The sequence below is a fragment of the Gobio gobio genome, assembly GCF_949357685.1.
Source record: "Gobio gobio genome assembly, chromosome: 5".
Lineage (NCBI taxonomy): Eukaryota > Metazoa > Chordata > Actinopteri > Cypriniformes > Gobionidae > Gobio > Gobio gobio.
The window spans coordinates 11,489,817-11,561,905 of record NC_137101.1 but is presented as its reverse complement, the minus strand read 5'-3'; the positions used below and the strand labels follow the sequence as shown (position 1 = coordinate 11,561,905).

The 72,089-nt window shown below is 38.7% G+C and overlaps 4 protein-coding genes across 4 annotated transcripts in view; all 4 read left to right on the top strand.

Moving 5' to 3' along the window:
- Window positions 1–16,582: 16,582 nt before the first annotated feature.
- Window positions 16,583–24,380, top strand: parp12b (poly (ADP-ribose) polymerase family, member 12b). Its single transcript, XM_079817266.1, has 8 exons — window positions 16,583–17,002; window positions 17,862–17,997; window positions 18,859–19,114; window positions 21,437–21,529; window positions 21,623–21,749; window positions 21,868–22,036; window positions 22,138–22,258; window positions 22,605–24,380. The coding sequence occupies exons 1-8, from the start codon at window positions 16,674–16,676 to the stop codon at window positions 22,703–22,705; spliced, it is 1,332 nt and encodes a 443-aa protein (XP_079673392.1). The 5' UTR covers window positions 16,583–16,673; the 3' UTR covers window positions 22,706–24,380.
- Window positions 24,381–26,672: 2,292 nt separating this feature from the next.
- LOC307126408 (UPF0606 protein KIAA1549) lies at window positions 26,673–46,203 on the top strand (the record flags this gene model as incomplete). The annotated part of the gene is made up of 21 exons (XM_079816900.1): window positions 26,673–26,796; window positions 34,937–36,259; window positions 36,421–36,509; window positions 36,592–36,766; window positions 37,729–37,859; window positions 37,984–38,170; window positions 38,264–38,323; window positions 38,995–39,149; window positions 39,230–39,407; window positions 39,629–39,813; window positions 40,009–40,214; window positions 41,354–41,481; window positions 42,542–42,556; window positions 42,643–42,869; window positions 43,021–43,256; window positions 43,341–43,476; window positions 43,550–43,894; window positions 43,985–44,037; window positions 44,736–44,863; window positions 44,946–45,100; window positions 45,973–46,203. The coding sequence occupies 21 exons, from the start codon at window positions 26,673–26,675 to the stop codon at window positions 46,201–46,203; spliced, it is 4,467 nt and encodes a 1,488-aa protein (XP_079673026.1).
- Window positions 46,204–51,435: 5,232 nt separating this feature from the next.
- Window positions 51,436–59,219, top strand: svopl (SVOP-like). Its single transcript, XM_079816959.1, has 16 exons — window positions 51,436–51,928; window positions 53,031–53,202; window positions 53,315–53,415; window positions 53,520–53,618; window positions 53,888–53,959; window positions 54,046–54,170; window positions 55,101–55,164; window positions 55,300–55,425; window positions 55,521–55,649; window positions 56,783–56,856; window positions 56,988–57,184; window positions 57,274–57,385; window positions 58,364–58,445; window positions 58,701–58,790; window positions 58,897–59,010; window positions 59,120–59,219. The coding sequence occupies exons 2-16, from the start codon at window positions 53,070–53,072 to the stop codon at window positions 59,129–59,131; spliced, it is 1,530 nt and encodes a 509-aa protein (XP_079673085.1). The 5' UTR covers window positions 51,436–51,928; window positions 53,031–53,069; the 3' UTR covers window positions 59,132–59,219.
- Window positions 59,220–71,362: 12,143 nt separating this feature from the next.
- The window catches only part of mical3b (microtubule associated monooxygenase, calponin and LIM domain containing 3b), a gene marked incomplete at its 5' end in the record, with an annotated part of 18,453 nt that continues 17,726 nt past the window's right edge, over window positions 71,363–72,089 (top strand). The window contains one exon of the mRNA XM_079816349.1: window positions 71,363–71,383. Within this exon, the coding sequence (XP_079672475.1) occupies window positions 71,363–71,383 (21 nt within the window). The remainder of the gene's footprint in view (window positions 71,384–72,089) is intronic.

Below are 72,089 nucleotides of genomic sequence, written 5' to 3'. Positions count from 1 at the left end.
GAGAATGTTTAAACATGAAACAGAAACTGCCAGTAGGTGGCGGCAGGTCTTATGCCGCGTTCCAGGCAACCCGTAACCCGTGTTTTTCCAACCTTCTACCCGTGAAAGTGGACTGGAACGGCAACCAAACCCGTGACTTCCCACCCGTGAACTCGTACTAGATCGATGTACTCCCAGTTACGAGTTTTGACGTCACATAGCCCGCGAAGCAACAATGGCAGCCCCCTACGGATGCAGTTATGAAACAAATATGCAAATAACGTAAAATAAAAGGTATACCAGCTTTTCTTGCCGTATGCGCTGTTTTTCTCCTCCGTTTCTCTCAAATAAGCAAGGAGTAAGCACCTTTGGCGATAGAAATGATTGTAAATGAGCATACATCCTGGACGATCCGCCATGCTTTGTTTACATCTAACTACCACACAATTCCTTGCGCTCAGGCAGTTTGGCTTGATTTTGCCTGGAACACTACAAAGTCGTGAGTCGTGGTTTGAAAATGTAATTTACGAAAAAAACCTCAAAAACCTGCCTGGAACGCAGCATTAATGAGTGAATCATTTAGTCGATTAGTTGAAACGGCTGATTCGTTCAGGAATGAGTCAGGCCCTGTCTCAAATGGTTTGGTGCTTTCGGCGGTGGACAGGGCTCAGCATGGGCACCCTGACTGGTACGCGGCTATGCTTCCCCATACGCAAGAAACTGTGATGCTCTGTGTATTCTGACACCTTTCTATCAGAGCCAGCATTAATTCTTGAGCAATTTGAGCTACAGTAGCTCGTCTGTTTGATCGGACCACACGGGCCAGCCTTCACTCCCCATGTGCATCAATGAGCCTTGGCCGCCCATGACCCTGTCACCAGTTCACCACTGTTCCTTCCTTGGACCACTTTTGATAGATACTGACCACTGCAGACCGGGAACACCCCACAAGAGCTGCAGTTTTGGAGATGCTCTGTCCCAGTCGTCTAGCCATCACAATTTGGCCCTTGTCAAACTCACTCAAATCCTTACGCTTGCCCATTTTTCCTGCTTCTAACATATCAGCTTTGAGGACATAATGTTCACTTGCTGCCCCACTAACAGGTGCCGTGATGAAGAATATAATCAGAGATATGCCTGACCCATGCGTGTGTGTGTGTGTGTGTATTTTATATATATATATATATATATATATATATATATATATATATATATATATATATATATATATATATATATATATATATATATATATATATATATATATATATATATATATATATATAAAAAAAAAAAATTACACACACAGTCTATTTTATTAATTTATGCTGTCTGGCAGGTAAAGTGTTGTTGCGTAGCTGCAATAGAGTGGAGAGGAGAGAGAGGCTGGATCTCCTCCAGAGGGCTGCAGACATAAGGATTCACCTCCTGGGCCCTGAGCACCCACCGACCCAAGACCTGGAGCAGTGAGCTCGATTTCATTACAGTACAACTGCTTTTAGGAATCACACAGTGGGCTACAACAGTCTACAGACCAGGAGCTTCTCTGCAGAAAGAGCATCACCTTGTAACCAGGATGAAACCCTATAAAGACCGTGGACGGCTTTACAGGTTTCAGTATTTGGGCCACGGAGTGACATTTGGACGCTGGTTTCTGGTTTCTTTTTTTTTCTGTCACATACTCAGACCAGCCAATTATTCTATTCTATTCTATTCGGATAGATACTTTTTCTGTCCATATTAGCATAAAGTCTGTCCATGTTTACATAAAGATATATGTGGGTTTTTTTACAGGACGTGGACATTCAGAAGATGTTTTTACTGTGCTCACCATGGCTGCATTTCTTTAATCAAAAACAAAGTAATATCAACAATATTGCTTTCATAATATGTCAGTTCATAATGCTTTTAAGTTCTGTATAGCCCATTGATATTTGCCATCTAGAATTATTTTATGAATTATTTTATTTTATTCCATTTATGACTTTTATTGCTTTTGGTTTTTTAGGCCTATATAAAATGCGATTTAAATTTTTTTGTTTGTTTAACGCCTTAAATTGAACGCAATTAACACAGCATCAGTTTTTTTCTGTCATCCTTTGGCTGTGTTATATGATCACGCTATCATTCATTCAAGTGCTATAAGCACGATAAGGCACAAAAATAAGAACGCATCTGTGAATCTCCACACAGAGTGTCGCTTCAGACAGCGCACAGCGAGTTCTTTCACGCTTGAACGGACAAAAACACACAAAAGTATGCCAAAATGTCCACTTTGTCGAGTATCCTCGTCAGCAGTCTTAAATTAGTAAAAAAAAGTGTTAAATGAGTTGTGAGGACATTGGATGCATGTCCAATCCGGATCCAAAGTGACAGCATCCTAATAATCCTGCTGCTGTGATGTCTGTCATTAATGTTAATAAAACAACAAAAGACAAAGAGAAAATCACTCACTGCTCTTGACTGAACTTTTGTAGATTTAATAAGGATTCATCTATATTTAATTTATGCAGTGAAGTCTGTGAAGTGTTTGATGACTTTATTGCATTTCTGTATATTTCCTACCTGTGAGATCAAATATTTAAAATATACTTTACGTTGTTTCTACATTAATTTGGAGTTTAAATGTGAAATTGTTACAAAATAAAAATATATTAAACTTTAATGTTAGGTGCGATTTAATCACGATTAATTAGTTTTAATTGACTAAATGACAGCGCTAATTCCTATATATGAATATATTAGTGCTATCACATTGATTAATCGTGATCTATTCAGCCATGTCATCTTTGGTCAGGACAGTCTTGTTCACTTCAACCATGAGGAAAGAGCCGATTCCATAAAATGGGATGTTCATTCCTTTGCTCGCATTTGCTTTATTCTGAACGCAAGTACACAGTGTTCTCTGTCGCCATCTTGCGGCAGCTGATCGGAAGATATTTACCTGAAGACACTGCTGTATGAGGACTGATGAACCAGATGTTATATTCCATTTGAACTGAACTGGATCCACAGGATGATGAATTGCAATGTTGAAGGGATTTGGTACGTAGGTGTTTTTTTTATAGTTAATTTTTCTTATTCTATAGTTCAAAACTTGGACACAGTACCACAAGATATTTTCAGATAACAGTGATAATAACCTATAAAAACACTAACAACAAATCAATACCAATAATACCAATAATAAGCGTGTATCAGAAAGTTAGTTTATTAAATAAAAGGCATAAATTATAGAAATAAATATTTATGTAGATATTTAGAGATTCCAATTTTCTGTACATTGTACTTTAATACACAGCAAATCCAGTGAAACATGCATCAAATAAATGCACCAAAGAAGCTGCCAAAAAGTAGCCTAGATCGTTGTTTTATTTTAGTTTTTTAATTACAAAATATCCACTAATAAGAGTAAAGTATAGAAAAAGTCTTGTCTTTAAATTTGTCAATTGAAAAAAAAAATTTAAAACAAACCTTTATCTGATTGTTTTGTAAGAAAAAGTTACTGAAATAGTGAATCAGTTGTATTATATACCCATTGTCTTCAGCCATAAATTGTGGAAAATATGAATTATATATGTTGTTACAATGCTATTGCCTTAGTGTGTGAATTGAATCAGTGCAGTGACAGACTGTTTATATGACACCAGTGCTAATTAATGTGTGTTGTCATTGACAAATAAATAAATACACAGTTTATATTTCTTTTTTTCCCTTTTTTATTGTACATGCATTTATATACAGCATGTACTTAAAATGACACAACATTTTGTGAACATGTCACATAAATAATCCATTTGGTCTATGCTGCCTGGATCTGACTGCTTGTCCTTGACCTCGATTGCCCTCCGCTGCTTTTTTGTGGAGGTTGGCTGGTCCACACCTGCATTGTCCTGTTGAAGGAACAGACATAATCCAGATTTAATGAGTGATTCTTAATCTGAAGACCACTTGCTTCTACCATTTCAATATGAGGGGTCTGTTTTTAAAAAAGGATTAAAGCGTTTAATTTCTAAACCTAAGTAAAACTGAGAGATAGGAGAGACTAACCAAAGCTCTTTTCCAGGCCAGCTGGGTCCTGGGCTGAAGGCTTCTCAGAGTCCTTTGGTTCAGTTTTGAAGTGTTTATCTGTGGAGATTAATAGTTGTCAATTTCCACACATAATTTTTGTTGAGGTGCCCGTTGAGGGAACCGATATAATTGTGCAATACTGGACAGGTTTGTGCTTCTTACACTAAATCTAAAGCTGTATCTTTTTATCGTTTTGAAATATAAAAGGATTTAAAATAGAGGACCTAATAAACATAGTAGCATAGTTGAAGGCAGTGTTTACTTTTTAAAACAAATAAGTAAATACAAAAGATAGAAGGGACTTACAGGAGCTTCTGTGCTCCAACTGGGCATGGGCGCTCCCTGGAGAGACCCGGGTGGTTGCTGTGCTGAAACAAGTGTCAACTGTGGGGTTTTTGCAGGAACAGACACTTCCTTTGGGATGTTCTGCTCCTGCTCCCACTTTTCCCTCTGCTGCCTAGGTTGGGCTCCCTGTGTGGATCTGGTAGGCGCGGGTGTTTCTAGAGAGGCCTCTCTCAGATGTTTAGTCAGGTACTCAGGGATCCTGAGTTTCCCTCTTTGTTGGGACCTGATGGGCACATGTGGCTCCTGGCGGGACCCAGCAGGCACAGGTGCTTCCTGTGGCTTTTTCTGAGTCCACTTTTCACTTTCTCCCTGTGTGGAGCTGGAGGGCACAGGTGCTCCCTGTCTGGACCTGGCGGGCACAGGTGCTCCCTGTGTGGAGCTGGAGGGCACAGATGCTCCCTGTCTGGACGTGGCGGGCACAGGTGCTCCCTGTCTGGACCTGGTGGGCACAGGTGCTCCCTGTGTGGAGCTGGAGGGCACAGGTGCTCCCTGTCTGGACCTGATGGGCACAGGTGCTCCCTGTGTGGAGCTGGAGGGCACAGGTGCTCCCTGTCTGGACGTGGTGGGCACAGGTGCTCCCTGTGTGGAGCTGGAGGGCACAGGTGCTCCCTGTGTGGAGCTGGAGGGCACAGGTGCTCCCTGTCTGGACGTGGTGGGCACAGGTGCTCCCTGTGTGGAGCTGGAGGGCACAGGTGCTCCCTGTCTGGACGTGGCGGGTACAGGTGCTCCCTGTGTGGAGCTGGAGGGCACAGGTGCTCCCTGTCTGGACGTGACGGGTACAGGTGCTCCCTGTCTGGACGTGGCGGGTACAGGTGCTCCCTGTGTGGAGCTGGTGGGCACAGGTGCTCCCTGTCTGGACGTGGCGGGCACAGGTGCTCCCTGTCTGGACGTGGCGGGTACAGGTGCTCCCTGTGTGGAGCTGGTGGGCACAGGTGCTCCCTGTCTGGACCAGGCGGGCACAGGTGCTCCTTGTCTGGACCAGGCGGGCACAGGTGCTCCCTGTCTGGACCTGGTGGGCACAGGTGCTCCTTGTCTGGACCAGGCGGGCACAGGTGCTCCCTGTCTGGACCTGGTGGGCACAGGTGCTCCTTGTCTGGACCAGGCGGGCACAGGTGCTCCCTGTGTGGACCTGGTGGGCACAGGTGCTCCTTGTCTGGACCAGGCGGGCACAGGTGCTCCCTGTGTGGAGCTGGAGGGCACAGGTGTTCCCCAACACTGGCCTGAGATGAGGTCCCTATACTCCTCATGGATGGGATCTGAGACCTCCATGATGGCCCACCACCGTCCTGCAGCAAAGGCCGCCGTGAGCTCATCCAAGTACTCAGATGATTGCTCTGTAACGTTACTCTCAAAAATGGTGGACATAGTTGACAGAAAGATGAACTAGATGTGAACAAAATACTCTATAACTGTAAAACACTATGAAAGAAAGAGAAAAGGAAGCGATGAGTTGAGTAAACATACAGTATACATACAGTATCTGCTATCGGTTGGTCAATGAAATATAAATGATCAACATTTACAGAAAACTGGTTTGATCATTATTGGTTTACATATCAGCCTCACATTTTCACACAAAATGCCACTGTGTAGCATTTATTTATCTAAATGTACAGTACATCGAGACAATAGCATCCCAGTTTAAGCAGATTCTTCTCAGAGTTATTAAAACATTAAAATTCAGATCCCAAACCCTGATAAAAAAGCACAGCATACTCACACACTCGCCGACTCGCTACAAAGAGCATAAGCCGTTGCGCTCACCATTATACTCACCGAACGTTCTAAAGGAGTCTGTGACGTTACAATCGAACGCGATTGTTTGTGAGTTGGATTAAAACTGAACATGCAATACAAATACCAAGAGTTACAAAGCATTTTTAAATTCATGATTGTTCATTCAAAAACTAGTGTTAATTATTATTAATTTTTATCATTTGCAGCTGGTGCATAAACGGGAGCAAGTGAAGCTGTGGATGGGCATATTTATTGGCATTATTATTAAGCATAACAGACCACTCAACCAAACTCAGTCAACAGATATTACAATAAAAAGCACATTTCTGAAACAATAGCCTAATTCACAAAAGCAAAACAAAAATCTCCTGCAGGTTTATCCCCCCACACCCCTTCCCCCCGATATAATATCAGACGAGGAACGTGCTTTTCCCAAACATCAGGATTGCTTTTATAGGCTACAATTAAAAAACAAGACGTTATTATTAAATTACTTTGATACTATTGATATTTCTAACATTTTGCTCTATATCGCCAACGAATAGTTCCAAATAAATCGTTGCGTATCTTCAAGCAAACACAGCTACTGTCACGCGCGTGTGTGTAGGCTATGTGTGTGTGTGTGTGTGTGTGTGTGTGTGTCCGTTACAGACGCAACAACATCGAAATAAATGTTTATTGACAATATACAAATAACTGTTGAATACATGTCAACTTAAATGATGCAAAAATATGCTTCAGACTAAGTATAAAAAGGATTTTACCAGTGTGTGACATTTTCGCTCCATTTGCAAACCAGCAAATATGAGATTCATTCAGTCAAAGCACAGACTTGTCACTTGAGTAAAAGTACAAATAACCAGAGACATATTTACTTTAGTAAAAGTAGAACTACCACAATGACAACTCTACTTAAGTAAAAAGTACTTGCTTTTAAATATAGCTACTTTAAGTATTAAAAGTAAAAGTACTTGCATAACAATTTATTATCTTAATGTCTATATTCTAATAATGAAACAATTATTTTGGGTTAATGTAATTGTGCTCACCATATGTGGCCCAGTTTACGTTCTGACTTACAATTCTGGTTATCTGTCAGGGGGATCTGCAGAGTTAAATATCATTATTCTGAAGAAATATTCTCACCAGTGTTCAATCAGCTTTGAAGTATTTAAAACGGCAAATTTATGATATTTTTTACCTTTTATAAAGGACATTTTTCCCCTAATCTTATTAAATATAGGCTATGCTTCAGCTTATAAATAATTTACACTGAAAAACTACAACTGCATTAAATAATGTTATGAGATTTTTAAATATATTTTTTTGAATACAAATAAGAAATGTTGGAGAGAATGTTTAAACATGAAACAGAAACTGCCAGTAGGTGGCGGCAGGTCTTAATGAGTGAATCATTCAGTCGATTCGTTGAAACGGCTGATTCGTTCAGGAATGAGGCCTGTCCCAATTGGTTTGGCGCTTTCGGCGGTGGACATGGCTCAACATGGGCACCCTGACTGATCCGCGGCTATGCAGCCCCATACGCAAGAAACTGCGATGCTCTGTGTATTCTGACACCTTTCTATCAGAGCCAGCATTAATTCTTGAGCAATTTGAGCAGTAGGCTAGCTCGTCTGTTTGATCGGACCACACGGGCCAGCCTTCACTCCCCACGTGCATCAATGAGCCTTGGCCGCCCATGACCCTGTCACCAGTTCACCACTGTTCCTTCCTTGGACCACTTTTGATAGATACTGACCACTGCAGACCGGGAACACCCCACAAGAGCTGCAGTTTTGGAGATGCTCTGACCCTGTCGTCTAGCCATCACAATTTGGCCCTTGTCAAACTCGCTCAAATCCTTACGCTTGTCCATTTTTCCTGCTTCTAACACATCAGCTTTGAGGACATAATGTTCACTTGCTGCCCCACTAACAGGTGCCCTGATGAAGAATATAATCAGAGATATGCCTGACCCGTGCGTGTGTGTGTGTGTGTGTGTGTGTGTGTGTGTGTGTGTGTGTGTGTGTGTGTGTGTGTGTGTATTATATATATATATATAAATAAATAAATTACACACACAGTCTATTTTATTATTTTATGCTGTCTGGCAGGTAAAGTGTTGTTGCGTAGCTGCAATAGAGTGGAGAGGAGAGAGGGGCTGGATCTCCTCCAGAGGGCTGCAGACATAAGGATTCACCTCCTGGGCCCTGAGCACCCACCGACCCAAGACCTGGAGCAGTGAGCTCGATTTCATTACAGTACAACTGCTTTTAGGAATCACACAGTGGGCTACAACAGTCTACAGACCAGGAGCTTCTCTGCAGAAAGAGCATCACCTTGTAACCAGGATGAAACCATATAAAGACCGTGGACGGCTTTACAGGTTTCAGTATTTGGGCCACGGAGTGACATTTGGACGCTGGTTTCTGGTTTCTTTTTTTTCTGTCACATACTCAGACCAGCCAATTCTTCTATTCTATTCTATTCGGATAGATAATTTTTCTGTCCATATTAGCATAAAGTCTGTCCATGTTTGCATAAAGATATATGTGGGTTTTTTTTACAGGACGTGGACATTCAGAAGATGTTTTTACTGTGCTCACCATGGCTGCATTTCTTTAATCAAAAACTAAGTAATATCAACAATATTGCGTTCATAATATGTCAGTTCATAATGCTTTTAAGTTCTGTATAGCCCATTGATATTTGCCATATAGAATTATTTTATGAATTATTTTATTTTATTCCATTTATGACTTTTATTGCTTTTGGTTTTTTAGGCCTATATAAAATGCGATTTTAATTTTTTTGTTTGTTTAACGCCTTAAATTGAACGCAATTAACGCAGCATCAGTTTTTTTCTGTCATCCTTTGGCTGTGTTATATGATCACGCTATCATTCATTCAAGTGCTATTAAACCATTCAAGCACGATAAGGCACAAACATAAGAATGCATCTGTGAATCTCCACACAGAGAGTTTCGCTTCAGACAGCGCACGGCGAGTTCTCTTTCACGCTTGAACGGACAAAAACACACAAAAGTATGCCAAAATGTCCACTTTGTCGAGTATCCTCGTCAGCAGTCTTAAATTAGTAAAAAAAAAAGTGTTAAATGAGTTGTGAGGACATTGGATGCATGTCCAATCCGGATCCAAAGTGACAGCATCCTAATAATCCTGCTGCTGTGATGTCTGTCATTAATGTTAATAAAACAACAAAAGACAAAGAGAAAATCACTCACTGCTCTTGACTGAACTTTTGTAGATTTAATAAGGATTCATCTATATTTAATTTATGCAGTGAAGTCTGTGAAGTGTTTGATGACTTTATTACATTTCTGTATATTTCCTACCTGTGAGATCAAATATTTAAAATATACTTTACGTTGTTTCTACATTAATTTGGAGTTTAAATGTGAAAATGTTACAATATAAAAATATATTAAAAACTTTAATGTTAGGTGCGATTAATCACGATTAATTAGTTAAAGTTTTAATTGACTAAATGACAGCGCTAATTCCTATATATGAATATATTAGTGCTATCACATTGATTAATCGTGATCTATTCAGCCATGTCATCTTTGGTCAGGACAGTCTTGTTCACTTCAACCATGAGGAAAGAGCCGATTCCATAAAATGGGATGTTCATTCCTTTGCTCGCATCTGCTTCATTCTGAACGCAAGTACACAGTGTTCTCTGTCGCCATCTTGCGGCAGCTGATCGGAAGATATTTACCTGAAGACACTGCTGTATGAGGACTGATGAACCAGATGTTATATTCCATTTGAACTGAACTGGATCCACAGGATGATGAATTGCAATGTTGAAGGGATTTGGTACGTAGGTGTATTTTTTATAGTTCATTTTTCTTATTCAATAGTTCAAAACTTTGACACAGTACCACAAGATATTTTCAGATAACAGTGATAATAACCTATAAAAACACTAACAACAAATCAATACCAATAATAAACGTGTATCAGAAAGTTAGTTTATTAAATAAAAGGCATAATTTATAGAAATAAATATTTATGTAGATATTTAGAGATTCCAATTTTCTGTACATTGTACTTTAATACACAGCAAATCCAGTGAAACATGCATCAAATAAATGCACCAAAGAAGCTGCCTAAAAGTAGCCTAGATAGTTGTTTTATTTTATTTATTTATTTATTTATTTATTTTTAATACAAAATATCCACTAATAAGAGTAAAGTATAGAAAAAGTCTTGTCTTTAAATTTGTCAATTGAAAAATAAAAAAATTAAAGCAAACCTTTATCTGATTGTTTTGTAAGAAAAAGTTACTGAAATAGTGAATCAGTTGTATTATATACCCATTGTCTTCAGCCATAAATTGTGGAAAATATGAATTATAAGTTGTTACAATGCTATTGCCTTAGTGTGTGAATTGAATCAGTGCAGTGACAGACTGTTTATATGACACCAGTGCTAATTAATGTGTGTTGTCATTGACAAATAAATAAATACACAGTTTATATTTCTTTCTTTTTTTTCTTTTTTTATTGTACATGCATTTATATACAGCATGTACTTCAAATGACACAACATTTTGTGAACATGTCACATAAATAATCCATTTGGTCTATGCTGCCTGGATCTGACTGCTTGTCCTTGACCTCGATTGCCCTCCGCTGCTTTTTTGTGGAGGTTGGCTGGTCCACACCTGCATTGTCCTGTTGAAAGAACAGACATAATCCAGATTTAATGAGTGATTCTTAATCTGAAGACCACTTGCTTCTACCATTTCAATATGAGGGGTCTGTTTTTTAAAAAAGGATTAAAGCGTTTAATTTCTAAACCTAAGTAAAACTGAGAGATAGGAGAGACTAACCAAAGCTCTTTTCCGGGTCAGCTGGGTCCTGGGCTGAAGGCTTCTCAGAGTCCTTTGGTTCAGTTTTGAAGTGTTTATCTGTGGAGATTAATAGTTGTCAATTTCCACACATAATTTTTAATCGTGCAATACTGGACAGGTTTGTGCTTCTTAGACTAAATCTAAAGCTGTATCTTTTTATCGTTTTGAAATATAAAAGGATTTAAAATAGAGGACCTAATAAACATAGTAGCATAGTTGAAGGCAGTGTTTACTTTTTAAAACAAATCTTAAAATAAGTAAATACAAGAGATAGAAGGGACTTACAGGAGCTTCTGTGCTCCAACTGGGCATGGGCGCTCCCTGGAGAGACCCGGGTGGTTGCTGTGCTGAAACAAGTGTCAACTGTGGGGTTTTTGCAGGAACAGACACTTCCTTTGGGATGTTCTGCTCATGCTCCCACTTTTCCCTCTGCTGCCTAGGTTGGGCTCCCTGTGTGGATCTGGTAGGCGCGGGTGTTTCTAGAGAGGCCTCTCTCAGATGTTCAGTCAGGTACTCAGGGATCCTGAGTTTCCCTTTTTGTTGGGACCTGATGGGCACATGTGGCTCCTGGCGGAACCCAGCAGGCACAGGTGCTCCCTGTGGCTTTTTCTGAGTCCACTTTTCACTTTCTCCCTGAGTGGATCTGGCGGGCACAGATGCTCCCTTTCTGGACCTGGAGGACACAGGTGCTCCCTGTCTGGACCTGGAGGGCACAGGTGCTCCCTGTCTATACCTGGTGGGCACAGGTGCTCTCTGTCTATACCTGGTGGGCACAGGTGCTCCCTGTCTATACCTGGTGGGCACAGGTGCTCCCTGTCTATACCTGGCGGGCACAGGTGCTCCCTGTCTGGACCTGGCGGGCACAGGTGCTCCCTGTCTATACCCTCCCTGTCTATACCTGGCGGGCACAGGTGCTCCCTGTCTATACCTGGTGGGCACAGGTGCTCCCTGTCTATACCTGGTGGGCACAGGTGCTCCCTTTCTATACCTGGTGGGCACAGGTGCTCCCTGTCTATACCTGGCGGGCACAGGTGCTCCCTGTCTATACCTGGCGGGCACAGGTGCTCCCTGTCTATACCTGGCGGGCACAGGTGCTCCCTGTCTATACCTGGCGGGCACAGGTGCTCCCTGTCTATACCTGGTGGGCACAGGTGCTCCCTGTCTATACCTGGCGGGCACAGGTGCTCTCTGTCTATACCTGGTGGGCACAGGTGCTCCCTGTCTATACCTGGTGGGCACAGGTGCTCCCTGTCTGGACCTGGCGGGCACAGGTGCTCCCTGTCTGGACCTGGCGGGCACAGGTGCTCCCTTTCTGGACCTGGTGGGCACAGGTGCTCCCTGTCTGGACCTGGTGGGCACAGGTGCTCCCTTTCTGGACCTGGCGGGCACAGGTGTTCCCTGTCTGGACCTGGCGGGCACAGGTGCTCCCTGTGTGGAGCTGGAGGGCACAGGTGTTCCCTGTCTGGACCTGGCGGGCACAGGTGCTCCCTGTGTGGAGCTGGAGGGCACAGGTGTTCCCCAACACTGGCCTGAGATGAGGTCCCCATACTCCTCAGGGATGGGATCTGATACCTCCATGATGGCCCACCACTGTCCTGCAGCAAAGGCCGCCGTGAGCTCATCCAAGTTCTTAGATGATTGCTCTGTAACGTTACTCTCAAAAATGGTGGACATAGTTGACAGAAAGATGAACTAGATGTGAACAATACTCTATAACTGTAAAACACTATGAAAGAAAGAGAAAAGGAAGCGATGAGTTGAGTAAACATACAGTATAAATACAGTATCTGCTATCGGTTGGTCAATGAAATATAAATGATCAACATTTACAGAAAACTGGTTTGATCATTATTGGTTTACATATCAGCCTCACATTTTCACACAAACTGCCACTGTGTAGCATTTATTTATCTAAATGTACAGTACATCGAGACAATAACATCCCAGTTTAAGCAGATTCTTCTCAGAGTTATTAAAACATTAAAATTCAGATCCCCAAACCCTGATAAAAAAGCACAGCATACTCACACACTCGCCGACTCGCTACAAAGAGCATAAGCCGTTGCGCTCAACATTATACTCACCGAACGTTCTAAAGGAGTCTGTGACGTTACAATCGAACGCGATTGTTTGTGAGTTGGATTAAAACTGAACATGCAATACAAATACCAAGAGTTACAAAGCATTTTTAAATTCATGATTGTTCATTCAAAAACTAGTGTTAATTATTATTAATTTTATCATTTGCAGCTGGTGCATAAACGGGAGCAAGTGAAGCTGTGGATGGGCATATTTATTGGCATTATTATTAAGCATAACAGACCACTCAACCAAACTCAGTCAACAGATATTACAATAAAAAGCACATTTTTGAAACAATAGCCTAATTCACAAAAGCAAAACAAAAATCTCCTGCAGGTTTATCCCCCCACACCCCTTCCCCCCGATATAATATCAGACGAGGAACGTGCTTTTCCCAAACATCAGGATTGCTTTTATAGGCTACAATTAAAAAACAAGACGTTAATATTAAATTACTTTGATACTATTGATATTTCTAACATTTTGCTCTATATCGCCAACGAATAGTTCCAAATAAATCGTTGCGTATCTTCAAGCAAACACAGCTACTGTCACGCGCGTGTGTGTAGGCTATGTGTGTGTGTGTGTGTGTGTGTGTGTGTCCGTTACAGACGCAAAAACATCGAAATAAATGTTTATTGACAATATACAAATAACTGTTGAATACATGTCAACTTAAATGATGCAAAAAAATGCTTCATACTTATAGGCTAAGTATAAAAAGGATTTTACCAGTGTGTGACATTTTCGCTCCATTTGCAAACCAGCAAATATGAGATTCATTCAGTTAAAGCACAGACTTGTCACTTGAGTAAAAGTACAAATAACCAGAGACATATTTACTTTAGTAAAAGTAGAAGTACCACAATGACAACTCTACTTAAGCTACTTTAAGTATTACAATTAAAAGTAGGCTACTTGCATAACAATTTATTATATTAATGTCTATATTCTAATAATGAAACAATTATTTTCGGTTAATGTAATTGTGCTTACCATATGTGGCCCAGTTTACGTTCTGACTTACAATTCTGGTTATCTGTCAGGGGGATCTGCAGAGTTAAATATCATTATTCTGAAGAAATATTCTCACCAGTGTTCAATCAGCTTTGAAGTATTTAAAACGGCAAATTTATGATATTTTTTACCTTTTATAAAGGACATTTTTTCCCCTAATCTTATTAAATATAGGCTATGCCTCAGCTTATAAATAATTTACACTGGAAAACTACAACTGCATTAAATAATGTTATGAGATTTTTAAAAAATATTTTTTTGAATACAAATAAGAAATGTTGGAGAGAATGTTTAAACATGAAACAGAAACTGCCAGTAGGTGGCGGCAGGTCTTAATGAGTGAATCATTCAGTCGATTCGTTGAAACGGCTGATTCGTTCAGGAATGAGGCCTGTCCCAAATGGCACACTTCATGTGCACTTTAGTTCTTGTGGACTTAAAATGGCTGCCGCGTGCGCATGTCCGTTAAGTCCACGAGACCGCAGGGTGTCCCATTTGTCATTTCCATAGACAGTAAAATAAATGGACAGAGCGACTCCATAGACTTCAACGGGGAGAATTGAAGTCAAGTAGAAGCACTCACTTTCTGATGGCTGAGCGTACTGCGCAGCCTCAGACTGAGATTGACGACGTAGATGTGACGAGATCAGCCTGTGGCAAGTCTTCTAGTAGTTGTGCAAAGTAAAATCTGAATCACCGAATCTTGCAGAGACAGAGAGAGTGAGCAGGAGCAACTTTTGATGAATGAAGCAGGATCTGCAACATCTCTATCTGCATTTATGCCTCCACGTACCCCCGAATCCCAGTAAAAGATTGCCTACGAGCTTATCCTCTGGTCTATACGGTCATTTGCTCAACAGCGCGACACAGTCGTGTGGTTATGACGCAATCGTTAGCCTATATTTTACAAAAACAGCTTCAACGGGGCGATAGTGTAAGATACAAGGTAATGGAGCCTTTTATACATTGTCGTGTTTGTTTAGAAATAAACAATGGACGAATGGAGTCTTTAAATGCCTCAGATGTAAAGATATTCACTGTCAAAGTGAGGCCAAAATGAATGAATGAGGTCGATATGCACTCTCGATGCACACTTCTGCCAAGCCTGCACTGGTGCGGGTTACGCAGCAGACTTCCCGACAGTCAAAGCGGTGTCACATCATGAAAGTGTGGACTCATAGGAAGACTGCGAGGGTTTAGGGTGCCATTTGGGACAGGCCCACAGTCGTTTATGAACAGGTAATTGAATCTTTGATTCAACCGATTCATTCAAAACGCTGAATCATTCAGTAACACACTTTTGGATGCGTTATGGTTCTTATGTGATCCTGGAAATATTTTCGCCCCTGAAATAGAACAAAAACAGTCAATATTGCATCTAAAATGTGAGGGACTTAATGTTAATGAATTGTTTATGGATCTGTCATAAGAAATCAGTGTCACATTTTCAGTCGCTATGGTATTCAGGAAAACAGCAACTCAGTTCATTACGGGCAACTTTAAAAAAAAAAACGCTGGTGGGGAAAGAGTTAATAAGAAGTTAAAGAACATCCCTGTGGATGTCTGTGCATGTTCCTGGGGGGAATGGGGCTGTCCTGCGAGGGCGGGTCTAGCTGTGGGGTCCTCACTCGCTCCACTCTTGAGGTATGCCTTTAGATGGAGGTCAGACCGTTTCTTTTCCTCCATATGGGTCCTTTCCTTCCCCTGTTGGGGAAATGAGGGGGAATGTCAAGTTCTGCATGAGAGAACACAGTTCTTTACTGTCTATCCCACAAAGTCCAAGGGCATCATCACAATCGCCCAAAAAGATGTTAAATTACTAAATACTCTTTAAAATAACATTTAACAACTCCCTAAAAACCTATTACAAGATCTTTCTTTCACTAACTTTTGGTTTGTTTGTGTTGTTTCCTTTTTTCCCTTTCCTCTTCTTTCTTTCTTATCTTCCATTTATATTGCTGTTTGTCTGGAGTGTTTTGTTGTCATTTCTCAATATGTGCATTGTGTACAATTTCTGTATGTATTTCATGAATTAAAAAGAAATTAAATTAAAACAGTAAGCCACATCAGTGCCACAACAAGGGTGTTTTAGACAAACAATAATATGATAAAAACAAACACAAGTTTTTAATAAATAGCTGTATTAATACTACTATGAACAATATAAAAAATACAAATAGTATGTTAATACAAATAAAATAATGTTACTACTACTAATAATTCAAAAAAATATATAAATCATTATATGTAGATTTCAAAAATATAAATGTTACATACATAACATAAACAAAACAATGGTTAATAAAAAAATTGTTGATATAATGGAATCCATAGTGTGGATTTTTACTACTCCAGTAAAAAGTTTCTTCAGGACCGCCTGAGGGGGAGTTTTCCGCGAGACCTTTATTTTGAAAATAAAGCTGGCACTGGGTAGTACTTGGCATGAATCATAGTGCTATCACAATTTCCGCTTTCATTTCTGTAGAAACGCAGATTAGACATTTGGAAATACACAGACGCACAGCCAGCAGGCCAGCAGTGGTCTCACTTCTGCGCGGATATGTCCGGCTACTCTCGGATTATACATCATGCGACCAGCATATTATGCAGCAATAAAGGCTCAATGGAGATATCTCTGCTGCACCGGAGGGTCTTCCAGCGCTTTGAGATAACCGAAGCAGATTTCTGGTACATCGTTAAGAAATGTGCCCGCTTCACAGTGGTCCAGAGCAGACCTAGAACAGAGGATGGAGAGTCGGACTACATCGTTGTCGCGAAAACATCCCTGCGACTCTGCAAGAAATATTCCAAAAATGAATGTTACGAGTGTCAGGATTTACATCTGTGCAAGTATTTTGTTTATGGCAACTGCAGATATGGGAAAGGAAGGTAAGGTTGGAAGAACATCTGGATATCTAGTGTAAGATTGTCCTATTATATTAACTAAATGTAGTGCATAAAGTTATTTTATCCTTAAAAGGACAAATGCGTTAATACAAGACAAAAAATAACAACAGCTGTTAGCTTTCATCATGTCATTTTAGTGGCATGAGAAATTAGCAATTCATAACGCATTTTAAGTTCTGTATGACCCATGCGATTTAACTTATCTAGAATATTTTATTAATATTTATGACTTTCTTTTGTTCATTTGCTTCTTTGAACATAATGAAGCTTAGAAATTGGCGTGTGCTTTTTTAAATCTATGTATATATTATTTATAAAAATCTTTATACGTAGTTGATTATTATAATATGAATTACCACGTAATTCGTTATTATTAATAATAGCACCCAGCAACTCTATTCAAACGTATATTAATTAATGTAATATATTGCTTGGATAGTTACTCAAATAATAACAATAAATAAAATATTCACAATGCATATTATGTTTTCATTGTGGTATGAAGTAAAATGATAATTTAGTTTTTATTTGTCAAAAAGCAGAAATAAAAATGCATAGGCTATCGGTTATCAAAGACATTAAAAATTTAATTGGGCATGTAAAAGCAATATCGTTCAATCTCTTTATTTTACAGTGTCTTTGTTAGATATGTTACATGTACTTACAGTAGTAATAAATTACATACCTCCACCCTAATTATATAGTAAGTACATGTTAGTTAATTTTACTCAGCACTTAAATGCATGATAAAAAGGGCACCTTAAGATAAAGTGTAACCAAAGTTTGGGAATTAAGTAGAGAACAAAAATCATTATATGCTTTTTGTGGTTGTGTTTGTCAGGAAGGAGTGTAAATTCTCCCATAATATCCAGTCACAACATAACTATCCCCTTCTGCGGGAGTGTACCCTTCATGAACTGAACGAGGATGATCTCTTCCTGCTTCTGCTCCAGAACGATCCTGCCCTACTGCCAGAGGTGAGGAAATACAAACAGGAAGGCTTAAATAGCTACCTAAATGTCTTTTGGACTCCATTCTCATGAGAGAATTCCTCCCCGAAGCCAAACTCATGCTATGATTGGGATATTTCTGCGTTCCAGGTACCTCTCCTGACGTTTGAAACGCCCTTCTCCGTTTCTTTCGCTGTGTTCTCAGTTGCGAGACGTTTACAGAGTAGAACAGAGCTCACGTAACCGCTCAGACATTTGTTCTGACGTGTTTGAATCATCGGCTGGTTACACCCAAATATACAATGTCACAGTGTGAAGTAATTGAATGTTTGAGTGTAGCATTAGTCCATCAGAACACTAAAGGAGCTTGTTTTCTGCGTTATGTCCTGGAAAAGATGAAAAGCTGGTAATCTTAAAAAAAATCTTCAGAAAAAGATATAAAAAAAAAAAAAAAAGCAAGAAAAGTCATCAAGATGAAGCTCTACTTCATCAGCGTTCCAGTCAGTATATTAATGTAAAAACAAAAAAAGAAACAAATGGTGATTTGAGAAGATTTGTGGTCCGCGTTCAGGATGAAGAGTTGCTGATGGAGAGATATTCTAAGATGTTCTAAGATCCTAAGTGTGTTTCTCCGCTTTGGTTTGGACCAAAAAAAAAGAAAAGAAAAAAAAAAAGAAAAAAAGGAGAATGTCCTGTGAACAGGTAAAGTAGAACGTTTTGCTGAGCTCTGTGACGCACTGGTTTAATCTAGAAGTTTCACAGTGTGTGTGTAAGGCATTTCATTAGTTTAATTGAATTATCAATAAATGCATGTGTGGGTTTTGTAATATTGTAATGTGCATATAACTCTGATATTGAAAGAATCCCTGTCGTGCTGTATGTACGCAGGTGTGTGCTCACTATAATAAAAGCACGGGGCTTTTCGGGGCCTGTACCTTTATGGAGCGCTGCACTAAGGTGCATATTTGTCAGCACTTTGTGCAAGACGACTGCCTGTTCGGCCCCAAGTGCAAACGGCATCACGGCATCGACGAGCACAGCCGCAGGATGCTGGAGGAGCGGGGTCTCGGTGGTGACATCATCCATGACCTGCCCTACATCTACCAGAGCGTTTATCGCCTGAACTCACAAGCTCTGAGCAGTGGTAAGAGGACTTATATTCATTCACACGTATTATACGCTGATGAGCCAAGATATTATGTCCAGTCACAGGTGAAGTGTGTATCGTTGATCGTCTCCTGACAAGGCCACATATTAAGGTCTGGGTTAAACATTCAGTTCTCATAATAAAACATGTTGGGTGTAGCAGGAGAAATGGTAGGAATGAAGATCTGATCGACTTTGACAAGGGCCAAGACAACTGGGTCAGTGTATCTCTGAAACGGCAAGGCTTGTGGGTTGCTCCCGGTCAGCAGTGGTTATAAATTAGCAACAGTGGTTTGAGGAGGGTCAAACCACAAACTGGTGACAGGGTGTTGGGCGGCCAAGGCTCATCGATGCACGAGGGCAACAAAGGCTACTCCGTCTTGTCCGAGCCAACAGAAAGTCTACTGTGGCACAAGTCACACAAACATTTTTAAGGTGTCATGAACTGGCTTTTTAAAAAAAAATTATACTGTTGTCTGAGGTCAACTTATGACATTCGCGTGTTTTTTACATTCCAAAACATCATAATGAATAAGTAATAGGCTATTTTCTGCCTTGGTTTTGAGGCTCTCTGAAAAACGCTTGGTTTTGATGGGCGTGCCGCACTGAAGACTTGGAAGTAAACGCCCACGGCTAGGATTGGATAATATTTGCATATTTAATGAACTTCAGCTCCCCTCAGTAGCCTACATGTGGGAATCATCTGGGGAAACGCTCACAGGGCTCATCAAACAAGCACAACAATTCATCTCTCATCCACCCGCGATTTAATTGGAATATTATTTTTGTATTATTTGGCCGGCCAGATGTGAATATAACCGCAAACCATACACACACACATACAAACAAACACGCGCACGTGCGATTAAGAAAAGAATGTTATTTTTGTATTACTTGCTCGGCCCGATCAGTGAATAACCGCGACCTGTATACACACACACACACACACTTTGCGAGCCCTGGCATTACAAGTCCGAATCTGATCACGAATGAACCAATAACACTTCAAATAAAGGATTATCCAGCCTGACAGCGTGCTAAGGTATGTAATCAATAGATATCAAATGATCTGTAACAAGGCAATACTAACACATATAAAAAAACATGTTTTACTCACATAAGTGTGTTGCACCGTTCCTGTCGGATCCAATATAGGAGGCACAGCATTGTGTTTTAATCTCAATATGTCTGCAAATCCAGTATCGACCTGTATCTTGTTTACAATCGATTCTGCTGTGAAATGAAGCGAACAAACACGCAATGTCGTACGTGAGCTGGAACTGGCTCGTTTATTGCTCGGTAGCGCGACCCATTTAGCTCCATGAGTCGGTGGGCGGGTTTGAGGCGGCGCTTCTGCATTCTATGACGTCAGTGGTTGACATATTGTGAGATCTCTCGTTTTCTGGGCCTGGTGTCAATAAAAGCTTTTCTTTGACTAACAAGGAAGTTTTCAGCTCCGAAACTTACAGGATATTCTTATATCACGATGAACTTTCATATATCAAAGGCTCAAAGGAAAGTTGATTTCTCAATTCATCACCCCTTTAATGATTGTGGGAGGAATGTGTCACAACACATAGTGCATTGGACTCTGCTGCGTTTTGGGGCTGCGTATCCGCAGACCAATCAGAGTGTCTATGATGACCCCTGTCCACCACCAAAAGCGCCTACAATGGGCAAGCTAGCATCAGAACTGGATCTTGGAGTAGTGGAAGAAGGTCACTTGGTCCAACGAGTCCTGTTTTCTTTTACATCACATGGGCGGCTGTGTACATGTGCACGGTTTACCTGTGGAAGTGATGGCACCAGGATGCACTGTGGACTATGACAAGCCGGTGAAGGGAGTGTGATGCTCTGGGCAATGTTCTGCTGGGAAACCCTTGGTCTGGCCATTCATGTGGACGTCAATTTGACACGTGCCACCTACCTAAACATTGTTGCAGACCAGGTACACCCCTTCATGACAATGGTGTTCCCTGGTGGCTGTGGCCTCTTTCAGCAGGATAATGCGCCCTGACACACTGCACACATTGTTCAGGAATGGCTTGAGGGACATTATGAAGAGTTCAAGGTGTTGCCTTGGCCTCAATCCAATTGAGCATTTGTGGGATGTGCTGGACCAAGACATTCGATCTATTCGATCTACTGCTAACGTCTTGGTTACAGATACCACAGGACACCTTCAGGGGTCTAGTAGAGTCCATGCCTCGGTGGGATGTTTTGACAGTATTTGGAGGACCAACGGCATATTAGGTCATAATATTTTGGCTCATCTGCGTTTATTCATTAATTCATACGTACATATTTATATATTTTTCAGAACTGATATCTGATCAAGGCGTCAAACCGGCTGCTCCGATGGAGAAGAATGAAATCTGTCTGCACTTCATAAGACGGAAATGCAAGTTTCAGGGTAAGTGTCTATGTCTAACCTCGGGTTGATCTTATTGTCTTAAACATATTTACTTTAGAGTTGAGATATAATGGGGTTTTTTTATCGCTTCAGACCAGTGCGTTCTTGTCCACTTTAATCTTCCATATAAGTGGGAGGTTTATGACGAAAAAGGCTGGAGGGATTTAAGAAACATGGAGGAAATAGAGAAAGCTTACTGTGACCCAAAGAATGAACACAGGTCAGTACAAATGCGCATGCAAGAGTTTGCTTTTTTTTTTGGTAATTAAAAACATTAGCTATGCCTTTTTTCCTTTTGCTGTCCCACTCTCTTTACTCATCCCTTCTCTTGGACTCAGTCCAGGCTCGAGACCGGTGGATTTTGTGTCCATGACCAGGGACTGTGACCCTGTGCGCCGTCTTTCAACAGTTTCCTCCGTCTCTAAACCCGTCCACTACATCCTGACAACAGAGTGGATGTGGTACTATAAAGGAGATCACGAGAACTGGATCGAGTACGGTCAACCGGTGAGACTGGTTTGCAAACATAGTGGCCATACTCTCTCATCTGAGAGAAATTCATGTTTAAGGTCAGGCTGTGGTTTTGTTTCAGTACTGTTTTTCTTTAGGATGACAAGCAACGTGTGACCTCTGTAACGTCCCGAGAGCTGGAGAAAGCTTTTCAGGAGGACAGCAATGCAGAAGTTACTGTTATTAAGGGCAATAGGCATTACTATGTCAGTTTCCAAGGTACTACACACCTTCATATTGCAGGTCTGGAGAAAAAAAAACCCATAATAAAATAATGTAATTTAAAAGCAATCTGTGTTTACGTAATATGTGTGTACTGTGTATAATTATTATGTATATATAAATTCACACACATGCATGTATATATTTAAAAATAAATATATATATATATATATTTATATATATGTGTAATATAAATATATATATACAGTATATACATGCAAATATTTCTTAAATATATACATATTTGTGTGAATACACATAATTATACACAGTACACGCACATATTATGTAAACACAAACTTATTATATATTAATTTTATTATTTGACTGTCTTTGTTTACAGATATGTATCAAAGGAACCCCAAACACAACACGAAGAGAAGGGTGCGCAGACGACCATGCTTTGTGTCTATCAATGAGGTGGAAACGAAAGCTTCCCAGTGACACACAAACACACTCTATGTTTGCATACCTGAGGATAGACATTCAAATTATGAGTTACTGCTTTAGTTTCTTGCCATTACACTCACATGCTCTTAAAGGGATAGATCGTTCAAAAATGAAAATTCTTTCATCATTTACTCCACCTCAAGTTGTTCAAAAACATATACATTTATTTCTTCTGCTGAATACAACAGAAGATATTTTATTTGACAGTTTCTGGTCCCCATTGACTTCCATTTGTATTCTTTCTATACTATGGAAGTCAGAGGTCCTAGACTGGGTAAACCCAGCCCAATCTGCCAGCGGTTTGATTTCGCCCTGCAGCTCAGTCTGGAAACCTGTACATATTTCTATCCTGCTTTTGTTACAAATCTGCGGGCGGGGGGGCGGCCAGTTACAAACCGGCTTATCCACCTGGCGCGCTATTGGCGGGTTTAACATGATGACGGATAGAGAAGCGATGGATCGTTGGTCTGATTGGTTGAAGTACTATCCAATTGCATACAGAGTCATTTGAGCTATTCCCATTGATCATGCCCCTTGTGCAGTAGAAAATACATCGCAGAAACTCCCCAGACTATTATTCGGTTTGGTTATCCACATTCTTCAAAATCTTTCAAAATCTTTCTTAATGTTCAACAGAAGAAAGAACATCATGCAGGTTTGGAACAACTTGAGAGTGAAATAATGACATAATATTAATTTATGGGTGAACAATCCCTTTAAAGCCAATTCACACTGCACTGACAGACTCCAAGCAAAGGCTACAGACACTCTGATGGGCTTTTTTGTGTTTCACATGTTCAATTGCGTTTGTCGGGTCGTGGAATGCCTGAGAAGTGGCATACTGTAATCTGTTGCCAGTTGCATAAAGACTAGTCATCTACTTTTTTTCTTCAAGTCTGGACTGGTCATATCTTTTTAAAGTCAGTTCCATAAAAAGGTAGATTGGTATCATTTAAATTAGAAAGGTAAGACTGATTACCCCTTGGTTAACTGCTAGTTGGTCAAACTAGTTCTTAAGACACAGTCTTAATATAGTGGCTAAGTTTATGCAACTGGCCCCTGGTGATTGTCCTGTGCAGTGTGAATTGGCCTTTACAAACTTCTCACTATATATATATATATATATATATTTCATTGCATTTCATTCAGAGCAATTACTGTGTCTGTCTGTCTGTCTATCTATCTATCTATCTATCTATCTATCTATCTATCTATCTATCTATCTATCTATCTATCTATCTATCTATCTATCTATCTATCTATCTATCTATCTAATTATAATTGCTCTGAATGAAATGAAATGCAATGCCTTTGATTTGAAATATAGCCATGTTAATATGAAGAAATATTAAGTATATTCCACCGTTTTTTACCGAAAATAGATCTGTATTTGCCAGAAAACTATGTGGCTACATCTGTGATTTGTAAGTGCTTATGATTTATTTAGCTCATATAACTGCTCATATGAGAGGGTCCTACTCTCAAATCAACACATTTAGATACTGTGACTTTAGCGTCATTTTTCTATTGTTTTTTCATGCCTGGATTTGTCTGGTGTGCCTTCAGTGAATGTGGAACCTTTGTGGGGTGATATGGATCAGCTCATGAGGACCAAACTTGCACTTTTTTCATACCATGTATTCGTCAATAAATACTCCCTGTTTTTCCTATTTTGTCACTCGTTTGAATACAAAAAGTCTAGGTTTTCCAGGTCTACAAGTGTAACCTTATACTAGCGAGTAGCACAAAGGTTGTGAAATGAAATTAATGTTAATATGACCTTGTTGGGTCTCAAATTGGCCAAAGAAAAGGGTATGTAGCCTATTATTTTATATTATTGCAGCTCACTTTCCAAAATTACCATGTTGTCACTACAGTAGGCCTAAAGATGTCATAAAATGTAGGCCTATAGCATGGTTAAATATATAAACAATAGTTAAGCCATGGATCATTTTTCATAAGGGATACAAATATATTAACTTTTCAAACACTGTATCGGACAGGTACATCGACCAAAAAAAAAAAAAAACCGAGTTATGTTATTATAGACACAAATAGCACAAATGTATCACAATAAAATTCGTGTTTTGTTACGATTGCGCCTAGAAAATGACAAAACTAAGGTCCAGTATTTGAACAAGATCAAGTTAATTTAATATAAAATTAAAATAAGATGCATGTGTGAGGGTTGCTAAGGGATCCTGCGGACAGCCAATGACAGTGCCTCGTTTATTCTATACGTTTCGTATGAATAAATAGAAGGGGCGGGTCTTTGCCGAGCGCCGCAGATATCGATAAGGCGTAATTCTCCTGAATGGAGTGTTTTATGCCGAAGAAATGGACATGGACTGCCAACATTATCTTTTAGAAGCGGTCCACGTATTTTTTAAACTGTCCGGCATGTTTGGAGGGGATGGGATCTTGGAAAATGGGCCATTCATGGGAAGCGCGAGACCGTTATAACCGCTTCTGCACAAATATATCTACACCGGATACCGGGAAATGAACCACGCACGAGCAACGAACTGGATACCGTCTATACGAGGAGCTGTCAGCGTAAATATATGATATGATTCATCTGATTTGATTCCCCGCACCGATAACATCGATATTCTCCTATTTATGGCCGTTCTTTCATCTTGATATCTGGTGTGTAAAGGGGCGCGCGCGTGAGCCGCATCCGCGCGAGGTGCATCTCAACATGACAGGTAACGAAAATGACTCCTATATACGGCGCTATTCACCCTCTGTATCTTTGCATATCAATATCCCATTCAAAAATACCAAAAAAATATGTAATATTATCTAGGGTTTGGGGAGATTCTGCCGGTATAAGCGTCTGAAGGTGCTATTTTTCCATCTTTGACCCTGTGTATGCGCTTAGTCGGTTCACACACCCGCCCTTTTTCATCTGTACCGCTATGTATCTGCTTCAGATCATGCCCGTTATCTCGATACCTGTCTGACATGATGCGCGTGATATTAACCTCACAGGAGCCTTGGGCCGCGCGCACCGATGATCTGTCACTATAACCTACATTCCCACACTGTGTATATTCACTTTTATGCCACTTTGTGGCATCATAGGTTTGCATGGCATTGAAATAAATGAAAATTTGCATACTAAGGATGATGCATGTGTGATAGATAGATAGATAGATAGATAGATAGATAGATAGATAGATAGATAGATAGATAGATAGATAGATAGATAGATAGATAGATAGATAGATAGATAGATATTTGACTGTAGACATTGGTATCTTTAAGACATTTCAGATCTCTTAAGTTTTATCACTGGTTCTTTTTTCTCAGAAGAAATATCGGTAACACTTTACTTAAAGCATTTATGTATAATGCATTATAAAGGTACTCATAATGTACATTATAATGCATTATATCTATTCATAAATAGATAGGTAACCAAAGTAAAAATGGATTATAATATTCACAGATTACTTATATCTGTTATAATTGGTTGTTTGCCGTGTTTTAATGCATTATAATATCTAAAGGTGCATTATAATGTATTATAACTGTGGTAACAATTATTCATGACATTTTTTAATGCAACACAATGCATTATAAAGTGCATTAAAAGGCATAATTAATGCATTAAAAATACTTTTATAATGCACTACACATAAATTGTTACCGAAATATCTTCAAAATATACAATAAACAACATATTATATAAGATAAGATATACAGTATAGCAGTCTATTTGCCAATAATGGAACCTAAAAAACAAAAAACTGATTGATTGATGTGCATGGGAAGAATGATTCATCTTATTATGAGCACTCGATGTGAGATTCAGCTTTACTCTCTAACAGATTATGTGTTTCCCCTTCTCACAGCTATGTACAGAGGAAGGATACCAAGCGGGAAGACCTGTGGCTATCCGGGGGACATTTTATCAGGGTCAGATGGACTGTCTTGAATAAGAAACAAGCAAAAAATGGAGAGCTCCAGTTCAAGGATGGTCGTGAGGAGCTCACGGCGTCTGCTCGGATGTTGTGTGCTTCTGCTCGCGACCGTGATGCTGGTGGGATTCATGCCGACGTCCAGCTCACGCGTGGCAGGTATCTCGTCATCAAACGTTTGGCTTTAGCACTATTGCTTTTTGTCACTTCCGTTACATTTCACTTGGCTTCTGTGAACCTATTGTGAGTCAGTATCATAAATGGCAAGTCTTTTCTATCACAGATGATCTGAACGTCAGAGAGACGGTGGGCGTATGTACGAGTGAAGCTCTCTTTGTGTGAATGACGTCTGTTAGAGGTGCAGAATGAATGGGATTCACAGTGAGATGTGTGTGAGACGGTTTCAACATGAAGGAAGTGCATATCTGCCCACACAGTGACTTCTCCGATTGATATTTCCTTGAAGTTACATGCTGAGGATGCTACAAATCAGAAATGGTCAGCGTAGTTGTAGTTTCCTTTTTTTGGTTACTCTTCAAGATAAAAGTTCTTTATTGGCATTGATTGTTCCATGAAGAACCTTTAACATCCATGGAAACTTTCCATTCCACAAAAGGTTCTTTATAGTGGGAAAATGTTCTTTCGATTATTCTTCACATTAAGCGGAAAATATTCACTGAAAGTTCGTTGGGGAACGAAAAATTGTTCTCTATTGCCCCTTTCACACAGCAATCCAGGTAAATTACAGTAAAATTACCGGAATTACTTTTCCGGTAAAGACACAAATGTGCAGTGTCTTTACCTGTTAGATACCATTCACACATCACTACCAAAATTAACGGTAAACTCTGTGATGTGATGTCAATCATCAGAAATTTCTATGGCACTCCAGTTACTGTAGTATTTATAATATTACATATAATATTTACCCCCTGAAATATTTTAAGTTTAAATTTAAAAAGTGTAAATATTTTAATTACACATTTGTATATTCACTGTTCTCTAATGTTGATAATCACAATTGGTATCTACTACTACTACTAGTAATAATAATCATAATAATAATTATTATTATTATTATTATTACTAGTAGTAGTAGTTTTGGTAGCAATAGTAGTAGTATTTTACCTAAATAAATTAAAAAATATATAACTGTCGTAAATTACAATTGTACTAATAATTATATTTGATAATTATAATAATAATACAAAATTATTAACTGTTAACTGTTACTGTAGTATTTATTACATATAATATGTATAATATTATATATAATAATAACTCATATGATATTCACTCCCTAAAATATTTTAAGTTTAAATGTAAAAAGTTTAAATATTTTAATGACACATTTTTATATTCACTGTTCTCTAATAATAATAATAATTATTATTATTATTACTAGTAGTATTAGTTTTGGTAGCAATAGTAGTATTTAACCTAAATAAATTCAAAAATATATTACTGTTGTAAATTACAATTATACTAATAATTATATTTGATGCTTAGAGAGTTATTTAATTATATAGTTATATATAAATATATATAATTAAATTGCAGCCTTTGATTTGATAATCGCACTAAGATATATAGCGGTTATCTTGCAGCCCCATTTATTTATTTAAATTTTACATTCAATATAATTTGTTAATAGTTTTTGCAGTTCTGCAGTTCTTTCACAAACTCCTTTTTGGAAAACCCAGCTTTAGATTATTAAAATGTTCTTTACTGTAAGAAAAAATGGTTCTTTCATTCACATTCAAACGGTTCTTCCATGGCATGGCTGCAAAAGGCCGGCTTTTGGAAGCTTTATTTTTAAGATAGTCACTCGGTAACTGGAGATGTGCTGTGGTTGCGTTTGGCCGACATTTGTTTACGCTGCTTACACATCACTGTAAGATACACACACACATAAACCCAGACTGATGGATGAGTGTCTCAACACTCTCTGAAAGGGAAGACGCAACTTTTTAAATGCACGTTCGCTCACCCACTTCATCAAATGCCGGAAAGGATGGGGGTTTATTAGGAGTCACACACCCCTCGGCAAGCCCACAGCTGTGATGGAAGTGTGTCCTGTGGTGCAACAAGCCCCCCATTAAAGCCATTGATCTTGCGTTGAGGAGTGGAGTCTCTCTATCTCACACAATCTCTCTCTTTCTGTGGCTCTGCGGCATCTGATAGTCGGCATTGATGATTGGATTTAGTAACATCAAAGCTAAGTGGACTTCGGTCTGTAATAATGTGCTGCTATTCCTAGACGCAGTTTCTCCTCTTTTCTCCTTTATGCCTGGGAATCTGTGTCAGTGGAATCAGCGTACGTGTGTACGTGTGCGCGTGAGCTCATTCTGTCGGTGTGAGAAATGCCTGTGTGCTCTCTCCGCTGCATCTGTAGCATACTGATGAAGCGGTCGGCGTGTGACATACTCCTGCAACACACACACATGCAACACGCAGCATCACCATGGAAACACCTCGCCTGACCACGCCACAGAGCCATTCATAGGATTTGTGTGTGTGTGTGTGAGAGACGGGGTCTCACTTCCCCCCTGTGTGAAGTTGTGTCCTCCGCCGGGGATGCTCTGACAGTTAACTGAGTCTGAAGTTAATTACTGAAGTTATTTCGCATGTCGTTCCCCAGAGTGCTTCTTCCTGCAGTTTCAATATTAGAGACTTCATAGACGGGATGATGTACATGACCAGATTTAAAAGGCACCCAAAATTGACAATTCTGTCATCATTCTGTCTCACCCTTATGTTAAACTTTCTTTATTCAGTGACCGAAGATATTTTGAAGAATGACTGAATGTGTTTTAAATGTCCGTCTAATGAAAGCCAATGGGGTCCAATGTTATTTGGACGTCAACTTTCTTTAGAATATTGTCAAATACACGATTCTTATATTTTCCTTATGTTTCAACTTAAAAGTGTAGATTTTTACGGGAGTGTAAGTTTGAAAAGTTTCCGTATTTGCTTATACAAATGATAGTGAACTTGAGAAATTTACACATAAACAGTTATTTTAGAACCAGTGAGATACTATGCTAGTTTTTATTAATATTTTGAATTATTTAGAATTTGTATACTTTTCATTTTAGTTAAAGTTTTATAATTTTGTTGTGTGTTTTTGTTTTTTCAATGTCTATGTTTTAAAAAAAAATACATTTTACATTTTAGTTTTAGTGATTTTAGTACATCAAGTTAAAAAAAAATTAAATGTTGCCTTGACAAATAGCTGAAATTATAAGTATAATTTTTGTTTTAGTGATCTAAATGACCTATAATCCCTATAAGTGCATAATAATTTCATTGTTACAACTTCAGGGAAGTTTGTGCTATAACATTTCATTAAATGAAAAAGAAAAAGTTACTCTCATGTTCCTGCAAAATGACCATGAACCGCCAAGGTGTGACTCTTTTTCAAAAAGCTTAGGATTGCTTTGTTAAAGCACTTCTGCTAAAAATATCAAAAGTATCTACATAAACAAGTCTGCCTCATTTTTATTTGATGGACTAGTGGGTTGATGGACAACTAGTTGATTAGTTCATCATGACCCATCTCTATTGGATGAGCCACATCCCAAGCCGCAGTTGAAGATGATAAACATGCACCTGTTACTACACATTCTGTATAATATGCCAAGTAAAGGTGTCGTTAACATGGTAAAATCACTGTAAAATCTTATTTTCTATGTCAGATAAATACATTATTCCAATCTTTCTTGGCGCTTCACTTCAATTTTCAAAGTGAGCAGATATGCAATTAGCATTAAACTGAAGTTAAAAAGGGGTTGGGTTTAGTGCACTGTAAAAAAAAAAAATTCAGGTCTCCAATTGAACATTTTCTAGTGACCGATCACATCTAAATTTTTCAGTCGGCCAAATTGAATTTCTGTGAATTGATGCAATTTAATTGACAGAAATTCAATTAGGCCAACTGAAAAATGTAGATGTGATCGGTCACTAGAAAATTTTCAATTGGAGACCTGAATTTTTTTTACAGTGTGGCTTAGACATTGCCTCTAATAGACCTTATGCGCCAGAGAAGTAGCTATAAAATGGCTGGTGAAGTGAATTTACTTATTGTAGAGTTAACGAAAGTTATTATGAGCATTGTATTGTTTGAAACGGATGTCATAACAAATGTCAGTAGACATTTTAAAATGAGCGGTTCGTTCATAAATCTGTAAGATCTTAACTTCGTGCTGTAGAAATACAAACCGTAAGACAGAACACAACTAGCGCAGCGCTGAAAAGGCTACATACAGTTTTTTTGACACCAGATATCATTTTTTACTAGTGGGTGCAGGACACTATAGTTCATTAAGTGAGGATAGCAAAATAAAGTAAACTTTACTTTAGTGACATATTATACCCAAAAATTCTTCATAAAATGAACTACCAGTAAAATGTATAAAAATTTGACACTTTGACCTGACCATGTTTTGCTTAAGTGTTTTTTTTCTTTAATTTCTAATGCGACCTTTTACACCACTGACTGAACAAAATTAAGCATTGTTTGGTAATTGGTTGACCTAAATTGGTATTAACTAATTGTGTACTTAAATTTAACATCTGACAGCTGATTGGTTGATTGTAATCCATTACATACCTTTCTATCAAAGTTATCAGCCATTATCAAGATTAATTTGTTCGGACACAGTTTAACGCTGAGTTCTTGCCATATTTTATTACCATTTTCTAAACTATAGCGAATAAACTGTGATAATGTGAGAAAATGTTGAAGGTGTCTGAATACATTTTGGTCAAATAATAATTCTTCTAGTTTAACCCCTGATTGTATCTTTTTTTAAATTCAATTGCTATTAAATTTGATCAGTGTCATTGTCCAGGTATAAATGATCACCCAGATTCTTGCCGAAGTAGACGACATTGTCACATGGAGCCCTATTTGCACTGGTCAAGATGGACTAATCACAGTTTAGCCCAGAGATTATAAACTTTATATAGTTATAAATTATAGCTATATAAAATTTAGCAACATTTTCTATCTAATGGTTGGCACACAGCTTCAGAAATATAATTTTTTTTAAAGTTAGCAGTTAGTGTCATTATGACTCACTAAACAGATGGATTGCTATTTTCGACAAGTGTTTTTTAACAAGATGAACAACGATATTTGGCCTGAGGAAACATGACACGGCATGTCTATGTCTGGCACTGTCTGGTACCACCATGAAGTTTGAAGCCATTCGAATTCAGTGAGGGGTTCATCTTTGCTACTGTAGATGTGATGTTTACTTCTTCTTTCTCTCAGCCAGTGTATGACACACTGGCCTACTAATGTCGCTCAGCTGTCCTGTACTCCCCTGCTCCCCCACACTGTGCTGTTCAATCAGCCTCATTACCCACAAACCCTCTGTTCTACCCTCAGTGGCCCACAATGCCGATGAATCACAGTAGAGGGCAGCTCTCATAGGCGGCATCACCATATGGCTGGTTGAAATAAAGAACAGTCATTTTAAGAGTCAACAGTGTCACATTTACTGCGAAAGTAAGACTTATGATATGAGTTTTAGTTTAGCTGCTGTTATTTCCATGCTAAACCATAATTGGATCATGATTTTCATGAAAATGGCAATTATTGTTTCAAGCACTTTCAGATCCACAAGCTGCATGGACAGTGGACCTCAGAGACAGTGACCTCCCAGTATTCAGATTATGGGTTTTTAAATAGATGATTCTTAAACCATCACCTGTATTAAGTCATATTTTGAATTGGCTTTTTTATTTTTTTTTATTTTAATTCATTCATTTGAATTCGTTTTTAGTAATTAAGGGCCTATCATACACATAATTTCAGCCCGACTTAGTTATCAGTTTCACGTCCAGCACCACGTTGTTTAAATAGCAAATGGACTCACACCTATCTGTTCGCCCATGGGTGTGTTGGTCTGTAAAAATGAGGTGTGTTCAGGCACATTGTTTGCGCGTTGCTATTTTGAGGCAATTGAAAACGACTGCGCCATTGAACAACAAAAACTTGGCCTAAAGTCAATAGTGCAGTATTTCTTTTGTTATTTAAAGGGCACGTTAGTAATATGCACCTATAGGCGGGTGCACAATACTTTGCTTATTACACATAGGGATGTGCAGCAGCACACAAACATATGTGTTTTTAAATATTAAAAACAAAAGCATTACGCCATGTAAATAGCAAATCCGCCATGGTGCAAGCGCAACTGGCTTTTAAAGGGAATGGGAGATGAGACTCTGATTGCTTTCTTGCACGTTACGCTGATATCACACCCATGACTCATTAAGAGACTAGGTACAATCCTTTTGGACCATGCACCTGGTGCGCCAACCTTTTTTTCCGTTGTTAAACTAGCAAAAGTGGGTTCAGACATGCCCTAAGTGCACTTGCACCATGCACTTCAGACCGTGTGCTCAGATCGGTAAAATAGGGCCCTATGTCTTTAATTCAGTTTTTAGGTCGGCACCAATAGCCTCGTGGGCAGTGCGCTGACATATAGTGCTGTTGCGCTTCAGGCGACCCGAGTTCGAGTCCCGGCTCGTGGACCTTTCCTGATCCCGTCCCCCTCTCTCTCTCTCCCACTTCGCTTCCTGTCTACCTACTGTCCTATCATAATAAATCTTAAAAAACAAAAAAACAAAAAGCTAATTCAGCTTTTAGTTTAAAGCTACACTGTGTGATATTTTCCCCCATCTAGCGGTAAAAAGGTATATGACCATCCAGTGAATATTAGTTTCTCTTCCTCTCAATTCCGGTGGCCGATTTAGTCCAAGATTAATATGGCTTCCAGTTCGACCTCGTCCATATTCGACACGGTGCCATCGAGTGTTAAAACGCGAAAGGCAAAGCTTGAATTCACGGGTATGTCCCTCTTTGGCTGATGTACTTTCAAGATGGAGGGGCAACATGGCGACCGGCATTCGAATCCATTACCGTATTTTCAATGGCATATACACAGGTTTCCTGTTTACAAACATTACAGGGTGCGTGCGCATCCTGGAGGCAGAAAGACAGATCGCTCAGCTGGTCCGCTACTGCAACAACCTTAAGTATTTATAAGCCTATAAGCTTTCCTTATTGTTTGTATAACTGCTGACTCAATAAAACGTGATTTTAGTTGGATCTGTTCTCAAATGCATGGCAGGGTACGTCTACCTATCAAAATGTACCTGCAATAAAAATAATTTTTTGGCAAACGCATGCTTCCCCCTAGGTATGTTAAACATCAGGCACCCAGCACTGGCTCTGTTGGTACAATTAACCACGCAGCAACTCCTTGGCATTTTGACTTACAGACACGCCGCTACTAACCTACAACACGAGAGGTTTCTTCTTTCTGCCTCTCGGGTGCGTGCGCAAGCAGTGATGACGTCGCCGAGAAATCCATGTATTATAAACTTACGAGAATACTTTATTACTTGAAAGAAGTAAATATACATTAATGAGCACATATATTTTTGAAAGAACGAAGTGTTTTTAGCTTAGAATAAACTAAAAAAGTTACACAGTGTAGCTTTAAGTTTTTCATCTAATATTTATATTTCATTTTATTGAAGTTATCGAAAGAGATTTTAAAAAGACTAAAAGCTACAAACTATAAACTAAAAGTTGTAGTTTTTGTAAAAAATTTCAACACTGTTTGTTACTGATTTATACTATATCTATTTCAAATTCATTGTCAATAAAAGATCTTGACCGAACATTTATCCATCTCTTGAGCAACATTTATTTCCATCAAGAGGTGCATAATTTTTTGGTCCAGATCTTGAATTGAAAATGCAAGAGTCCGCCACTCTGTAAAGTCTCCTCCAGCACATCCCAAAGACTTTCAATTGATTTAAGGTCTGGATACAGAGGTGCCAATTCATGTGTGAAAAGGATTCTTCATGCTCCTTCCCAACCGTTCTTTCACAGTTTGAGCTGATGAATCTTGACATTGTCATCCTGGAATATGGCAGAATATTCTGAAAATGATACAATATTTGGTCAAATGGCTTTCAGAAGCTTTTTTTCTTTGCTCATGTAACCTGTTCATATGATGTCGATTTGAATTGATTGATTTAGATCTTAAATTCACTTTAATACTGATCCACAGAGCTAGTTCCTATAGAGAAGTTGTTAAAAATGACTGTGTCTTGGGTACAATCTTGGCTTTTCCTGTACTGTGTGTTATAAAAGATTTTGATGAGATGTATTTACGATCTGTCCTTCTGCTGTTTGCAAATATTGAATTTCTTGTGACTTGGTTATATGCCATCCGGCAGCACGCTCAAACTTTTCTTCTTTTTTTTCTTTCCTAAGTGGAGCTCCCATCCAACATGTCTAGAAGGAGCCTCAATCAACTTCCAACAAGAACACATTCACCTCCTGCCTTATCTTCATCATCATCATCTTTATCATCTCCTCAGCGTTCTGAAAGAACCAGGCGTCCAGCTCACACGCCTCCAGGTGCCAAACATCCCTCGTCCCCTGGTCACCGTGACAGTGCCTCCAGCATAGATCCCACCCCGTCCCTTGGCTCCGAAGGGTCGGGTAACCTTGGCGACGGGGCCCAGGGCATCCACCTGCTGTTACGGCCCCCGGACCTTCTAACGCCCAGCCAGATGCCTCCTCTCCATGGCAACAGACCGCCTACTCCAGCCCCCCCGACCCTGGTGCCACCCGAAGACATGTATCCCGCCCACTCTGCGGAGGTGGACTGGGGTTCTGGAGACTACCTGGAAACTCTTACGTTCATGGGATCCGAAGGGGAGGAGTTTTCTCTTGTCACCACCCTCCCAACCCATGGATATGATCCTTATGATGCTGACGATGAAGCCACAGTCAGCTACAACACAGCTTTCCCCTCTCGTCCCATCCTGCCCCTCTCGTCCAGAGACCTCCAGCCCAGCGCGACCATAAAATACGGGAATAACTTAAGGACGGCCCATCTTACTGATCCCCGCCTTCCATTGGCTCCTGACTCCGATATGGACGATGATTTGGATTTCGATTGGGCGGAGCTTTTTCCCATTGAGCCGACTGAAATGCTGCTTCCCGACATGAACAGTTTAGAATACTACAACACGTTGCAAGCCAAAGAGAACGCTAGTATTGCGAGGAATAGGACACACCCTCACATTACCCCCACGCACACTGTGGGAACCCCCCACACTACCACTGCAACTTTGGGAAAAGTCCCCGATCATATTGACCTGATAACCCCTCAGTCTATACCAGCAGTGACCCCAACTACACCCCAAAAACCTACGAAGCCTCTCATCCCATCAACCACCGAGACCCAACGACCTCCTGTAGCCCCAGAGAAGGGTGTTCCTTCCATACCCACGTCCTATGGGGGCAAAACCCGACCGTTAGTGCCAACTGCCCTGCCTCCACCCGGCACCTCAGAGGGTCCAGTAATCCAAGCCCTCACACTTAAGCCCCCTGCTACGAAACCTCGTACAACCACCATTAAAACCCCCACCAGAACTACAACTACAACTAAAACCACAACTACCATGAGCCCCACCAGCCTCTCCACCAAAAGCCCACCACCTACAACTCCCAGAATTCCTCTGTCCATCGCACCCCGACAATACGTTTGCAACATCACCAAACCGGACATGTACCTAGTCCGAGTGGGTAAGACAACGAGATATTTAAATTTTAGGAAATTAGGGAAGAACAATATATTGAAATCATATCAGGTACTGGCCACTTTTCTCCATGCACATACATTTTTGTGTTTAGTTTATCCCACTAATAAAAAGTTTTCTTATGACCTTCTTCTGTGACTCCCGCAGGCATGCCAAGTGGCTCGTCCGTAGCATTTGCCAAAGCTCATGTGCGGGAGATTCTTCGACGAGAGTTCAACCGTTCAGTTGAGCTACAGGTCCGTGCATAAGATCACAACACGTCACACATCAGCATTTTATCTTTAGGATCAGTGATATCAATCTGTGCTATCCCTCCAGGTCCTTAAAGCCCCGCCCAATTTCATCTTCCGGGCAGTCTCCGGTCCACTAGTGTACACTGCTATGTCCGTCATCAATGCTCTCCGCCAATCAGCACACAGCACTTCCTCTTCTACCATTCTATCCGTCACAACCATATATGCAGTGCCTGATTACAAACATCAGGTCCACACAGGTGAGAGAGACACAAACATATAACCAACATAACCAGGGAATGGCATGCTCATATGTGGTTAAAGGGATAGTTCACCCAAAAATGAAAATTCTGTCATTAATTACTCAGCTATGACGCTTTATTGACACTTTGACGCTTCAAAAAGTTCATAAATTGAGCGGTTTAGTCCAAACTTTTCTGAAGAGACTCGATTGTTTTATGATGATCGCTTTATTTGTGTTCTGAAGATGAACAAAAGTTTTACAGGTTTAGAATGACATGAGGTAATTAATTAATAACAGTATTTTCATTTTTGGGTGGATTAACCCTTTAATCTCAAAAAAGGAAACAAAACAAAAAAAAGTTAATATTATTTAATACATTTATTTTTATTTAACATTATTTCTATAACATTCTTACATTCTTGCAATAACAATAATATAAATTATATTTATAGTTGGGCTGTGAAAAGATGAATCGTGATTAATCGCATCCAAAATAAAAGTTTGTGTTTACATAATATATGTGTGTGTACTCTGTTAATTATTATTTATATTTAAATACACACACATTCATGTATATATTTAAGAAATATTTGCATGTATATACTGTATATACATTTATATAATATATATAAATGTTTTATATATAAAAATAATATTTTTTTCTTAAATATATACATGCTTGTGTGTGTATTTATATATAAATAATAATTAACAGAGTACACACACATATATTATATACACAAACTTTTATTTTGGATGCGATTAATCACGATTAATCTTTTGACAGCCCTAATTTATATTTATTGACTTTTTTTTTATTATAAAAATAAAAATGTAATATAGGTTAATATTTTAATAAATAATATTACAGTTAATTAAAATAATAAATAATTTTAATATATAACATAATAGTATAATATAAATATTATATTTATATTTTAAGAATGAGTGTTATATATTAGTTTATTTTTCTTGCAGTGCTGCAGTTTGTACCGAGTCATGTGGACGTGCGTCTGTGTAGCTTCAGCGAGCGTGTGGAGAAGGGGCTGCTCATGGCGTATGCGGAAGCACGCAAGCGCTCGCAAGAAAATGGAAATTTCACAGTTCACGTACGTATATCCTTTAGAACCCCTGGCAGAGGCACATTCAAAATAAAACAAATTTTTTGCACACTTTGCATATCGCTGTTCTTTCATGAAAAGCTTGTCAACACTGTATCATTGTATTGTCTAGATTGTGAATATCACTAGTAGCCTTCCAAAGGGTCAGCGGCAGCAGAAGGCTCCGGTGGACATCACCTTTGCAGTGCGTGATTCCCAAGGCTTCCTAACGGGATCAGACGTGAGTGGCCACATGAGGCAGCTCAGCGCTGTGGAGTTCAGCTTCTATCTTGGTTTTCCTACCCTGCAGATCGCTGAACGTGAGTGACATATACACACACATGCTCTTTGTCTTCATTTATTATAAACTTTATTTATTTGTCTCGTATTTTATCTCAATTTTTGTCTTCCAGCTTTTCATTATCCTGAACTGAATGTGACCCACATTTTACGCACATCCTGGGTTAAAACAGGTTAGTGGGTGTGTTAGAAAAAAAAAAGATTTTGAGATGAAGTCCAATATTGGAATATTTAATTTTGACGCCTTGAAATCCAAAGTAATATAATATTTAGGAAAACAATAATTATAATTATATGATATTAATTAATTTTAAGTTAAATATAAAATAGATTTTATGTCTAGATTGTTGGATATCATACACGATTGATGCTAACACTGTCGCTGGTTCAGATGACAGCCAAGATGTATATTTAAAAAAATATATAATAATAATATAATGGATAAATTAATGGACATTTATTTAATAAATATTTTCTAAATGAACACTGTTTTGCCATATCATCTGATCTATATATTTTAGTAAAAAAGGATTTAACCCATAATTATAATAACCAAATAATTAAAAAATATTTGTTAATGTTAATAAGTATTAAAGAAGAAATATTATTTTTGAGGTTATATATATATATATATATATATATTTTTTTTTTTTTAAATTTAAGTTATTTAATTAATTCATATAATTGTTTTTTCTTTGATTATTTATTAAATTCAATATTACAGTTACTTTCAGCACCTATAAATGTTCATTACACTAAAATGCAGGTAGATTTATACTAGTCTGTAAATTATGAAGGGAACTAGTACTTCACGCACGTTTTCTTTTGTGTGCGTTTGCTCTAGTTTTACTGGGTGTGTTGGACCAGCGTGTGAATGAAAGGACCTTCCAGGCCAAAATGGAGAGGCGATTAGCACTGCTGGTTGGAGAGGGACTTGGGATCGGGGTTAGCAATCGACGATGGAAAAGAGCTACTAGTATCGGCAACAGCAGTGTACAGGTACATACCAAGACACAAGTGTATGCACTTTTTCTATCCTTCCCACACATGACATAAGCATGAACCCTGGCGTGCCTCAGATCGTTCGAGCGTCCCGTCTGGATGGGCCAGACTACCCGCTGGAGCTGGTGTATTTCGTGGAAACGGGGTCGGGAGAGAGACTCCCAGCCCAGGCCACTGCAGCCATGCTCAACAGACTGAACCTGCAGAGAGCTGCCATCGTCCTGGGCTACCGAGTACATGGAGTTTTGGCCACACGTGAGTTAAAATAGTATTGACTAGGTAGCGGCTTTAAAGAGGTCATGACATGGATTTTTTTTTTATTATGTTACTACGTTCCTTCACTTACATAATGATACAAAGACCCCTTATGTGTCAAAAGCTCAAAGAAAATTGTATTTCTCAAGTTATGACCCCTTTAAGACACTTTTCAATTTGGGGATCTTTTTTGTGCCAAATATCACGTTACTCTGTTTCAGCGGTGGAGAAGCTGGCCCTGCCGCCCTCTGAGACTCAGCCCAGTAACATTTGGCTGATCGTAGGAGTTGTGGTCCCAGTGCTGGTGGTCATCCTCATCATCATCATCCTCTACTGGAAGCTGTGCCGCTCCGAGAAGCTGGAGTTTCAACCAGACGCCATGAGCACCATCCAACAGAGACAGAAGGTCTGAATCACTGAGTGTGTGTGTGAATGTGTTGCCCACTCATAGACACTACATGTGAAGGAGGTTCGTGACTGTGCTTATTAGTGCTGCTCACCCATGTCAAGGGCTTTTACAGTAAAATGATCTGCTTTACAACAGTTAATTTAGCATGTTGTATCATACTTACTGTCCATTCATGTGTTTTTGTGATTTTAGTTGCAGCCTCCCAGCGTTAAAGGCTTTGATTTTGCTAAGCTGCACCTGGGGCAACACAGTAAGGATGACATCATGGTAATCCAAGAACCCTCTTCTTTACCGCCGCCTGTTAAAGAGGCCACGCCCTCAGAGGGCGGAGAAATGAACACTCCTAAATCGAAGAGCTCATCTACAAAAGCATCACGTGCAGCACGGAGAAGAGGCCGGTAAGGAACTGTTTTGGATTGTGTATGAAAAGGTTCTGTTTATATCAGTGTTATTTCAGTATTATTTGTACGCTGTTATAGTTTTTATTAATATTTTAAATTAGCTTTTATTTTTATATTTTTAATTTTCATTTTAGTTTAAAGGGTTATTTCACTCAAAAATTTAAATTCTGTCATTAAATACTTAACCTCATGTCGTTCAACACCCGTAAGACGGGAACACAAATGAAGATATTTTAGTTGATATCCGATGGCTCTGAAAGCCCTCCATTGGCACAATGGCACGGTTCACTCTCAAGACCCATAAAAGGTACTAAAGACGTCGTTACAAAGTCCATCTCACTACAGTGGTTCTACAATAACTTTATGAAGCGACGAGAATAGTTTTTGTGCGCAAAAAAAACTAAATAATGACTTGTATAGTGATGACTGACTTCAAAACACGGCATCATGAAGCTTCGAAGCGTTATGAATCAGCGAGTCGATTCAGCGGTTTGGAGCGCCAAAGTCACGTGATTTCAGCAGTTTGGTGGTTTGACACGCGATCTGAATCATGAATCAACTCACTGATTCATAACGCTTCGAAGCTTCATGATGCATTGTTTTGAAATCGGTTATCACTATATAAGTCGTTATTTAGGGTTTTTTTGCGCACAAAAACTATTTTCGTCGCTTTATAAAGTTATTGTAGAACCACTGTAGTGAGATGGACTTTGTAACAACGTCTTTAGTACCTTTTAAGGGTCTTGAGAGTGTACAGTGCATTGTGCCAATGGAGGCCTTTCTGGACATCGGATTTCAACTAAAATATCTTCATTTGTGTTCCGAAGATGAACAGAGGTCTTACGGGTGTCGAACGACACGAGGGTGAGTAATTAATGACAGAATTTTCATTTTTGGGTGAACTAACCCTTTAATTTGTAGTAATTTTATTATGTGTTTTTCTCATTTTCTTTTTGTAAATATTACTATTTAGGTTTCATTTATTTTTATTTCAAGTTTTAGTTTTTATTTATTTACAGTTAGTAATTTGTATTGCTTCATCATAAATTTATTTCAGTTAGTTTCCAAGGCTTCATTTCTAATCTTCTAATATTTAAGCTTTTAGTTTTTAATCACACAACTTGTGTATTTGTCAGATTGTCTCCATCTGATGGAGATTCATTAGGAAGTGATGCATCTAGCGGTAGAGAATCAGCTGAGGAGAGCACAAGACCTGCTGTGACACCAAGTGACAGCAAACCCCAACATCGCAAGAGCAAGCATGGTACCAGATGACACAAACACAAAAACACACACAAATATATATATATATATATATAAAACTTATGGCTGTCGATTTAACACATTAGTTCATTTGTTATGGTAAAAATAACACATTAAAATGATTAACACATAGGTCAGCCTATAGAATGCAGCTAGAATGTCCCTAAAACTTAAGATATTGGGGCAAAAAAGCCCCGGTATAACTTTTTGTCTCATACTTATATATTTATATCATATTAATAAATATCACACAAGTGATTTTTTGTCCCGAATAGCACGAGTGCAACACACAGCTGTGTTTGGTTTCTGAACAAATCGGATGAACCAATGATTCAATGGCCCATTGATAAAGAGAGCCATTTACTTCATTCCTGAACGAATCAGCAGTTTGAATTAATCAAATGAATGAATGTCTCAATGACTTACTCATTAAGACATTTACTGCCACCTACTGGCAGTTTTAGTTTCTTATTGAGAGTACAATTTCATTAAAAAAAAACATTAATACCCATTTAAAACCTGTTCATATCATTGCCTTATTTATGCAATTGTAAACTTGAAATCAAATTAATTGTGGTGTAAATGCATTCATGCCACCTCTGAGCTGAAGTATACCATCTGTAATATATCTAAATACCAATTCAGATGCAACTTCTGGAAAAAAAATGTTAAAGCAAATTAAATATTTCTTTCTAAAGCTACTTTTTGTAATGTCTAATTTGATTTCTCATTTAACACAATAATGACTTTACATTATCTTTCGGGGGGTAATTTCTCAGTCAAAATTGATGTGTGATTTATTTGCGATAAATTTGATTAATAATTTGCCACATCATGAAATTAATTAGATTAAAAAATGTAATTGCTTGACAGCCCTAATATAAATACTTAATATTATTAAAATGAATTATAATACTTCTTTGCATAAATTAATTAATAATTAAAATTATGATATAAAGTTGCTTTGGAATGATTTGGTAAAAGCTAAATTAAATTACATATTTAAAAAAATGAATGAAATTAAATCTTTTTTTTCTCCATTTATTCCCGCGGATCAACAGCGAAAAACAAACTTGGTAAGTTTCTTTACCGATAGTCATGTTGCATCCGCATATTGTTAGTTAGAAAAGCGTGGCCTTTGACATCTGACCTTGATGTTCAGGTACTCAGCCTGGAAGTGGTGTGGATGAGCAGTTGTCCTCGTCGTCCATATTTGAGCATGTGGACCGCCTGTCTCGAGGTTCGTCAGATGGAACACGCAGAGTGTCCAATAAGATACAGCTTATCGCCATGCAGCCCATGCCAAGCCCGCCCTCCCATCCACATAGCCAAGCCCTGAGTCCCAGCCTGACGGACAATATGCCTGACGGAGCACAGGTCAACAGTGAGGTTAGCAAACTCCTCTTCACATACACAAATGCATGACAGATAATGCAACATATTTCCCAGAATATTCATCAATAAATTATGTATGACTTTGATTTTATGTCATCTTTAAGAAAACATTCATAACTTATTACCTTTCTTCCAACTGGCGCAGATCCAAGTGGCCTTAAGGCATAAATCCGAGATTGAACACCATCGCAATAAGATCCGTCTGCGTGCCAAGAGAAAGGGCCACTATGAGTTCCCCTCCATGGAGGACATCATGGCAGCTTTCGCCGACAGCTCCGAGCAGCAGCGAGTGTATCAACAAGCTCAGGAGCAGATACACAAGATCCTGCATCCTGAGGAACACACACCTTCATCGTGCGGAGAGCCGCGCAAAAGGTCAGTGTAAATAAATCTCACTTGTACTTTCCTAGTTTGCTATCAAGGAAAGTGAATGTAATTTGTTGGGGAATTGCTCCCCAGTTCCAGAGGAAAACGCTCTCCCAGGCACAGACAGAGACAAAATTTTAGCGGAAGCGGAAGTCTCAGAGACAAAGATCGCCTCATTACTGACGGAGATGCCACGTACAGGAAGTACCCCGGGGTCAACAACGTAGCCTATGTGGTAGGACACACACTTGCATATATGCGATTTTACTGAACTTAAACACGCAAACTCACTGATTCTTTTCCTGTAGTCCGATGCAGATCAGCTCCCAGATGCAGGAAGCCCTTCTCCTACTGATGAGGTGTTTTTGGACCCTGGATCACCGCCATCTGGCCCCGCCCCTGCTCCGCCCACCTACGTCCCAACCATCGAAGAAGCGAGACAGCAGATGCACTCCTTATTGGATGATGCTTTTGCTCTCGTCTCACCCTCTTCTCAAGGAAGCCCCGCTCCTCTAACGTTCACAGGCGTCACTGCGGTCACTGGCGTCGGAGGAATCAGCCCCGGTCAACCCTCCAGCCCATCCTCACGCCCTGCACGCCAATGGGGCTCCTCTTCTTACCCAGCAGCCCCTGCACACAGTCCTTTCTCTGCGGTGAGTGACTGTGAATATATGAATGATAGAATTGGAATGCAACTAATGTGAAATTTCATGTGAATTCTCTCTTCTCTCTCTGCTCTGTAGAGGTATGCCGAGTTAGGAATGTCTCCCACATCGGTACAGGGTTTACTGCACAGGTGAGGAGGATTCTGGGAGGTTTTATGGAGTACTAACCATTTAACATGTAAACATGATCAAGAAGGATGATGTTCCTTGTTAAACATGGTTACACAGCCCTACATAGTGCTGATTTGCAAAAAAGGCATAGTATTACCTAATTTGATGATGCTCAGTTAAAAAAATATCAATAAAAACTTTCCAACACATACAGTTTTTTCCCAAAATAAGAATGAAGATGTGTGCATTAATGTGTGTATCTGCTTTAATGCACTAACAAAGCAGTAAAGGGTTTGTTTTGATGACCAAAAAATTATTTACAATATTAACAGTCTGCAAAACAATTGGGGAAAAAAAGTTTCATTGTCATAAAAATCATATTTTGTTTTTGGAATCAGTACCCCAAAATTAGTAAGAAACAAGTACTGGATTTCTTGAATTGTTTGAAAAAATATATATTTTAAAATATTTTATGAAATGCTCAACATGGGACAGTCTGATGTGCACTATTTGCACAGGCACTATTCTTGGAATCAGCACCTGAAAATTAGTAGGCCTAAGAAACAAATATTGGATTTCATTCAGCAAATATGAATTAAGATGGGGTTATCAGAGCAAACATGTTATCTACTATATAAATCTACTGTATAAATATTGATCAGTATACATACATCAGATATAATATTTACTTGGCAAATTGTTTGTTTAATTTTGACAGCCAGGCGCAAGGCTCTGCGTATCTGCCATCAGCTGAGATGCAGTCAGATCCTGGATACTCCAGCAGGGGGCAGTATGGAGAAGAGATGCCATCGTCTTCTCGGCCACGACCAGTAGGGGGCAGCACAGGTGAAGGTCTTATTAGTTGAATTTAACATGTGGTTTATGTGCTATGGTAATTGCTGTTGCTGATAATGTTTAGTGTGTGTAGGTGCACAGTTGCATCAGCTGACACAAGTGGGCTTGTCAAGTCGGATTGGACTGTATCCTGGAGTTGGCCGTAGCGTATCTGGCCCCTCAGGATCTAGCTGGACTCAGTACCGCTCAGATGAGGAGATCTCTAGACCAGGATCCAACCGAGAGGCTGTAAATCAAACATGCACATTCATAATAACTCTTTCAGAATTGTACTATAATAGTCATTCAATATGGGATGTTGTAAAGTCCCAAAACTGTGCTATTGTATTTACAAACCACTGCAGTTTAGCTGCTTACAATAAAAATCATATTAAAGGGATAGTTCACCCAAAAATGAAAATTGTGTCATCATTTATTCACCCTTAAGTTGTTCCAAACCTGTATGAGTTTCTTTGTTCTGCTGAACACAAAAGAAGATATTATGAAGAATGTTTGTAACAAAGCAGATAGAGCAACCAGTGACTACCATAGTATTATTTCCCTACTATGGTAGTCAATGGTTGCTCTCTCTGCTTTGTTACATACATTCTTCTAAAGATCTTCTTTTGTGTTCAGCAGAACAAAGAAACTCATACAGGTTTGGAACAACTTGAGTGTGAGTAAATGATGACAGAAAATAAAGTTTTGGGTGAACTATCCCTTTAAGCAATAATGTGAATGGGCAAGTAATAATAGCTTACATCATTTAATTGGTTTAATTTGATTTCATTTTTAAATCAAGATAATTGAAACTATTTATTTTAATCGTTTACTTTATTTTTAAATAATATGTTTAGATGTAATTTATTTGAATTAAAATGCATATATGTATATTTCTATGTGTATAATCTGTATGTTTGTTCTCTCTCATTATTCATTATTCTCACTGAATATATTTTAAACTTAACTTATCTAAAATATTTTTATTTTAAATGTATATATATTTATATAGTGTATATTTAATTGAATTTAAGTTTGTGTTCAAGCATAATCTATATGTTTATTTTTGGAATTGTTGATATTTTATTCATTACTTCTCTCTCCCTCTCTGTTTCTCACAGATACTGACATTCCCAGAATACTCCTCATCACCTGTGTTCCAGATGCCCAGGACGTCCCTGCAGGATCCCACCACACCCCAGGCTCACCTGGAAGCCTCGAGTGCGGGGTACATTGCCCCTGTGGAGCGTTCTCCACTCCCTCACTCCTCTGCCTCTCTCATCAAGGCCATCAGGGAAGAACTGCAGAGACTTTCTCAGAAACAGGCTGCTGTTGTCAGCTACCACAGTTGAGAAAGACCATCCAAAAAAACCCAGTCCCGGTTAACTTCCCGATGTACCACATAAACAGCCTCCCAAATCCCAACACGGCCCGATGGCTGAGAAACTGCTTTACATGAAACCCAAACCAAAATCTTCAAATTCAAGTACGGCTGGTCTGTTACATATGAAGAAATACTAGCAATCCTCCATGCTTGTATTGGCAGGAAAAATCCATGATTTAAATTTCACTGCTGACATGCAGAAAATACACTTAAATACTCTCTCCTATAATTCACAAAGAAAAAACTGTCATGTCCAGTCTGTTTAGAAAAATAGACAAAGTTGCCCCATATTCAGACTCTCAATTTGCATGCTGAGAGCTGTGAACCTTCAAGACTTAGTGCTGACTGTTGCTAATGTGAAAATCACCCCCATTCAGTTCCACGTCTCTCAAAGTGCTTCCTTCAAATAGGTAATCTTCGTGTCTCCGGACTTCCTCTGGTGCTAAAAATCATTTCTGGGCTCTACCACAATACCACAAATTAGCCCTGTCCAAAAGAAGTGGCGTTCTCTTTTTTTTGCCGCTGTCCTGTTCTCCCATTTAGTCAAGGTGGCTTATCAAGTGGAGACGTGCTCTGTTCCACAACCTAGTGATCTGGCCGAAAAAGGTAGCTGACATAATTATTTCTCTTATAAGATACCTTATGAAATTTCAGGCAAATTATGAGGCAACAAGGCAAACCCAACAGCATGGTGGACGAGGCAAGATAAATGTCCATTAGAAAACTTTAAATGAATTAGTTAACCCAACATTTGTGAGTTCTGTGTATTTTTATACCTATTAGAGGGTAATTCCATTAGCTTAGCAAAATGCTAACGCCAAAGTCTAGACAGGGCACGCGAAATGTCGGTTATAAAGTTATATTTCATTCAAAAATGTTCATTCGGTAACTTAAAATCGATTATTTTACCCAACGTTTGCAAGTTCTGTGTGTTTTTATTGCCTACTTGTTAGAGTGTCATGCCGTTAGCTTAGCAAAATGCTAACATTAAAGTCTAGACAGAGCAAGAGAAATGTCGGTTATATTTCATTCAATAACGTTCATTCTGTAGCTTAAAATCTATTATTTTACCCAACGTTTGCGAGTTCTGAGTATTTTTATACTTATTAGAGTAGGCCTATCGTAGAGTTAGCTTAGCATAATGCTAATATCAAACTCTGGACTAGGCAAGAGAAATGTCTATTATAATGTAATATTTCATTTGATAAGTAGCCTATATCATTATAGAGCATTTGCGAGTTCTGTGTATTTTTTACTTAATAGAGTACATGCTACCGTTAAACTCGTTTGTTTGAAATCAATTGCTCTCTCTTGAGTCCAACACGGAAGTGACTTAAACTGCAATTCATCGACCGGCCACTAGAGACAGGCTCCAAAAGGGAGTCAATAGCTAATTTTGCCCTTCATGACAACTGTGAGGGGGGTGACTTTTTTATAACTCATTCGTTTAAATCATATTAAGCCTTAAAGTTCTGCATAATTAAGGGCGTGGCCACTTGAGTGACTAAGGATTGACACTACTGTCATGACTAGCCGTTTGTCTGCTCCACCCACGTCCCGCCTCTTTGCCCATTTTCGGTTATCCGGGAGTGGCGCTTGGTGACACACTGCCAAGATGGCATCGGCCGGCTCCGCCTGCTTCAAAAATGAAACCTAAGGGTGACGTCACGGACACTACGTCCATTGTTTCACACAGTCTATGATTGCAGCCAATGTAGTGGGTTCCAAATGAGCCACTTATGAGGTTCCATGACAATTAGGATGCTGCCCGTGTAGGCAATGCGGCAGCTCACTAGGTTTTGGAACAGAGCTATAGTCTGCCAAGGTCTTCAGGTCTTGCCTTACATTTGAGCTCGGAGTACTTTAAACTCTGCAGGGGAGGGAAACAGATTTTGTCGGGATTGTAAGCAATGAAGTAACACCCTGCATAGTTTTTGAGCCAGGCCACATGTGGAGATGATCGACAGACGGCCTCAGTTGCTGACTAGCATGGTTCCCATGCCGATAACATCATATTATTTTGTCTGCATCTGAGGAAAGATATCAAAGCAAACATTCATGATGCCCGTGTGTATTCTTTTGAGCTCTTTTTGCCAGTGGGTTATGAATGTTGGCTGTCCAATCAGTTCAGTGTCTTGGCTGAGGTAGTTTCTCAGTTGATATTCATTTTGCACATTTTCTCATCTTTGCACATTCATGTCATGGTGATAATGGAAGTCAATCAGTTAAAGAGTTTATTGTGGAAAAGAGAGTGCAGTATACAGTAACTATATAAATACTATAAAGAAAGATATAAGTAAGTTCATATTCTATACAAATACATATATATTGCATATTAATGTATCAACTCATTGAGCACAATCTGATTATATGTTAGATTATATGTTAAACATATTAGATTGTATTTATTTTTTATTGTTATGAAACGTATTGAAGATGTGGGGAAAAGTGTTGGTATGGGACATTTAAAAAAAAAGACCAAATCACTGTTGAGGCATATAGTTCCTTTAGCTTCGTAATTCGGTAGGCATTCTCAATGTATTTTCATGTATTTGGTCATGTGGATTTGCACAGAGGTCTTGTAAAGATTCCTATAAGGAAATGTGTTGAGGTCAAAGGCCTTTTTAATTCTAACTTTCCTCCCTTTATTTTTTTATTATTTGGGTCAAACTTTGTATTTCTCTTTTCTCCTAGGTTTTTTTATTTGGTCATACGGGGTTTCCACACTGGAGAACTTGGAAATATCATGAAAATGTTTTCCATAATAATATTTTCTAGATTTCAGGGTACATCATATATATCTAGTAAATATTTCATTAGCACGAAATGGCTCTTTGGGAGTGCAATAAAATGATCCTTATCCAATAATCATGACTGTTATCAATAATCAACTGATTGAAAAGTCATGAAAATGTATTGGGCAAAATGTGTGGAAACCCTTTCTGTATTTGTGTTTTTTTTAATCTCCTTAATATCTCTGTCCTTTTTTAGATCTAGGATTTTCCGTTCTTCATTCTTTCTATATTTCTATCAATCATGTAGCCTTCTGGCAGGCCTTACAATGGGAACGCATGTGAAATGATGGATTATGCTTTATTTCTTCCTTGTTTATTTTGTGTGATAATGTCTTGATGGGCATGCTAATAGTCTTTAAAAATATTGAAAAAAATACAACAAACAAGCTTGATAGAATTTAGCCTACTTTGAAAGACTACTATGTAATGGTTCATTAGACTAAAAACCAATGGTCAAAGCACAGAGAAACCATCCTGATCATCAAAAAAAGAAATTTTCAGTATTTTGTCATTTTTAAACCTGAATAATATTTTTGAAAGTATTTGAAAATCAATATTTATGACTAAAATATATCTCATAGAAAGAGTATTAATATGTAAACGGACATTTCTCCATGTTTAAATATTCAGTATGTAGTCCACAGTTGACCAGTAAGAGGCAAACATCATTGGTAGACGCCCCCTTTCCCACTGTGCAAAGACCAACTGGGATTTTTTTATTTTCTTTCATTTTTTTATTTTCAATTTTGCAGATTTCTTAACGAGAAGTGTACGCATTCATAAAAGACTAAATTGAGTTGAGAATAAGTGTTATATTACAGTCAATTGATTAACATGGTGCTATACTCAATACTCTGTGTGTGTGTGTGTGTGTGTGTGTGTGTGTGTGTGTGTGTGTGTGTGTGTGTGTGTGTGTGTGTGTGTGTGTGTGTGTGTGTGTGTGTGTGTGTGTGTGTGTGTGTGTGTGTGTGTGTGTGTGTGTGTGTGAGAGAGAGAGGTATTTTGACTGTCTGAAACCATCAAAACCTTACAGCATTGAACTGAACTTAATTACATTTATAGCAATTACAATGTACAAACGCTGAGATTAACTGAGTGCAGTGTGTGTGTGTGTGTGTGTGTGTGTGTGTGTGTGTGTGTGTGTGTGTGTGTGTGTGTGTGTGTGTGTGTGTGTGTGTGTGTGTGTGTGTGTGTGTGTGTGTGTGTGTGTGTGTGTGTGTGTGTGTGTGCGCGCAATAGTATACCTCCCCCTGTCCCTATGTCGGTGCCATAGTGGATATAATAGGAATGTAAACTAAATCTTACAGAAAGTTCATTTTTCATTTCATTTAAACTACCTGAAATCTAACAACATCATATTTTTTTGTTGTTGAAGATGCTAACACCATCTTTGTGATCATATCATGGAGGTATATATATATACTTCTGTCTTGTTTCTTTCTCTCTTGGTCTCTGCAAATTGCATCCCAGTATTTGATGTTTAATGTCTCTATATTGTCGTGTAAATTAAATAATAAACAATGTGCCGTCAGTTATGTCTCTTTTGTGTCAGTACTGGGTAGAGGTAATTTGTCTAATACAATCTGTAATGCAGCATAAATCTAAAAAGAAAAGAAATTTGAACCTATTGGTTTTGAAAAAATGTAATCACAAGATCAATCAGTCTATCTATCTATCTATCTATCTATCTATCTATCTATCTATCTATCTATCTATCTATCTATCTATCTATCTATCTATCTATCTATCTATCTATCTCTATCTATCTATCTATCTATCTATCTATCTATCTATCTATCTATCTATCTATCTATCTATCTCTATCTATCTATCTATCTATCTATCTCTTTATCTATAGGCTATTGGAAGAAGATAATAGTTCAAGATACAGTTATGGCTTCAATAAATAAAAATTGTATAAACTAAAATAGGCCTAAATATAAAATGTAACATATAAAGGATTAACAATGATTTATTAACTCTTCTGTATCCACATACATTTAATAATTTAACGCATTTTCAAATATCTATTCAATATGAGTATGTCAACTGTTTTGAAGTAGGTTACACTTTCATTGACTTCACTACATATTTTATGAAGTAGCCTAAACAGTAAACAGACTTAACGGATTCGTTTATAAATATGATTGATTCACGAATCGCCCATCCCTCGAGTACAGTAATGTCGCCCATCAGGATATTTTGGTCACGCCTTCTTCGTCTGAAACCTGTAACATTACTCACGTCTCCTGCCCAACAGGTCCGTAGAAATACAATTGTTTCCTTTTGGCGAGAATGTAAGCTATATGGACACTACAAACACGTCAGTGCCCACAGCTTTGTTTACCAGATTTAGGTCATGAGCAACACTAAAACCTGTTTGTCCACTTAAATTAGCTGCTTCCACTCTCAATAAACATCAAAATAATCCACAGGTCCTTAGAAATAGAGCGAAGTAAGCCGATATTGGGCGTGTTATCTTTGAGAGAGAAAAAGAGACATGGCCCTTTAAAAGTTAGGCAGAACACGGTGAAGGTTGTGACGTTGTTTACCTGTCGACAGGTGTATGCGGCGTTGATACTCCGGGAGAAGTTGATGCGGCATCTTTACAAAGGGAGCTTTAACTATTCTACTGAGTTCAGAATCTGGATAATACACTCGAAGTAGTTAGGATTTTACAGTTCAGAAATTTCCTGGACCCATATTTATCAGCGTTTTGCGAGACTGATTTGCATAAATCGCTGAAAGGACTTGACACAACATACGGGAAATTCTTGAACAACTGCCTGTCGGTGAAATACAGTATCAAAGAAGTGTCAAACGCGGTGAGGTGCGATGGGAAAAGCTTCGATATGAAGAAGAATCGTGTTTGATGACCCCACCATCAACGGTGTTATAGTAAGAATTGATTTTGATATGCTCACATAAGCAATGTACGTTTCATTAGAAAGTCATATAGGCTAAGTAGAATTGTCTGCTGTGAAATCATGTACTGTAATTTTGAGCACTTTCAAAAAATATACTGTTTGGCTGTATAGTGAAGGTATCAAGTGGTCATTTGGTATGTGTTTAATAATCAAAAGACATCAAATAATATCATAATGGGACTTGTCATAGAATACATGGTGAAACCATTGATCATGACCAAAAAAAACCAAACTTGGTATTATCATGGTATGTGTCCAGAAAAACGGAGTAATCATGGTATGTGTCCAGAAAAACGGAGTAACCATGGTGTAGCCTATGTCAAAAACATGGTAAATTTCACAAAAACCATGGTTTTATCGTGGTATGTCAAAATAAAATCATGGTGTTACAATGCTACCATGTCTAAAAAGTATGATACCATCTTACTTTTTATGTAAGCATTAACCTATTGCTTTTAGATATTTGCCTTTTTTGTATAAATCATTTTTTGTCCATATTAGCAGAAATTCTGTCCATAAAGATATGTTTTTTATAGGATGTGGACATTCAGAATATGTTTTTGCTATGCTCACCATGGCTGCATTTCTTTAATCAAAAACACCGTAAAAACAGCAATATTGTGAAATATTACAACTGTTACAACTCTCTTTTAATAGTCAGAAATTGTCAGTTCATAGCACTTTTTACAAGTTCAGTATGACCCATTGATATTTGGCATGCAGTTTAATGTATCTAGAATTAATTTATGAATATGTATGCGTTATTATTGTTCATTTGCTTCTAATGAACATGTACACTAACATTTTGTCACATGGTCAGACCAGCCATGTCTTTTCTTGTAAGAGACACATTCTATTCTATTCTATTCTTTTCTTTTCGACTAAATGGCCAAAAACATGGTACATTTCCCAAAAACCATGGTATTATCATGGTAGACAATAAAATCATGGTGTTACCATGCTACCATGTCCAAAAAAGTATGATACTATCATACTTTTTGTAAGCATTCATCTGTTGATTTTAGGTCTTTGCCTTTTTTTGTTAACATAAAAGTTTTGTCCAAACTTTTCAGTGTCTACGATTCAAGAAATAAGTCGACTTTTCAGAGAGGATGCAGGCATTAAAGCGATCGTCTTCCATGAAGACCGAACTGGTCAATGCCATCCAGCTTCAGGAACTGGAGCTGGATGAAGAGATCAACACCAGTAGCAATAACACACATGCTGAACCTGCCGATGCCAAAGGTGAGGAACAAGCAAACAAAAAAAATTAAAGTAGAAATGTTTAAACTCAATGCAATGCAATTCGTCAAATAGCATCCAGTCATCTAATCAAGGGGGATTTTGACTTCTGTAGCCCAGACAGAACCAAAATGCTACACCGTTGAGGAGGCTGTGGAGAGCATCGGCTTCGGGCGCTTTCATATTCTCCTTTTTGTCATCATGGGTAGTGCCAATGTAAGATAAGTGTTTGTGTGTTTGTCTTTAATTCATTAACCAGCGTACATACTGTAATTTGACTGCTTACATGTTTCATTGTTGATGTGTGGTTGTGTGTGTAGATAGTGGAGGCAATGGAGATCATGTTGTTGGCTGTGGTTTCTCCTGAGATCCGCTGCGAATGGCGTCTAGAGGATTGGCAGGTGGCCCTTGTTTCCACGGTGAGGAGCTCGTCCAATCAGAGCCCTTTATTTTGTTTTCCTTTTGAAGTTTGACAGGAATGGAATGTTGCAGTGCAAGGTGCAAACATGTGCCCATTCGACCAGTTTGACTGATCTTTTTGTATCCATTTAAAAGTGATGTAATTTAGTTCATGCTAAAGTACGTTCTATCCCAGGTTTTTGATTATTATTATTTTTTTTGTGCCATTCTGTAAAATTCAGAAATAGTAATTAAAGGAATGCTATTTTGCGTATGTGTATGATTTTAGATGGTGTTCCTGGGTTTTATGGTATTTGGGATCCTCTGTGGCTATGTTGCTGACAAATATGGACGCTGGAAGGTCAGACGATATTTAGTTTTACCCATATTGGTTATATTGTGATTTTATGGTGAATTAGATGAGAAAACATGTGTTTATGTGCACAGGTGGTGTTTTGTGGCTTTATATGGGCAGCATATTTTTCTCTGCTCACTTCATTCTCACCATCGTACGGCTGGTTCATCTTCCTGCGCTGTATGGTGGGCTGCGGTGTTGCAGGCACATCTCAAGGGTGAGATTATGCAAAACATGTTCACACATGCTTCTAATACATACACACCTAGAAATGTCAAGGAGGTTTGTTTAAATAGTTTTAGGACTGGAAAACTATAATCTTTTTTGGAAAAATGTCTTTTTGTTAGACAATGACTTGCTTGCGAGCTATAGAAATGTTAATTTTGTGAGCAAATAGTTTTTCGGAGTCATTTATGTTTGAACGATTCATTAGGAAATATGTTTGAATCCAAATATTTTTTTAAGCTTAATCCAGTAATCATAATCAACTGGAAAGGTCATGGAAATTCATTGGTCATAAATTGTGGGAAACTTGATTTTCCACTATACATAAAAACAATCATTCAAATGCATTGACTAAAGGCTCGTTCACATCAAGAATGATAACTATAACGATAACTATATTAGCGTCCACACCAGCGGACGATATCGTTCTGTTTATTCTAACAGAATATGGTGGTCAAGTGGGTTAAACCACTGAACTGATATGCAGAAGGTTGCTGGTTCGATCCCAGCGGTCACCACCAGTGTGACCTTGAGCAAGGCACTTTACTCCACGTTGCTCCAGGGGGATTGTCCCTGTAATAAGTGCACTGTAAGTCGCTTTGGATAAAAGCGTCTGCCAATTGCATAAATGTAAATGTAACCGTGTGCTTGTCTGTCACTTTAAATGCTCAAGCTCATTATAGCACAATGGATTCTGATTTGCTGTCAATGTTTTAATTGTTCATCAGCTGGATAGAATCGGTCTGAAAATGATTCCAACACTATCGTTTCTCTGTGCCGTTATCGTTATAGTTGTGGTGTGAACTCTGCTATTCTTTAATATTGAAAATTTAATATTTAGAACTATATCTTTATCGTTATCTTTATAGTTATCGTCCTTGGTGTGAACGGGCCTTTACTCTCCAAAACTTTCTTTCTAAAGGTTTGTTTTGAAGACCGAATTCATCCCGGCTAAATACAGAGCATCGCTGCTTCCTCTTGCCTCAGTGAGTGCCAAATGGAAAATTATAATAATAATCATTTTTCTATAGTACCTTTTAAAGGAGTGTTTTTATTATTATTTATGTTTGACCTGCAACCGGGAAATCTCCAATACTGACTTTACCTGTGTTGGTGGACAGATCTTCTGGATGCTGGGATCTATGCTTATTATCATTCTCGGTATGACGGTGGTGCCCACAATGGGCTGGCGCTGGATGATCCGTTTTTCCATCATTCCCAGCATCATACTCATTGGCCTCTTCTTGGTGAGTTTCGTCTAAATGGTGCTGAAACATGCTGAAGTAAATGGAAGTAGATGTTTGCCTTTGACTCACTCGCTCGCTCTTTTCCTTCGTCTTAGTTTATTCCCGAGTCTGCACGGTACCAGGTCTCAGCAGGTAACATACAAGGAGCCATGTCTACACTTAAGTGGATCGCCAGGATGAATGGCGCCACCCTACCGGAAGGAGAACTACGGGAACCTGAAGTGGTGTGTATCAGAAGTTCCTTTTTCTTTTTTCCTTTATGACAGTTTCAGTTAAAGGGATAGTTCACCCAAAAACGAAAATTTCATGTTTTTCTGCTTACCCCTAAGGCATCCAAGATGTAGGTGTCTTCATTTCTTCAGTAGAACACAAATGAAGATTTTTAACTCCAACCGTTGCTGTGTGTCACTCATATAATGCTTGTCAATGGAGTCTAATTCTATTAGAGTAAAAAAAACATGGACAGACAACTTCAAATTAAACCCTGCGGCTCGTGACGACACATTGATGTCTTAAGACACGAAACGATCGGTTTCTGAGAGAAACCGAACGGTATTTATGCAATTAATTTCACCTCATATCAGACCAACGCCAATTTTGACCTCACTCACGGGAAGTGATGGCAGTCTGCAGAGCTGAAGCGTTTGTCTGATATGAGGTGAAATTAATTGCATAAATACCGTTCGGTTTCTCTCAGAAACCGATCGTTTCGTGTCTTAAGACATCAATGTGTCGTCACGAGCCGCGGGGTTTAATTTGAAGTTGTCTGTCCATGTTTTTTTTACTCTAATAGAATTAGACTCCATTGACAAGCATTATATGAGTGACACACAGCAACGTTGGAGTTAAAAATCTTCATTTGTGTTCTACTGAAGAAACGAAGACACCTACATCTTGGATGCCTTAGGGGTGAGCAGAAAAACATAAAATTTTCGTTTTTGGGTGAACTATCCCTTTAAGCAATAGTAAATCAAAGAAATCATTGTAAATCATTGCATAAGGCTTGCTATCATGTTCAGCTTAATTTTCTGTGAGTGTTAGATGATGAGAACGGTAACCTAAATGTAAAAATAGTGAAAATATACATATTTAAACATACAATATTTACAGATACAGATACATAAAAAGGAAATTGTTCAATAACCGATATGGTGCCGTTTTTTGTATACTGGTGTATGCTGTACTAATACCATATACTTCTTTATGCAATATGTGTATGAAATCAATTAAAAATATATAAATCATTTGAGATAGTAGGTACTTTTGAACAGTATCTATATTCCTAGAGATTAATGTATGCTTTTCTGTCAGTGTAAACGCACTGAAGAGTACAACTGACATGTCTGTTTGTATTTAGACGGAAAGAGGAAATGCCCTCACTCTGATCAGCCCGACTTATAGAAGAACATCACTTTTGTTGTGGTACTCATGGTAATGTCTAATTTCCCTTTGGTTATTGTGTGTTGCATGTGTGTGTGTGTGTAATCAGCAAATACACTTTTCAGTTCCTGTGCCGTTTTTCGTATGCTAGATGTGAGATGTATTCTATTGTTTATCCACAGGTTTGTGGCTTCCTTCACCTATTATGGCTCCGTCTTGAGCGGCTCCGAGTTACTTGAGAAGAACCTTCTCTGTGTGACAGATGCCGACCTAGAGCACCAGATCAAACACAACCACGAGGACACGCTGTGCTACTGCATCCCCTTCAACATGGCTGATTACCAGACGCTCCTCATCAGCTGTTTGGGCGAGGTGGCACGTGAGTGACCTTTGACCTCTCGCTCACCACAGTTTCACATACTCCGCTTAGTCGAATGTTAAAAGCTGATGTATGTGTTTCCTCTGCAGTCATCCCCCTCAATATCTGCTTGTTAAATGTATTCGGACGGAAGCCCAGCATGGCCATACTGCTGGTGTTGTCTGCCGTTATTTTCATGCTTGTTAATATTTGCACAACAATGTGAGTATATTGTTCTCTAAAATGATTTTAAATTCAAATTAAAAGCATTTTTGTTCATTAAAACACACCATTTGAATACAATATAAAATATAAATCATTCTGGATAAAAGCATCTGCCAAATGCGTAAATGTAAAATAAAATAAACGTATAAATAAAATATTTAAAAACCTTAAACTAATAATTTAACGATGCCTAATATCACTTTCAACACCTCAGGAGTTTATATATAGTTATATATAGATTATATGTAGTAAGGATGCACTGTTGTTAAAAATGCAAGACAAAACCAATAAGCCGTTAATTATTTTCAAATTATGGCAAATAAGCAATAATGACGATATTAAATTTCTAAATAAATTACAAATAAAATGCTAAAAATCACATTTAGTGAATTTAGACATCACAGTATGAAAAATGGATATTCATTTTCATGTAAATGTAAAATATATATATTTTAATTCATGTAAATATAAAATAAAATAACGTTAACTGAAATAAAATACATGATCTTACTTCAGTTACTTGCCAACTAAGGCAACATTTTTAATTGTTTAGTTTAAGTGGAAGTTCTAAAATAACTAAAATGGAATTGGAAATTAATAAAAACTATATAGGCATAAAAAATGACAAAAACAACAAAATTAATAAAACTTTAACTAAAATGAAAAAGGGAAAATATAAATGTATTTATGTAATTCTAATGAATTATGTTCACTTAATGTGATATTATATTGTGTACCTTCTTGTAAGTGCATACTGCTATTATCATCGCTTTAGTAATTAATTATTGTACCATCTGTTTTACTATATGTATTTTATACATACTTTGAACAGTGTACATAAACTATACTGCAGAAAGTAGTATGGCAGTATGCTATTTTGCACATAGTCATTTACTTACAATAGGGGTGTTCAAACAATTCGTGGTCCTCTTGTGGCCATGTGTTACAAGTGATTATGTGTTTGTCCCTGTGCAGGTTTGGTTTCACTGTATTGCTCTTCCTTCTCCGCTCTGTGGTTTCCATGAATTTTAATGTGGTCTATATTTACACAGCAGAGGTGAGACCAAACACATGAACACTCCACTTCCTCTTGATGTCTTTAATGGATAGTTCATCCAAAAATTGTCATCAATTATTCACCCTCACGTCATTCCAATACATCCAAAATATCCATTCATATATTTTGAATAGACTTTGAATAGGATTTGGAATGACATGAGGGTGAGTAATTGTTGTCATTATATTCATATAATAATAATAATTATTATTATTATATTAAAATTAAAGTGTAATGATTGGTGTGTGTTTGCAGGTTTATCCCACATCCGTGCGCTCAATCGGAATGGGTTTTTGCACATCCTTCAGTCGAGTTGGAGGAATGATCGCACCTTTTATTGCACAGGTGCTCTTTGTTTGACTTTGCATGTGTGTGTGTGTCTAAACAAATATCTGTGTCTTGTGTTTAACTCTTGATTTACACAAAGATAACATTGTAGCTTGTGTCATAGGTGTTAATGTCTAGGTCTGTGATTTTGGCCCTGTCACCGTTCGCCACAGCGTGTGTGATTTGTGCGGTGGGAGTGGCCTTTATGCCCATTGAGACCAGAGGACGTGCATTACTGGTAAGCATCTTCGCAACTCTCAAAACCACTTTTCACTGAGGTCAAATTGAGATGATTTTGTTTCTCTTTCTTAGTTTAACAATGTTGCCCCCTCCCCCCTCTATTTCAGCAACATGCCTGAAAAACACCTAAATGGAGATGAAGGACAATTGCACTTTTGTAACAAAACATGATCACATATTAAAGCTGCAACGTTTTTTTAATTAATTGTGTTGCCTGTGTTTTGTTCATGAATAATTATTGCAAAATCTATGTGTGTGTGTGTGTGTGTGTGTGTGTGTGTGTGTGTGTGTGTGTGTGTGTGTGTGTGTGTGTGTGTAGCGGAGTAGCAGAGGGGTTTGTTTTGTTTTGGTCATCATTTTTGTTTAGTCAGTATTTTGTCATTTTCATTCATTTACAGTCAGTTTTACTAGAATGGCATTAATTTAAGTCACATAAAACAACATTTTAGTTGAGAAGAAACTAAATAAATAGTCCTATTCAAACATATGCTAATAGACATCCAGCATTTATCAAAAAACTGTTCATGTTGTGAAAACCTAAGCTCCAGAAATAACATTATAATAAGTGTATAACTAACATACAATATTATGACTAATTCATGCTTCATTTATTCATTGTCCATCATGTTCTGTGAGTCATTACGACAAGAGCGCATTCACAACGTGATTTACGCATTCTGACTAGCACGTAAGTTTACTTTTGCATTCGTGTCATAATACGTTTACGTTAATGTTGTGTAAACAGACTATATCGTGTAGGTAGAGTTTGGGTGAGTTAACTAGCCTGCTAGCTACGCTTCAGCTCACGTGAGGGAATCTTGTGCATTTTAATATCCTACGATATTTTTCCTCGTGTCTCCATATTTTCGTCAACAGTAGCCTATGTTAACCTTCGTTAATGACCGTATTTTCATTCGTAATTTTGGTCGAGGAGTTTTCAGTCTTTCAGATGCCCCAAATAGGATCATCCTGAAAAATTATTATTATAAATCTAAAATTAGTTTCTAGGCTCTAGTTTTTTCCCCCCTACTCACTATAGTAATGTAGCCTACTGTAAGATTAGCCCTATTTATGTGTTTTGTTAAATGTATTAACCTTATTTATGTTAATTTATTCAATTTTAATCTAATTTGTTTTTATTTATATTTGAAGATTTGTATTTATTTGTTTAATCTAATGTAGTCTAGATTATTTTTTATTGTAATCACATTTTTAGTTGATTTATTTGTTTTAATCTAATCTATTTATTTGCTTATTTCTAATCTTATTTATTTATATTTTTTAGTTTTGTCTAGACTTGCAAAAAAAGTTTTTATTTCTATTTATTATTATATTATTATGAATTTAACAACTTAAATTTAGCAACTTCAATTTTGCTCTGTTCCTAACAACAACAACAAAAATCTAGTATATGTCATCAGGAGACTTAGAATACAAGTTTATGATTGTTTTATTGTACTTTTTGTCATTTTGGGAGCTCGACAGCTCCTGGTCACCATTCAGTTTTCTAAATGACGGCAGACTTTTCATTTTCGAGTCAGCATAGTCAGTAATGTTCATAGTAAAAAGATTAGATTGACAGTCACCTTGTCTAACCCATAATCCCCCTCTTCCTCCCAGTGGGAATTTATTTTTATTTATTTATTTTACAGTTTTGTCTAGACTTTTCCATGGCCCCCCTGTCACTCTGTTTCGGTCCCTGGACTCAAAAGGCAAAAAAGTTAAATTTTATTTATTTAATTATTATTCTGAATTTCTAAGGTTTTCAATTCAAAAATGCAATAACAACCACTTGAGGGAGACATTACACTCTTTTTGTGTTCAGCAGAGCTAAAGATCAAGTAGTCAAAAGTGTTACAGTTTAAGGTAATGCTCTCCAGATCTCTCTTGTCTTTCCTCCACCTCTCCTTGCTCACCCTCCCTCATCCGTGCTCTGTAATCTCTTTAAGAAGCCTCCGTCCCGCGGTAAATCAGATTAGATTTAGGGCTGCTTTCAATAACACTCCAACACTAACCACCAGCAGATCCGCTGAATAATGAATCTGTGCGATTTTAACATGTGCTGCCTGGAATATGCGAAGCATCTACAGTGTGTATGTGGGTTAGAGATGCACGTGTGTGTCCTGAAAGACAATGTTTGTGTTTGTTGCCTGTTTTGAAAGCATGTGTGTGAATAGAGGAGGAGTCAGTATGTGCCTGGTAGCTCCTTCCTCTGACCTTGGCTACAGTGAGATGGTGGAGAGAGAAAGAGGACAGAGTGTGTGTGCAAGAGCATGAGTGTGTGTGTGTGAAGCGGTGGAGCTAATTCCTGCACTGCAGCTGTGTATATGACACCAGAGTTAATGTGGCTCCAACAGCTCTAGATCCACCTGGGAACTTGCCAGAGAGAAACAGAGCGAGAGAAGAGGAAGGAAAGCATGTCAGCAGCATGTGCACTCCGCAGAGAAGCAGCAGGGTAAATATCATTTGCTAGTGTTGAATTGAATGTATTTGTGTGTGTGTGTGTGTGTGTGTCACTTTGGTGCAGCAGTGTTGATGCTTTTTGACAGTCTGAAGCAGCCTACATTGATTCAGATGCTCAATAGGATATGGAAAGAGCAGAAAAGGCATATGACTGCAGCCGTTGGGTGGTCATTCATGGTACATGCTTACATGGTAACACTTTGACTCTACTGTAAGTACTCAATGATTAGCCCTATAGTTTCAATATTATGTGTATATGACTTTATAGTTTCACGCTGTAATCAATGTCTGAATGGCTGACTAGAGGAAAAAACTGATCGATCCTCTTTCTGCAGCACTTTCCTTGCTCTCTTTAATCCTCTGCTCTCAAACGCCACAGCAGTCAATCACGGAGACATCTGAGAGGAGAGAGAGGGGAATAAGGATATTGATACAGGTCATTCATTTTTATGATGATGCTCCAGGGTTTCGCCCTCTATTTATGTTGGACATGATCATGTGTGGGTGACGTCTAATGCAGTGGAATTTCCGTTTTGACAGTCACTTGCTGTTACATTAAATGATTATGAGTATATTCTTTGCTTAAAGGGATAAAGCATACAAAAATAAAAATTCTGTCATTTAAACACACTCAAACCTGTTTGAGCGCAAAGGAAACGTTTAGCAGAATGTTCACACTGCTCTTTTCTGTGCAGTGTAAGTGAATGGTGATCAAGGTCTGTCAAGCTACAAAAATGACAAAAAAATAACATAAGTCAAGTTAAGTCAACTTTATTTATATAGCGCTTTTAACAATGCAGATTGTTTCAAAGCAGCTTTACAGTGTTAAACAGGAAAATAAGGCAACAGAATTGTATTCAGCCGTATAGCCGTTCCGGAGAAAACAGTGATGCATTAGTTCATTTAAATTATCATACAGTGACAATGTGGGCTTTAGATCAGTAATTTAGTTTAATAAATAGATTTATTTGGATATTTAGTTGGAAAATGTAGTGTCCCCAACTGAGCAAGCCAAGCCAAAGGCAACAGTGGCAAGGAAACCAAAACCCCATCAGGTGACCTAATGGAGAAAAATAAACCTTGGGAGAAACCAGGCTCAGTCGGGGTGCCAGTTCTCCTCTGGCCAATTAACAAACAGCTTATGATTATTATTCTGGCAACCTTACAGGTCAGAGGTCATAATAGATCGGAATATTCGAAAGATCGGAGGCAACACGCCGGAGACGGGTTTATTGAGGATAATGTGTCGATTAAATAGGAATAATCGAAATATCTGAGTCATCCCGCCAGAGACGGGTTTATTGAGGATGCCGTATTGATGAAACAATTATTAAAGTGCAACATTCGAAAGATCGGAGTTATCACGCCGGAGACGGGTTTATTGAGGATGTTGTATTGATGAAACAATTATTAAAGTGCAATATTCAAAAGATCGGAGCCGTCAGGCTGGAGACGGGTTTATTGAGGATGACGTATTGATTAAACAATTATTAAATAGGAATATTCGAACAAACACATCACACTGGATGTGGACTTGTTTGTCGTCCGAAGTCATAGTTTTGCATGAGGAAAAGACTGAAATGTAATTTTTATGATTTGAATATGTACCTATTGAAATGTGGCACTTTACTAGCAGTTATGAATCCTGATAACAAATTAATTTGGCATCATTAATGTCAAACCTTTTGCCTTGATGTTACGGAGCCCCTAAAGGGGAAAAGAAAAACATGAGCTTGGTGGAAAAAACATATTTCAAAATGTTCCCTCGCAAAAGTTTCTTTGGGGTATGCAAACATTTTGCGAGCGAATGCAAAGTTTCTCTGGGCAAAGCAACACATTTATGAAAGAACGCAAAAGCATTGCTTTTATAATTTTTCCATCGCCATGTCCCTTTAGGGCCTCCGTATGATGTGGTAAATGAGGTGTGGGGAAGATTATCAGTGAAAAACAACTTACATTTTACTTACAACTTACAATTAAAGGGTTAGTTCACCCAAAAATGAAAATTCTGTCATTAATTACTTACCCTCATGTCGTTCGACACCCGTCAGACCTCCGTTCATCTTCAGAACAGAAATGAAGATATTTTAGTTGAAATCTGATGGCTCTGAAAGTCCTCCATTGACACAATGGCACGGTACACTCTCAAGACCCTTAAAAGGTACTAAAGATGTCGTTACAAAGTCCATCTCACTACAGTGGTTCTAAAATAACTTTATGAATCGGCGACAATAGTTTTTGTGCGCATAAAAACCCTAAATAACGACTTGCATAGTGATGACGATTTCAAAACACGGCATCATGAAGCTTCGAATCGTTATGAATCAGTGAGTCGATTCAGCGGTTTGAATCGGCAAATTTCAGCAGTTTGGCGGTTTGACACAAGATCCGAATCATCATTCGGCTCATTGATTCATAACGCTTCATGATGCCGTGTTTTGAAATCGTCATCACTATGTAAGTCGTTATTTAGGGTTTTTTTGCGCACAAAAACTATTGTCACCGATTCATAAAGTTATTTTAGAACCACTGTAGTGAGATGGACTTTGTAACGACATCTTTAGTACCTTTTAAGGGTCTTGAGAGTGAACCGTGCCATTGAGCCAATGGAGGCCTTTCAGAGCCATCAGATTTCAACTAAAATATCTTCATTTCTGTTCCGAAGATGAACGGAGGTCTGACGGGTGTCGAACGACATGAGGGTAAGTAATTAATGACAGAATTTTCATTTTTGGGTGAACTAACCCTTTAAGCTATTATATGTCATCAGGAGACTTGGAATACAAGTTTATGATTGTTTTATTGTGCTTTTTGTCATTTTGGGAGCTTGACAGCTCCTGGTCACCATTCAGTTTTCTAAATGACGGCAGACTTTTCATTTTTGAGTCAGCATAGTCAGTAATGTTCATAGTAGAAAGATTAGATTGACAGTCACTTTAACCCATGATCCCCCTCTTCTTCCCAGTGGGTTGCATTCCCAAGAGTTAATGCCAGGCTGACCCCATGCACCTCTAAAGGTCCCCGTTGTCCAGACACTATGTCTGTGTGTCTGCTTTAGTGGGGTTAAACAATCAAAGCACACAATGATGTGTCATATTCAGACAAGACACTTATGTGCACAGATGAATTCTGTTGTCATTGAGTGCTAGAGGGAAAGAAAATCAGCCATAAAATGATTTGGATACCCAAGGCACACTAAATAGTCTGCTCATTGCATATAATAACGAGATATCAAATCCGGCTTCATCTGCAAACTCATTTAATGAGTCATTCTCATGAGACGCTTAGAGGTCAAACTATTCATCCAGGCTGGGTTGCGCAGCTGAATAGTAGTGCTGAATTAATTGAGTCAGTGCATTTACTGTAATGTTTTGTAATGTGTGTAATGAAGTGGTTAACTGTCTGTCATATATATGGAGCAATGCAAACCCCACCCCTTTTACGCAACAGCCAGTCAGAATCAGTGCTGGAGCCACTGACCACGGCAAACATTTATATATCAGTATATATATACACACTCTAAAAAATACTGTGTTAAAAACAACCCAAGTTGGGTTGAAAATGGACTAACCCAGCAATCGGGTTGTTTTAAGCAAACATTTAACCCAACCACTGGGTCGCATTCACTGGGTTAGTCCATTTTCAACCCAACTCGGGTTCTGTTTAACCCAGCATTTTTTAGAGTGTGTGTATAATATATATATATATTGTAACGGTGGCACACCCGCTGACAAAATTATTTGTCTTTTTTTTTTTTTTTTTTTGTTCGGGCGCCAGACAGTAAAAAACTGTCAAATTTAAATAGTTCCCAGATAGCTCTAAAAGCCACCAGTTACATATGAACAGAGAAAACAAAAACATCTACACAGGTAGGAAACCAGATAACTGCTCAAATTAATTTAATGAATGAAACTAAATGAAATGAAAAACAGAACAAGTTTGCATAGGTAAAAGAAACAACACAAAAAAAACAACTTTAAATAATAAAAAAAAACCTCTCAATTTCAAGTTGAAAAAGTTTGTTTTTCACAGTTCACAATGTTACACGACTATAGGGCTATTCCCATCGGAATAGAAAGCTCCAGTGTCGTCAGCGGAAACTGTGGACGTCTTTCCTTAGACCCAGTACAAACAGCACCTTTTTTAACAAGAAAACAAAACAATAAAATCAATAAATCAAACGTCATATCGATACACATACATATAACTTCAAAACTGATGTATATGAAAAGAAAAAAGGTTTTCAAACGTGAGAATGGATGCGTATGTTAATGTGTGTGCGTATGTATGAATGGTATAAATTTGTGCGTGAGAATGTGTGTGCGTATGCGATATCTAAAGGGTGTGAGAATGGAGAGCACAGGTGTGACAGAGTGTGGATGGCAAACGGGAAAATCACTGACCAGTTTGGTGCATATCACGGGTGCAACGTTGAGTGTTTTAAAACGAGAATGAGGAAGCGTTTTTGACGGGAACTCTCTCTCAATCCGCCATTGTGCCAGCACGCCTCGTCTCAGAACTGGAGCGCAAACGAAGGCAACAGACAGGATCCGCCATTCATTCAACTTCCTCACGTCATCACATCAAATCTGCCTCAGGAACAGCGTGCCAGATACTCAAGATCCTCCCTTTTTATATGCGGCTTCACCTCAATTACCACACCTTCTTATGACGTTCACATAATAATAAATAAAAATAAATAAATAAACAGTTTTCCAGCTGCTCTGCTACACTTTCTCTCCCCCTGGAAAAAAAACAAAAAACAAACCCATGGTTGGTTTTTTTTTTTCTCTTCTTTTTTTAAAAAAAAATATAAAGGAGGAAGTTCTAAAACCCCTGGAATTCTTCTTCATCGCTGGATTCATTGAATATTTCAAGGATTCGTTGCTTTTGTGTAGCGTCCAACTCTTCTGCAGTGGGAAAACATGATTTCAGATTGCACACATGTACTGTTCGTACATCTTCACCTGTGGCTTCTAAGGATACACGGTAATTTAAAGGTCCAAGCTGCATTATCACACGGTATGGTCCTTTCCATTTCGGAGCTAGTTTGGCACTAAAATTGCGAGCTGCGCTAGACTGCGGGAAATTCCTCAGCCATACACGGTCCTTTTCTTTGAAAGTTAGCTCTCTTCTTCTTTTGTTGTAACTTCTGAGTTGTCTTAACTGGGCTTTCTTACAGGATTCTTTTGCTCTTGATTTCAAGTGACTTAAGTGTTTTACCAGGTCATATGCAGGTTCGATGGGACTGACATCAGAACTTTGTAGTAGCTTATCCATGGGTCCATGTAACTTTCTTCCTAGATGGAGTTCAGCTGGCGACATTCCAATGGATTCTTGGACAGCGGAATTAATAGCAAACCTCAACTCTGGTAAGTATTGGTCCCATCTTTTGTGGTTATCGTCGACGTATGCTGAAATCATCTGCTTGAGAGTTCGGTTCACACGTTCGGTCATGTTGGTTTGAGGGTGATAAGCAGTAGTCATCTTCTGTGTTACACTCCATTTTTCACACATCTCTTTAAAGACGGCTGACATAAATTGAGTGCCACGATCAGATAAAAGGAAATCAGGTACGCCCCATCTGGTCAAAACTTCTTTTCGAAGAAGGTCTGCAACAGTTTGTGCTGTGGCGTTTCGCATAGGAAACATCTCAACCCATCTGGAGTAGTAATCCACGAAGACAAGGAGATATTCGTGCTGGTGAGTACTTCGAGGTAAGGGTCCCATAATGTCAACTCCGATCATGTGATTTGAATGTGTGGTTGTGACTTGTTGGATTTTTCCGGCGGGTTTTCTGTTCTCATGTTTGATGGTTTGACATTTTACACAATTCTTGACATGCTTTTTTACGTCTGTCCACATTCCGGGCCAGTAAGCAACATGGTGAATTCTCTTGTATGTCTTGTAGATTCCCATGTGACCACTTAGTGGATGCGAATGATAGTACTGGAGAACAACCTGAACCAAGCTTCGAGGGACGTACACTCGGTAATGGGTCTGGCTGTCAGAGAGGTGAGTGATGTGATACACTTTGTCTTCTACTACTTCATACTTGTCTTTCAGGGCGTAATCAGTCTCGGCCATTGACTGAAAAATTTGCGTGATCTCAGGATCCTTGTGCTGCTCTTCCCAGAGGACATCAAGAGAAATGGGCAGTGCAAGATCCTCTTGGTGAGTAGTGACCATGCAACATTCTGGTTTGACATGCATACGAGATAAAGCATCTGGAGCAACATTGAGTTTGCCTTTTCGATATTCGATCACAAAATCAAATTTTTGTAGGCGGAGAGCCCAACGAATCAGACGACTTGTGGTCCTAGTGGAATTCATCACCCACTGCAATGCTGAATGGTCAGTAACAATGGTGAACAATTTTGATTCAAGATAGTGTTGCCATCTCTCTAATGCCCAAACCACGGCAAGGCATTCCTTTTCAGTGGTGGAATAATGAGTTTCAGCCTTGTTCAATGCTCTACTAGCATAAGCGATGACTACTTCTTGACTCAATTCTTTTCTTTGAGTTAGTACAGCTCCTAGACCAGTACCACTGGCATCTGTGTAGACAACAAATGGATATTTGAGATCTGGATGACCCAGGATAGGTGGAGATATAAGACAAGCTTTTAACTGATCGAAAGCTTGCTGGCACTGAAGTGTCCATTCAAATTTCCGTCCTTTTTTCTTCAGAGCATTGATAGGTTCTGCAAGTTGGGAAAAATGAGGTACAAAGCGATGATACCACCCTGCTAGCCCAAGGAAACGTTGAACTTCTTTCAGATTCTTTGGTACCGGGTAGGTTCTGATAGCTTCAACTTTGCTGGGGTCTGCTGAGATACCTTTGAGACTAACCACATGTCCAAGAAAGGTCAATTCCTGAAGACAGAATTTACTCTTCTTCAGATTGATGGTCAAGCCTGCAGACTGTAATCGAGAAAGGACAATTTGGAGGTCATTGAAATGCTGTGTCAAGGAAGGTGAGTATATAATGATGTCGTCAATGTACACGAAACATATGGTTCCTCTTAATTCTCCTAAAACAGTTTCCATTAGCCTCTGGAATGTTGCTGGGGCGTTTTTTAATCCAAAAGGCATGACGTTGAACTCATATAGCCCAGAGGAAGTAACGAAAGCGGTCTTTGACTTACTTGCTGGATCCATCTTGACTTGCCAGTAGCCACTATTTAAATCTATGGTGGAGAATATGGCTGCACCTGAGAGAGATTCAAGAATTTCAGTTATGTTTGGTAACGGATAGGCATCTCTTTCTGTGATGGCATTCACTTTTCTGTAGTCTACACAAAATCTGGTGCTTCCATCTTTTTTGGGGACCAGCACGACAGGTGATGCCCAAGCAGAGTGTGACGGTTCTACAATACCCTTTTCTAACATTTCCTTTACCTGTTCTCTCACAATTTCCTGTTTTTCTGGAGTTACTCTGTATGCTCGTTGTTTAATAGGTACAGGATGGGTGGTGTAAAGAACATGTTGAAGAACAGTAGTCATTCCAAGCTGGTTGGTACAGACATTGGGATTAGATGATAAAAGGTGAAGTAGGTTCTCTTTCTCTTCTGATGATAAGTGTGCCTTGGATACCGCATCAGATATGAGGACTTGATCATCCATATCATCAGGTTGTACAGATGGGAACAAAGGTGGAGGATTAGAACTAAGTAAGGCAAATGTCTGATGTGAACTTCTGTTGTGCTGTCTTTTTGTCAGTTTCTTGGGTTTCCCAACAGGAACACTAGCTTGTCCAGGTTGAAAAAGATACTCTTCATCAGGAGTCAACTTGAATGAGTATTTTCGGTCAGCTACATTGATCTGTAGGCCACTGGAAAAAATAAAGTCTAAGCCTAAGACTAGAGAATATGCCAAGGCTCTAGAAGTAAGAATAACGGCCTGCATTGGGAAAACTTTGTTGTGGAGACTGATCGGTACATTTGTCCAACCTATGGGTACTTCTGCTTCACCATTTGCCAAGTAGAGTGGACCAAGGGTCCATGGATGAAGACTTTCACAAGGTTTAAGCTCCCTCCATAAATCCTCATGGAGAAGAGTGTAGCTTGCTCCTGTATCTACTATAGCCTTTCCTTTCCAAGCTTCAACATCAATGGGGACAACTAACTGTTGTGGCAAGGAAATCCATTGATTAAAGGAAGTGGGAGTAGAAGTGTCGAACTTAGTGGATGTCTGTGAGGGAACTGTTATGGACATGGCACTGTTAGAAGGTACGACAGGAGGTCCTGACTTTTGTGGTTGGGAGTAACGCTTGTTTCCAGATGGGTGCTGACTGGAAGAATGCATAGGCTGAAGGGTGGAATAGAGTGGACAGTTTCCAGGCGGATGTTGTCCCTTGCATCTCCAACACTGAACTGGAGGGTTTTCAGCAGGTCGATTTGAGGTAGGTCTTTGTGGGGTAGAGTGAGTTAAGCGTCCTTCGTAATGTATCTGTTGTGCATGATCTCTTTCCAGCTGAATGCCCAACTTCACTAACTCATCTACTGTGTTTACCCGACTACGTAGTTGACTTGCGAGGTAAGGTTTAATGTTCTTGAGAATCATTTTTACCAGCTCACTCTCTATTAGAGTAGGCTTCCAACGTTTACATAAGGCTCTATAAGTGAAAGCAAAATCCCTGATGGATTCTTTTTCTCCCTGTATTTTTGTTCTGACTCGCTCGGCTAGCTCATCTTCATAGTCTTCTGAAAGAAAAGCTGAGAGGAAAGCAGCTTCGAATTCACTCCATGATGTGATAGAAGTTCGGGCAACCTCCCACCAATCACGAGCAGTACCATAAAGAACTGTGCGAAATGTGGCCAAAATATCAACATCAGTTAAAGGATGTAAGGAAAAAAAATCTTGACAACGTGTTAAGTATAACAATGGGTCAGTGTCATCCAATGGTCTGCCAAATGTTGGAAATGTTAACTTCAAATGGTCACTTTTAACAACAGGGGTCTGGTGCACTACGTTTGGAATCACTGATAGGGGAAGTGAAGATGGAGGAATGGTTGTACATTGAGTGGCACTGTCAATTCTCTGATCGACTAATGATGATAATTGGAAGTACCTACTCATTTCCAGTTGCATTTCTTTGAAGTGAGTACTCAGGGCTTTCAGGTGAGTGTTGCAGTCTTTAATCTCTTTGGAGAGCTGTTGACATTCTTTCTGTGAGCGGTCTTGTGTCCCTTGAATGTCCTTCTGTAGCTCAAATTGGGCTTGTTCAATCATAAAACGAATTTCTGAAATTAAAGTACCTTCAATTTTCTGAAGTTCTCCCGTCATCATAGTATTCATGGCTTTAGTCAATTGGTCTGTGCTTTCTCCCTCATCACGTTTGTATGAAGTTATTGTGTTCAGTAGATGCTGATGGTGGGACTCCATTTTTGCATTCAGGGTTATCAACTGAGCATCATGCAAGGAAGTGGTTTTTGTAACTTCCAGGGTAAGGTCTGTCACAATTTTATCCTGCCGTTTCAAGCAATCAAACAAATAATCCCAATTACCTTGTGCATGTGCAGTGAGCTGATAAATTTCTCTTCCAGGTGTGGGAAGATATCCAGGTAGCCCATGTTGTGACACGAAGGAAGGTGGTGTGGTTTCAGAAGATGTGCAGATTTGCATAGGGTCTGGATGGAACGGAGCAGTGACACCTGGAGGCATGGTGGCAAAGTGCACCTGAGCCCTTGGTTGGGGACTGCTGAACTGAGTGGGGTTAGCTTGGAAAGTGGGAACATGAGGTGGTAATCGTGGTTGTGGTGGCCATATTGGGGTTGCTATGTCGGGAGGGTCAATGACTACAGAAGCTGAGGGTGAACTAGGGGTAGTGGCCATTTTGGGGTGTATGTCAAAGTCAATAAATGACATGAATTGTAAGGCAAAAAATGAAAATCAGTGAATGTCTGGTATGTATGGTCAATGTGAAAAAAAAACAGAGCACAAAAACAATGAAACATCCATTACAACATCAACAAACATTAACAGAAAATCATTAATTCAAAAAAAAAGAATTGCGTTTCAAGATTCCCGTTCAGTTTCAAAATCTTTCAAGCAATCAGGGTCTCAAGTATTTCAAAATTCAAACTTCAAGTTTCAAATCTCAAAAAACGTCCCTGTTCGGGCGCCACTCATGTAACGGTGGCACACCCGCTGACAAAATTATTTGTCTTTTTTTTTTTTTTTTTTTGTTCGGGCGCCAGACAGTAAAAAACTGTCAAATTTAAATAGTTCCCAGATAGCTCTAAAAGCCACCAGTTACATATGAACAGAGAAAACAAAAACATCTACACAGGTAGGAAACCAGATAACTGCTCAAATTAATTTAATGAATGAAACTAAATGAAATGAAAAACAGAACAAGTTTGCATAGGTAAAAGAAACAACACAAAAAAAACAACTTTAAATAATAAAAAAAAACCTCTCAATTTCAAGTTGAAAAAGTTTGTTTTTCACAGTTCACAATGTTACACGACTATAGGGCTATTCCCATCGGAATAGAAAGCTCCAGTGTCGTCAGCGGAAACTGTGGACGTCTTTCCTTAGACCCAGTACAAACAGCACCTTTTTTAACAAGAAAACAAAACAATAAAATCAATAAATCAAACGTCATAT

Excerpts from the sequence above, each read along its gene's own strand:
- parp12b (XM_079817266.1), top strand. The coding sequence starts at position 16,674 with ATGTCCGGCTACTCTCGGATTATACATCATGCGACCAGCATATTATGC. Across the intron at positions 21,530-21,622 it reads ACGGAAATGCAAGTTTCAGG|ACCAGTGCGTTCTTGTCCAC; the intron begins GTAAGTGTCTAT and ends TTATCGCTTCAG. Across the intron at positions 22,259-22,604 it reads TTACTATGTCAGTTTCCAAG|ATATGTATCAAAGGAACCCC; the intron begins GTACTACACACC and ends CTTTGTTTACAG.
- svopl (XM_079816959.1), top strand. The coding sequence starts at position 53,070 with ATGCAGGCATTAAAGCGATCGTCTTCCATGAAGACCGAACTGGTCAAT. Across the intron at positions 57,185-57,273 it reads CTGTTTGGGCGAGGTGGCAC|TCATCCCCCTCAATATCTGC; the intron begins GTGAGTGACCTT and ends TTTCCTCTGCAG. Across the intron at positions 58,791-58,896 it reads TCGCACCTTTTATTGCACAG|GTGTTAATGTCTAGGTCTGT; the intron begins GTGCTCTTTGTT and ends CTTGTGTCATAG.